The sequence below is a fragment of the Gossypium arboreum genome, chromosome 9 (genome assembly GCF_025698485.1).
Source record: "Gossypium arboreum isolate Shixiya-1 chromosome 9, ASM2569848v2, whole genome shotgun sequence".
NCBI classification, from domain to species: domain Eukaryota; kingdom Viridiplantae; phylum Streptophyta; class Magnoliopsida; order Malvales; family Malvaceae; genus Gossypium; species Gossypium arboreum.
The window spans coordinates 72,608,871-72,680,959 of record NC_069078.1 but is presented as its reverse complement, the minus strand read 5'-3'; the positions used below and the strand labels follow the sequence as shown (position 1 = coordinate 72,680,959).

At 32.2% G+C, this 72,089-nt stretch overlaps 4 protein-coding genes across 5 annotated transcripts; 2 read left to right on the top strand and 2 right to left on the bottom strand.

Moving 5' to 3' along the window:
• Nucleotides 1-6,323: 6,323 nt before the first annotated feature.
• LOC108455711 (uncharacterized) lies at nucleotides 6,324-11,748 on the top strand. Its single transcript, XM_017754247.2, has 8 exons — nucleotides 6,324-6,491; nucleotides 6,862-6,909; nucleotides 7,217-7,286; nucleotides 8,214-8,304; nucleotides 8,395-8,456; nucleotides 10,652-10,956; nucleotides 11,038-11,188; nucleotides 11,347-11,748. Exons 2-8 carry the CDS (start codon nucleotides 6,862-6,864, stop codon nucleotides 11,535-11,537), a joined length of 918 nt encoding a protein of 305 aa, XP_017609736.1. The 5' UTR covers nucleotides 6,324-6,491; the 3' UTR covers nucleotides 11,538-11,748.
• A 744-nt stretch (nucleotides 11,749-12,492) lies between these two features.
• LOC108454289 (scarecrow-like protein 3) lies at nucleotides 12,493-15,294 on the bottom strand. Its single transcript, XM_017752703.2, has one exon. The coding sequence runs from the start codon at nucleotides 14,150-14,152 to the stop codon at nucleotides 12,734-12,736; it is 1,419 nt and encodes a 472-aa protein (XP_017608192.1). The 5' UTR covers nucleotides 14,153-15,294; the 3' UTR covers nucleotides 12,493-12,733.
• A 20,904-nt stretch (nucleotides 15,295-36,198) lies between these two features.
• Nucleotides 36,199-49,233, top strand: LOC108456655 (uncharacterized protein At2g37660, chloroplastic). The gene is made up of 9 exons (XM_017755226.2): nucleotides 36,199-36,582; nucleotides 38,671-38,783; nucleotides 38,946-38,999; nucleotides 39,148-39,232; nucleotides 46,405-46,510; nucleotides 47,392-47,478; nucleotides 47,588-47,685; nucleotides 48,614-48,723; nucleotides 48,988-49,233. The coding sequence occupies exons 1-9, from the start codon at nucleotides 36,309-36,311 to the stop codon at nucleotides 49,048-49,050; spliced, it is 990 nt and encodes a 329-aa protein (XP_017610715.1). The 5' UTR covers nucleotides 36,199-36,308; the 3' UTR covers nucleotides 49,051-49,233.
• Nucleotides 49,234-49,490: 257 nt separating this feature from the next.
• On the bottom strand, nucleotides 49,491-70,359 carry LOC108456654 (protein CHROMATIN REMODELING 5-like). 2 transcript variants are annotated; one of them, XM_017755223.2, is made up of 30 exons: nucleotides 68,737-70,359; nucleotides 68,471-68,538; nucleotides 66,896-67,333; nucleotides 65,660-65,884; nucleotides 65,438-65,521; nucleotides 64,807-64,866; nucleotides 64,611-64,714; nucleotides 60,395-60,446; nucleotides 58,376-58,439; nucleotides 58,121-58,214; nucleotides 57,911-57,998; nucleotides 57,699-57,833; nucleotides 57,232-57,423; nucleotides 57,073-57,140; nucleotides 56,425-56,518; nucleotides 56,200-56,324; nucleotides 56,059-56,122; nucleotides 55,605-55,817; nucleotides 54,317-54,559; nucleotides 54,108-54,218; nucleotides 53,867-53,953; nucleotides 53,505-53,684; nucleotides 53,327-53,407; nucleotides 52,943-53,188; nucleotides 52,317-52,472; nucleotides 52,021-52,198; nucleotides 51,745-51,926; nucleotides 50,757-51,110; nucleotides 50,577-50,670; nucleotides 49,491-50,416 (listed from the first exon to the last, which is right to left on the bottom strand). In XM_017755223.2, the coding sequence occupies exons 1-30, from the start codon at nucleotides 69,452-69,454 to the stop codon at nucleotides 49,959-49,961; spliced, it is 5,256 nt and encodes a 1,751-aa protein (XP_017610712.1). In that variant the 5' UTR covers nucleotides 69,455-70,359; the 3' UTR covers nucleotides 49,491-49,958. The 2 variants fall into 2 exon arrangements, with proteins under 2 accessions (XP_017610712.1, XP_017610714.1); XM_017755225.2 differs by having other exon boundaries at nucleotides 66,896-67,321; nucleotides 68,737-70,358.
• Nucleotides 70,360-72,089: the final 1,730 nt, after the last annotated feature.

The following is a 72,089-nucleotide window of genomic DNA, read 5'->3' as shown; positions in this document are numbered from 1 at the left end:
ACTCCAATTGACTCAAAATCCAACTTCGTAACTATTCTATAGGGACTTCAAACTACCATTTCAAAACATTAATTTCCAACAACTCTCATTTTTACATAAAGGTCCTTATTAACTCCACAATGACCATAAAAATTTAACTTAATCTAACCTTACTCCAAGTTAACCCACTTAAATTCTAACTAGTTACTCACTTAAACTAAGCTTAACAACCAATCATTTCATGATTCCATGCTTCAATTCACTATGTACTCAGCAATGGAAAATCAATCTAACTTCCAAAATTACAAAAACTAGCTAATGAGTTGGTTATACCAAGCTTGCTAGATCAAGAATCCATGAAAATTTCAAATAACAAGCTTGCTTACCTCTTGAATATGGGCTGGAGGAAGAAATTATTGATTTAATAAACAATTATTTTTTCTAATTTCATAATTGTCTCATAAACTCTTCATTTCAATATTTGGACACTCTCAATTAGGAAATTACAGCCTCAAAATTGAATTTTTTGATATCGATAAAAATTAAATTGCTACATTTCTCATCTCCTTTAAGAAATTTTGTTCGCGAAAGTTACTTGAAAACAAATGAGGGTATTGAATGTGCATTATCTCTTCCAGTTCCCAAGTGACTTCCTTGGTGTTATGACTTCTCCACAATACATTTACCACTAGTATGCGTTTATTTCTTAATTCTTTTACTTCTCAGGCCAAATTTTCCACAGGTTCCTCTGTGTATCTTCGAAACATGTAAAGGGTCTGATCTATATCTTCGAAGAATCGAAACATGAAAAACATCGTGAATTTTCTCTAAATCATGTGGTAGTGCCAACTTATATGTCACTGGTCCAACTTGTTCTAAGATTTTTTATGGTCGAATATATCTTGGACTCAGTCTACCTTTGCAATCAAAACACAATATTTTCTTCCATGGTGATACTTTTAGGAATGCCTTATCTCCTACTGCATACTCTATCTCTCTCCGTTTCAAGTCAACGTATGATTTTTATCTTTTGGATGCTTCTCTTACTCTATCTCTAATTAATCTAACGCCATCCATTGTTTCCTGAATTTGTTTTGACCCAACCATCTTCCTTTCACTTAGTCCAGTCTAACAAAACAGAATTTTACACTTCCTACCATAAATAACTTGGTATGAAACCATTTAAGTACTTAATTGAAAATTATTATTGTAAACAAATTCAATCAATAATACATAATGTTACCAACCACCCTTGAAATAAAAAATAAAAGTAGGTAACCTTTCACCTTAGTTTCAATAGAAATATTTAAAGCCGGTTTACCTTAAATAACAGTTAAAGCGTGGTAATAATATATATTATTTGTTCACTAGTGCTAATAAGATGAAATATATGGAGCAGCTCAAAGTTAAGCATGCTATATACATAAAAAGCATTGGTCTTTCAATATTGTGGCAGAGAAAATTATAAAATAATATTGTTAAGTAGTGCATTATATTATTAAATGCGACATTTATTTTTTAAAGTAATACTTTATCCAAATATATATACACACACGTGTATATATTCTTTGCTTGCCTTTTAGGAAACGAACTTGGAACCTCGAAGCTCCTTGTGCTTAACACCTTGGGAAAATTTCTCAATATAAAATTGTTGATGAATCATGTGACAGTGTTGCATTCGCTTCATGTTTCCATTTCTTTCTTCTTCTTTTTTTACTTTTCTTTTAAGATCAATACCATGCTCTGTTTTCGAATTTTATTTTTTATTCTTGGTAAATTTTTTATTAAATTCTTTGGTGTTATATTTTGAAATTAAAAAATAATTTGATAATCATGCAATAATTAAAATAACGTGACAATTAGGATTTGAAATTGTCATGATAAAATATTTTCTTATTGGAATAATGTTCTTAAAAAATTTGACGTCATCATCTTGATTGAAATAATTAACAATATTAACTATTTGGACTAATTAATGATATTATAAAAGTAGAAGAACCAAATTGTGTAAAAATTAAAGCATGTAGGTTAAATCTCAAGTTTTAGCATAATTTAAGGGCCAAAATTGAACTTTGATCATTGTCTTATAATGTAAATAAAAAGCGATAAAAATCTAAAAGAAATGAGAAACCGCATGTCAGTCTTTAAAACTTTTATGGTATTCAAATTATATATAAACCACGTAATGTTATAATTAAAAAGTTAACAATATTAATTATTTAGACTAATTATTAACATTATAAAAATATAAAAACCAAATTATGTTAAAATTAAAGTATAAATATTAAATCTTAAAATTAATTAAACATATTAGAGAGATAAGAACTAAAACATAGTGTGTATGCCACTTGTGAACAAAAAGAAGGTCCCAAAGATTTTCATTTTATAGGTATATAGATTTTTAAATATTTGTATATTTGATGATAATATATACATCATATTAATAAATCAAATGATATCATCTCCTTAAAGTTTATAAAGATAAAAGGTAAATCGCATTAGTAGTTTCTCAACTATTAGTAAATTTCTTTTTTGGTTACTTAATTATAAAAAGTTACAAAATTTGTCGCCAAATTATTCATTTTTATCTTCTTCTTTTTTGTCATCAGCTAGCTTATGACGACAACTTTTAAAATTAGTATAATACCAACTTTAACTTTTAACATTTATACATTGTGTCAATTTAGTTTTGATTCTAAAAAATCTAACTCTCAACATTTACACGTTGTTTAGTTTGGTCTTCTTTTGCAATTTTGATTTTCTTTGCGACACTTTCACCTAAAAAGCTAAAATAACAAATTTATCAACTAAATTTGATTGAAAATATACAAAAAAAATGGAAACACCCAAAAATCTAAACACAGAGAGAGAGAGAGAAGGAGAGGGAGAGAGACCAAATTACATAATGTGTAAATATTGAAGATTAATTTTTTAAAATTAAGACCAAATTGACATAATTTATTAATGTAGAGGGTTGAAGTTGCTATTATGCCAATTTTAAAAGTTGTCACCATTAGCCCTTTGGTGACCAAAAAAGACAATTGAATAATTGGGTGACCAAAAAAGAAATTTGCTGATAATTGGGTGACTAGTAGTGTAATTTATCCTAAAGATAAATACAAATTGCTTCCTTTTTAATAAAATAGTATTATTTAATTCACAACAATATTAGGGTTAGCAAAAACAAGTTCAAACCTGAAAGTCGGCTTGCACTGACCCAAGCTTGTAATTGCTCGAGCTTGAGAAAATTCAAGCAAAAAAATATTTGAGCCTGAGAAAGCCTAAACTTATAATAATCTAAACTCGAAACTAATTTGAACTCTCGAGCTAAATTCAATCCAAAGCCCCCCCAAAAAAACCCTAATACAAACATTAATAATTAATGTAATTAGATGATAATATTTAAAATAACTATGCTCTAAATGAATAAATAATTATTCTTTAATTTATAAAACTGTATTTATGAATATTATATAATTATATTAAAATTTTATTAACAGTAAAAGTAGTTTTTTTAAGATAACAATAAAAGTAATTAATAATAAATATTTATGTTAAGTAATAAAGTGCAAAAAAATTTAAAAGCGTTATTTATGAACATATTATTAACAATAATCATATTATTAACATAAGATTAAACTAATAATATCGATTCACTTTTCAATTGATACCATTGTGTTGTAACAATTAGGAAAACGTATATTGGGCTCGAAGTTTAAAGATAATTTAGCTAAGGAATTGTGTAAAAGGAAATTGAATAATGATAATGATTCAAAATTGCCTTAAGCTTTATTGGCAAGATTGAGGTTATTATTTTTATACGAGTCTCAATGTCCAATTCAGACCCATGTATATGATGGACTTAACTACTTTCAATGCCCAATCATGAGATCCAAATCCAAGCAATTTAAGTCAAAACTTAACTTATTCGTTTAAAAATTTATCATAAAGAAATTTTGAAAAGAAAAGTTGAAGATGCAAGATGATGGACTTCGAAGTTCAATACGGAGCGAGGATAAATTAGAGTAGACCAATTTTGTTCATGGACTTAAAATCTCAATCCATGATAACAAGCTCATGTGGAAGATGTTAACAAATTTAGGCGTTACACTTTAAGGACCTCAATCAAGCCCACATGTCTAGTCATGTTATAATGAGTTGACTTGTGGTGCATTTTTGGAAGGGATCTAGGTATTTCTGGGTCAATATGTCTCCATATTAATTGAAGATCTGTTGATTTTGGGAACTCAAGTTATGATTGTTTTAATGAAGACTGCGTAAGCAAAATTTTTGGTCAGGACTATTACGGAAATTATGAGTTTCGGCTTTCAATTTGAGTTTAAATCATATTAGGCTCAATTTTAGGCTAATTTTCATTATATATGAACCAAATTTTGTATTTAATAAGTTTTATTATTTATTTATTTCGAATTTTGGATATATTTTTTAGGAGTTTGATGTCAACAAGAAAGTTTAGTTTATTTGGCAACTTCTCTCTTTGAATTTTCTCTTAAAAGAGTTTTAACAAAATTTTTAGATTGTGTGGGGATCATTTCAAGTTTTTTTGTGCCAAATTTTCTTCTTAGAGTCTTTTGAAGGGAGTTGTGGATTAATCTAGTTTCTAAGGCTCTTTAAAACTTCTACACACCACTTTTCATTTTTTCCATCTAGCTTGTTTCATTTCTTTGTTATTTTGTTTTATTCTTATTTCATTGTTTCTAATCTTTATTTTGGATTCATTGTTTTTTAATCTATCTTTTTTTACTTGTTTTAATTGTTGCCCTTTTAAATTTTAGATCAGATTTTGATTTATTTGCATTTAAGGTTGTGTCAAAATATAATCTTCTTTCTGATCATCCAAAGCCCTAAGTTAAATCTGCGACTTGGACAAATTTGCGATCCTGTTTCGTACACATCGTCCTTATCACATTTTTTAAGGATAAATAGCAAAACTATACATTAACTTTGATCCAATGTCTAATGTTATATATAAAATTTGATTTTGTCTGATTTTATACTTGAAATTTAGGTTTGATTCAATTTTACAGATCATTGATAATATTATCAAATTAGCATCATTTTACGTTGATATATTGCATACACAAACAATTATATTAACCCAATATGAAAATAAATGTATGTATTTATTTCTTTAAATGGTGGTGCACAATTGAATGAAAATCAAAGTTTCATGTATACATATGAACCACAATTCAAGTTTCATGTATAAAATCGCACAAACCAAAGTTCATTTATGACATTGCATATTGGTCTAAAAGTTATGTATAAATTTGATATTTATCCCTATCAAAACTATATATAAACTTTGGTTCAATGTGCAATTTGATGCATGAACTTTGGTTTGGTGTAATTATACACATGAAACTTTAATTGTAGTTCAAATTAGGGGTGAATCTAGATTTTTTTTTTTAGGATGTACCAAGAATTAATTATAAAAATTTGAGAGGTCAAAACATAATTTTATCATTTATTCATTTATAATTTCATCCTTTTTAGGGACTAAAAGATTTTTTATTTTAGGGTCAAAGTGCAATTTCACTATATAGTAATTTATAATTTCATTATTTATGAGGAGTCTAAAATAGTAATTTTTATTTTTGATGGTCAAAGTGCAATTTCACCATATATTAATTTACAATTTTATTATTTATGAGGGACTGAAATAACAAATTTTTATTTTTGTGGGCCAAGGCCCTACTTGCCCCTGTCCCTTAAATATGTCGAGTTTAAATGTATATATTAAACTTTAATTTTGATTCAAGTATACACATAAAAATAAACATGTCAAATTATTTTTAAAAATAAATATAATTATTTGTATATGTAATATATTAATATAAAATGATGTTATACTAATAATTGTATTTAGGGGAGAGTAAGTTTCTGTCTTAATCAAAAAACTAAAAAAAAATTGACCCATTATGTATTTTTTATTTCGGTTTAATCGGGTGGAGACAGGTTGGTTAGTTTTGACATCAGTTTAGTTGCTTAATTTAGTCGGTTATCAATTTTTGGATTTCATAAATATACCTATCGAAAAATCAACTTATTTTATATTATTTTAAAATTATTGAAATATATTTATATTTTATATTTTATAATAGATATATAAACATATAAACCCAATCCAGTAACTAAAATCGGTTTAGTTTGGTTGATTTTTCAACTAAAGTAAGTTGTTTCATGTTAAAGTTGGTTAATTTGATTTTGAAAAACCCAATAGAACCGATCAATTATGTTAATAATTTGTGAAATTGAATCAAAATAAAATTACACAAATCTAAATTAATGTATAATACTGTACATTAACCAAAGTTGAGGAGCAATTTTGGACATTATCCCAATTTTTATATAGAAAACTCCTATCGTTTTCACTTGAACGCTTCTTCTTCACTCTTCAGCAAGTTAAGTGCAGTAGCCGAACAACAGAGAGCTTAGTTTCTGGATTTTTGAAATCCATTTTCCCGCGTTTTCTAGACTACCAAACAGGGGTAAAAGTTTAAAAAAACTCTCTTTCGATCTTCTAAATTTTAGCATTTTCATATCATCAATTCATAATCATTGCCGTTTAGTTTCTCTTTCTTCTCGTTATTTTCTGTTTGTTTGCTTAGAAAACGAAGGAAAACACAACGAAAAGAAAAAGGAAGAGTTACTTATCTTGTCCCCTTTAGAAAGGCTTAATTTTGTTTCCTCCCTTTACCATTTCGTTTCTTGTAGTTATATATTTTGAACGCGAAAACAAGGGTTTCTTTAAGCACTTGAGTTCTGATTCCCAAGTTACAGATTTTAAGATTTATTTTCTTTCTTGATTCATTTTCTGTATGTACGAATTAAATAGCTGTTCCTTTACTTGTTTTGCAGATGGAGTCTTTATATGCAAAACTTTATGACAAATATGACAAACTCAAGGTATCGCAACTCCTCTTTCCCCTAATTCTTTTTAACGATAAACTTAGATTTTACCTTTTCCCCCCTTCCTTTATAGATCTGTCATACAATTTTATTAGTTTGGTTGTCAGTAGAACTGAAGAAAAGAGCGAAATGTTTTTTTTTTTTTCTCTCTCGTCAAAGTGGAATAAGATTCAGCTGCTAGGTGTTTACGATTTATCTTAGTTTTAAGTGGAAATTTAGATTCGTTTTTCCCCCATCTGGTGAGAAGCAAATGCAGCTTTTATCTATTCTTTTAATATGATTTTCATTTTCATTTATTTTTCAGAAGAGAAAACTGTCCGAAATGGATGACATACATAGAGATCAAGAAGAGAAATTCTTAAATTATGTGCGTGGTCAGTATATCTTCATGTTATAGTTACTCTTTTTTTTTTTTCCCCTCTGTCTTTATGTTTTTTGTGAATCTCTCAAGTCTTCTCTTTGTTTTTCCTCATTTTTATTTTGTGTACATAATAGAAATACAACAAAATATAAGTATGACTTGATTTTGTCTCTTACAGTAAAGATAGGTTCTTATTTTGGACCTTCCTAGTGAAATGTAAGATAATCTTGAGGTCAATTGTTTAATGACTTGATTTATCTTATATGATAGTGAAAAAGATAGAAGAGATGGAGAGAAACTTGTTCTATTTCATCTCTATGGTGAGCCTATATATATCCATAGTCTAAAAGAGAAAAGAAAAGAAATAAATAAAATAAAATCCATCCTAGAATTAAGCCTAATATCATGTACTTAGTCTTTGCCCAAGAATTTGTAACAAATAGTTTCACATAATGAAAAGCTCTAAAATAGGTACAGGATTTCAGGATTGTGATCACCCCTTGCATGACTATCATCTCATGGAAGGTATAGTTGTGACTTTAGCATCTCCAAATTTGATTTGTTTGTGATGGTAGAAACTAGCTATAATAGATTCCACATAACCTTGTTCTGATAGTTGAACCAATATTTAAGGCCCATGCTCTAGATGTGAAGAACATATGGCATTCTAGTCTTGTGTGTTAAAGCAATAAATTGATTCTTATAAGTTATAACCATGAATATGAGGCCATAGAAGGAACCAAACTGCTTGCTAATGGATTGCATTTGAGTCTATAAATGCTTGTTGTACTTCTAATGATTAAATGAGCCAAACATTAACAGAGGTTCTGTCTCACTACCTTGTCAATTTTTCCAGTTGCTTTATTACTGGTTAAACAAACTTGAACAATCATTTAGGATACCTTCAAAATGCTTAGTTGTTTGCTTTCTCTTGTTGCAGCTGCAGAGGAGTTGATACAACACTTGAAGAGTGAAAATGACAAGTTAAATGCTGAAGTTAATGAGTTGAGAAGTGAAGTGGCCTCTATAATGTAAGTAATTTTAGTTTTCACTTTTGGCTTCTACATGTTAGGATGCCAGTGTCTACTTCCTTGAACTTTTGCATGGACGTAATATTGTAGGTCTAGCAAGGACAAGCAATGTGTAGAATACCAAAAGCTTTTGATTGAAGAGAGCCAGAAGTGTAAGTAGTGATGAGTTATTTGTATCTGTTTTCTCATTTGAGGTAAAACTGATTATGTTTTATTCAGCAATAGGATTCTTATATATACACATTGTTTCTCTAAATAACAAGAATTAAGAAATGGAATTAATTAATTAATTAACAAATACATGAAATCAGGTAGGAAATCGGAGAATAAGTTAGAGGATTGAACTCCTAAAAATACTTCTAAACTATTGTCTTAGAATATTTCTTAATAGCACGTTTTCTCACACTCCCCCTCAAGCTTGTGAATAGATATTCTCAAAACTTTGATGCAAACTTCTCAAAACTTGAGACTTAATCCCTTTGTAAGAATATTAACACTTGGCCTTGGATAGACACATAAGATGTACAAATCAAATCACTTTTCTGTTTCTCCTTGATGAATTGCTTGTCAATCTCAAAGTGTTTGGTTCAATCATATTGCACTGGGTTATGAGTTATACTAATTGCAAATTTCTTAGAGTTTCATTGGACCATCCATCTTAATCTTTTAAGTCATCTAGGATGATATTTAGCCATCTCAGCTCATACACACCATGAGCAATTGCTTGGAATTCAACTTCTGCATTTGAGCGAGCCATCACATTTTGCTTAGTTTTTTATGTCATGAGATTTCCACTGAGAAAGGTGCAACATCAATCCCAAGGAAATATTTTAGTCTCTCTAATGCTTTAATCGCAAACTCCTTAGCTAACCTTTGGCTTAGAACCTGTTGCTCTTTATTATCACTTCTAGACACAATCATGTCATCAACATACACTAAGAGAATTGTAACTCCTCACAAAGAAGAGTGTTTGATGAAAAATGTGTGATCTCATTGACTTTGTTTGTTACCCATTGCTAACTTAACTCTCGCAAGTCACTAAAACGTTGTTCGTGGTGATTGCTTAAGGCCATACAATGCCTTTTTGAGCTTACACATTAAATGAGTAACCACGCATTCTTTTCATACCTTGGTGGAATTTGCATATAAATTTCCTCTTCAAATTCTCCATGCAAAAAAGCTTTTCTGACATCAAATTGCAATTCCTGACCAAAAATAGCTATTAGTGATAGTAATATTCTAAAGGTATTCATCTGTGCAATAGGAGCAAATGTTTCCTAATAATCGATATTGTACGTTTAGTATAAGTTTTTGTAACCAATTTTGTCTTATATCTTTTAGTTGATCTGTCACTCTATACTTCACAGTGTACACGCATGTAACCTATTGGCTTTTAAACTGTTTGGAACTTCACAAAGTTCTAAGTTTTATATTTCTTAGTTCTGTGTCAAATCTTGCATCCCTAGGAGTATAATCAATTATGGGAGTAGGATCATGTGAGGTTGTCTCAGGATCAGGATTGAGCATAGGTTCAGGTAAGGGGTGGACTACAAGTTTAGGGTTGGAATGGGATGGACTGGATTAACTCAAAGGAACTGATAAGGAATCCTCAAAGTTGGAATGTGCGGATGGGAATATTTAAGTTGTGTATATACCTATATGACAGTAGATTGCGGATATCCTTACAAGTCACCTTGAGACCCCAATTTGATGTGCATTTTTTCTAGTTGGGAATGGTTGGCATATATTCTCTAGCTTGAGGTGGAGTGTGTAAATTGGGGATTGTGGTCGGGATTCTTATTCCTAGAGTATCGGGATTTGATTGAAGGGATTTGATGGACTAAATTATAGGAGATTATTTACAGCTAATTTGATTCTTTAGGAGAGCTTTTGGGTGAGATTTTCTTTGTTGTTATAGTTTAATGCTGTGTATATAAGGCTGGTAAATCAGGCGGTAAATTTCAAAATATTAAGAAAATTTCATCATTAAGTTCTTCTTTAGAATTCTACATGAATTCTTCATAATATTCTTAAAATTCTAGCATACGAAGTCAAGTGTTGTTTGAACGCCTCAATCATTGACTAGACATATACGAATTTGAAAGAAAGTATCATAATTTGTAAATGGTGCATTCGAAAACATAATAAGATAAATAAATGTGCAGACACTGGTAATTATTGGCTGAATTATATATAAATTTCAGAGAAATTTTACCTTTTTGGGGGAAAAAGGATCTAATTTGTAACTTCTCTGATGACTTGCCTTTTTTTGTTTCAACTTTCTAGTGAAACCATCAAACAATTCTATGGCTCTTCTATTTTTACTGAATGCTAAAATTTATGGCAGATAAAGCACTTTCTGACGAAGTTACTAGGCTGCAAAATCTACACGAAGAGGCACGTGTTAAGGGTGGCACAAGAGATATTATACCAACAGTCCCCCCTGGAAGTGCACAAGTTGCACCACAAAGTGTTTCTGGTAACTCCACTCGAATTATGACAAGAAAGCGTAGAAGGAATTCTGCTGCTGAAACAGAAGACAGCATTGTTTCTCCTGGTTCAGCTAACCGTAAAGTTGCCACATTGAGTACATTTACTGAAGAGCTTCCTGAGAAAGCTTTGTCTAGTGAGGTTCTTGCACATGCTCAGCTGGTATGGCCTCAATTGAGCATTTCTTTACTCAAAAGATGTGAGTTTCTACACCTGTATTAATTATTTTGGATGTTTATGCAGCCACAATGCTGTAAGGGCCGTATAAGTGCAAATGCCACTGACTGCAGTACTTGTCTGTTTCAAGCTCTTATTGAGTGCTTAGTGGGAATGAAAATCTCCATTGTTAATCAAACTGAAGGACCATGCATTTTAGCTCTGCATCAATCAAGTGGTAACTCTTAACTTGAGAATCGTACTCAGTTCATTGAATTTTGAGTATTTCCATACGTGCATATGTACAGTGTGTTTTTGATAGTCATGACTATTCAAGAATTAGCTGCTGCATACAAGAAATGAATTTCATTATTTGATTCTGGATGAACAAAACAGGATACTCATTCAGCCTAACGTGGATAAACAAAACAAGCGGAGAGGAAGCCGAGTTGGTGTACCGGGTATTGTCATTAGGGACATTTGAGAGAGTGGCACCGGAGTGGATGAGGGACGTCATCATGTTCAGCACAAATATGTGCCCCATTTTCTTTGAGAGGTTAGCTCGTGTAATCAAATTGCATTGCTAACCAGTAAGTTGTCTTTCTGGTCTTGGAATTAGATGTGAAAAAGATATGTATAACACTTGGGATAACAAATAGTTGTCAAGTCATATCTGACTAAATCTATTGCCGAGTTTCTGCATATTGGTTACTAAATTTTTTATTCTTTGTTTGGGACTTTGTATTTACCATTCAAAATTGCAGGAACTTCTGTAATTGATAAAATATGTTTTGAAAACCACTAGAGTAATTTACAAACTGGGAATTATCAGAAAACCACTAGGTTATTCAAATGACTAGTTTTCTTTCATCTTTATTCCTTTCTTGTGTTCAAATGGCTAAAATATTTAACCTTCTCCTGCTATACACAGGGTGTAAAAAAAATTCAGTATATAAAAGAGTGATTCATTAGTTTTAAAGTAATTTAGTTATGGAGGTTTTTGTAAAAACAATTTTCTTGCAAGGATCGGTCTTACACCAAAATTAATGTAAGGAAGAACAAAAGGAATAGAAAAGGAGGAAATTAAAAAAGACCCAAGTATTTCTTTATATAAAAACAACCTTGGCCCATTTATCTTTAATGAAATGGGGAATTATATTATTTGAAATGAAAAGGAACAGCGGCAAGTAGAGTATTGACTATTGACAAAACAAGCAATTCAAAGAAAAACACCAAAAAGGGTGATTATTACTATGAATTGGAGTGAATGTGTATACTTCAAAACAAGTCATCAAATACAAAGAATGAAAAGGCATTTATGTATAACTTGTCAAAAGCTATAAAACATATACTCCCTTTGTGAGCCAGGATAACTCTTCATTGCCTTCACAATTTCTATGAAACACTTGGGCCAACTCATGTAATTGGCAAAGAATTGGTTGGAAGGGAAAGCGATATAGAATGAGTTTTCAGCACTGTAGGGGAGCTTAGCCCCATAAGTTGCAGGCTGCATAGAAATAGTGTTCAAGTTTCAAGCATTCATTGTTTTAATTTGTATGATCTGATCTCTCATCAATATTTCATTTCCAACATTCAGAGAGAGCCAAATAAACAACTGTACATTGAACTTAAAAACTTTTAACCAGTACAACCCAAATATCAGTAATTTGAGTTCCTTTACATGACAAAATCCTTCGATTTCATTTGCTAAAAATGAAAGGAAAAAAAAAAAAACCCAACTCAGATACCATACCAGGGCTGAAACTACATGTTTTTCCATAATTTACTTCCTACACCTCCAAGCTGATACTGAAAACAGCGGTCGATCTTGCCAGCAAATTATGATGCAGCCATTCTCTTCCTTCATTTTATACCCATCACAGTTATAGCCCTGCAACAATCTCCTTGCGTGCAGCATCCCATAGTAACTCAAAGGAACATTCCCGAAACCAGCCAAATCGAGCCTTTGTATCCACTTCTCAAGCTTTTCATGTCTCTCCTTCCTCTCAGCTCCCTCACAGGCTATTATGTTCTTTATTTCCTCTCCGAACAGCATCTTTTCCACCTTAAGTCTCTCCAAAGATGTTCTCGAGACCGTGGACTCTGAACAATCAAACAATGCTGCATAAGAGTGAAGAGATTCCAATAGTCTCTCCATTAGAGTAGATCCATTATGATTAGAATCTTGTTCTGTTACCACCATCAGTTTCGGTGACAAACCCCACAATGCATTAAGGAAGCTATCTACCTTCACTGATCCAGTTGAAGATTGCGGTGATGATGAGGCCGAATCCGGGCTAGGGCTGTATCCATTAACCATATCTTTTTCAAGCAACTCGCCTAAAGTGCTCTGGTTCATCTGCAGGGCTCTTTGCAAGTGAATTCCATTCAAATTCTTCGATCCCAATGGCGATTTCTTCCGAAGAAGTTCATCATCAGAAGTCAAAAATGAATGCAGTTGGAGAACAGAACTGATTGCCAGTGCCTCCCCAGTTTTAACACGCAATTTATCAACATCGAGATTCTCTAATTTGCAAACAACCGGATTGAACTGAAAGGGGATGTCCAATTTTTCAGCTTCTTCAATCACTCTATGAGCCATTTGATCCAACACTTCTTTCTGTTGATGAATGCCAGTAATCCTCAAATGAGGCGGCCCTTCAGGCCTTGCACTCAAAGCTTGAATAAGTGCAACCCACTGCGCAGGTTCAGCTGCATTGAGATCTATTATATGAACCATCTTTTCGCCTTCCATGGCTTCGATTATGGCTTGGTTTGTAAGAACAAAGGCCACCTTCAAGAAGGGGAACAACTCGAAAAACAGTTTCCGAACAAGGATTTCTTCAGAAAGCAAAGTAATCCTGGTGGAATTGAGGGCCTTATGAAGACCAGGCCAGGCTTTGAGGATTCTATCAGCAAGGGCCTCAGTAAAATATGCAGCCATTCTCTGCATAGTATCACCATCGGGGGATGCGAGTTGGGATATTTGCTCAAGTGCAATATTAGCATTTTCAAGGCTACCATTTGCTACATGATTAGCACAAGTGAGCAGTAAATGGATCAAATACAACCCCCTTTCTTCTGATTTTAACTCTCTAAGCCAAGGATAGGGTGATCCTAAGTTAGGTGAGAGTGACATCATGGAGAAAACTTGGAGAGGCGATGATGATGATGTTACAGACGATGATTCGTCTTGGAACATTGGCACAACCTTTTGGTCTCTTTTCACTAAAGAGTAAAGTAACAAAGTTTCATGCAAGATCGAAATTTAGCATGAACTAGAATTACCAAAAGATGGTTAAACTTTACAAATTTAACCAAAACAAACCCAGATTTGGAGTAATCTATAGGTTACCTGAAAATTTAGAAGTCTGATAAATGCGTCAGACCAAATATCCTTTAGGATCTAACAAAAAAAAAGAAGTAAGACAACCCCAAATAGTCTTTTGGAAAAAAAACAATGAAAGATGAGTTCTTCCCAAAGACAAGTACATGAAAGTAACACCAAATGAATATATATGTGTATGTATATATTACAGAAGAAGACGGGTTGAGCGGAATCCTTACTGGGTTTGGCAACTGATCAAAAACCCAAAAGAAAGCACATAAAATTCCCCAAGATTGGAATCTGTAATTCAAGCGAAATGTGAAGAAAGAACTTTTCTTTTCTGGGTTTTAAATGGAGTCAAAAGAGGGTTCAAAGGCAGACTCTGAATACTTCTGGAAGGCAGAGGGGGAAGGGGGGGGGGGAGGGGGGAGGAAAGAAAGGAGAATGGTATTAGCTAAGCGATGGGGGCGTTGCTCATCTCATGGCAAGGTTGTCGACAATGCGTGAAGGAAAGCTTTGTCCTTTTATGATTTGTTGTCGTTCCCTCTTTCAGTGGAATATGGAATTTTCTGAGTAAAGCCTTATCTTTTTTCTCAACCTTTGTCTTTACTTTCCCTCAAGTTTCCTCTTCAATTAAATCAAAAAACTTAACCCAAACTCTATTTTAAATGCTTAGTTTTGTCTTTGCATTAGGTGGATAGGGAATCAGGGAAGGGTTTGGCATCTCTCTCAAAGACTCTGCCTTTTTAACAGATTCCCAAACCAAAGAAGAAGCCAAACATGCCCTAACAAAGACAAACCAAAGAATGGGCTCTTCTTCAGTTTTGTTTCCTAGTGGGGTTTTTATGTGTGAAAGCTCAGCTCAGCTCAGCTGTCCCTAATTGGGATTTCCCAAGTTTTGATTTTTCAAAACCCATCACCATACAATTTGTATTAACTAATCTCCTTTCCATTACATATATTAAGACAAAGAGACAAGTAAGCTTAGCTAATAATCTCCTTTCTATTACATGTATATTAAGACAAAGAGACAAGTAAGCTTAGCTATCTTCCAAAACTATATACTACATTTATCTCTACTTGTTGGGATTTGTTCAAAACTGAAAACCCCCTTCCCTCTCAATATTTTTCCACTTTCCTCTCCACCTTAAAAGAGGATTCTATTATTATAAAAATGTTCACTTTTATGAAATTTAATTCATCAATATCATAGGTCTATAGGTGATATGCTAAAAAAATCATTAAATTTCACGGTGCTTTAAAACAATGAAATGTTTGTGTTCTTTTCTTTTTTTTTAAATTTGGATGAAAACGTAATTTTCTTACATAGTTGGAAAGATAATTCTTATACAATAAATTTCAAAGTACTAAATTAAAAATATTTTATTTTAAATGTTACTAAATCAAAATTTTAATTTACATTCCAATTTCAACAAACTTTAATAATTTATTTTATAATCATAAAGTGTTGATACAGATAGCATTTCAAAAGAAAATGAAATTCAAGTTTTGAAGACAATCTTGTTGAGAGAACAATCACGAATCTTAAAAGTACAAAAAGAAATATATTATTTTGTACAAAATAAATTAATATTATTTAAAATATGAATTTGTTTTGTTAATAACAAATACTATTGGAAAATATTCAAACTAATAATTTGTATTTTATTTAATAAGGATAATTTCAAAAATTATCAAAATATTATAATAAAGTGTGTAACAAATCGACATGTCAATGTAACTTCCTTAAGATTTTAATTAATGCATTACTATTATCAAATGTTTTATTTACATTCCTAACAATTACATTCTTAAAATTTGTATATTATATTACATCATATTTAATGTATTATATTTATATAAATTTTAAACGTTAATAAATTGTGTTAAGTAAATATTGATGCATTTGTATAATATTATGTTGATATTATTTTCACGATGTATCATAAATTGAAATACATTATCTATACTGAAAACCCATATTATAATTTGAAATGTATTAAAATTTAAGATTTATTATAAATTTAAATGGATTAGTATTTGGTAAATTTATAATGTAATTTTTTATTTATTTTACAAGTAGCTTTGAATATTTGACAAGTGTTTTTTTAAATATTTATTTTAATATTTTACAACACTTTGATAAAGTATTTATTCATGCCTAACTTTGTTTGTGAAATTTAAAATTACGTTAAATATTTTTATTTAAATTTAAATAAAGTATTTAAGTGAAACGTATTACAATACTGTAAGTGACACACAAACAGCATTGCCAGTGTGACTATTTTTGTAAATATTTTTAATTGATATTTTTAGGAGTTTATTTGTAAGACATATAAGAATTATCTTAAGCTTTTCTGAACCTCAAGTATATGTAGTGCTACTGAGTTCGAGGAAGATAATATTTTTTCATATGGGATAACGATTGGTGTTATTAGAGGGAGCATTGTTGAGATTTTAGTACGTAGGGTGTTTAATCGGTTAATTGACCTGAACTATTATTAATTAAATTAATTGATTCTTTTAAATTCTTAACCGTTAATCGAATCGAACTTTTTCAGTTAATTCGATTGGTTAACCGAATTAATCGAAATTTATATATATTTTTTATTTTTGGTTAAAATTAGTATAAAACATATAAAAAATTAATTGACTTAACCGACCGATTAATTTATATTTTCAAAAAATTAACCGAACCGACCAAATACTTATATATTATAATATTATTTATTAAATTTGATTAATTAGGTTAATCGACCGATTTCTAATTGAATTAACCGTTAACTGAACTTCTAAAAAATAATTAACTAACCCCAACCGAATTAATTCGGTTAACCGACCGATTAACCAAATTCGGTCGGTTAACTGAATAAATTCGGTTTTTACCCAAAATTTGCACACCCCTAAGTGTGGATGGTAGTGGGTTAGGTATTTACAATTTTTTTTTTATTTGAATCCAAATTTATAAACTACTCATAAATTATCTAATTTTTAATATTCAAATTCAAATTCAAAATCGAATATCCGATTCCTCATTTGATACAACAAATGACATTTGATGACTAAAGTTTTGTTTTAACCATCAAAGCTAGTCCTTAATGTTGGAATTTAAGGACATATAATATATTAATTGTTATATAATTAAATTATGAATGCAAAATAATTATTATAACATTAAAATATTATAATGTGCATTCTTTATTAACGATATGAAACCTAAACCTTTAAATATGTAACTAATTGTATATAAGTTCCTCTGTTATATCAACTAGATTCACTCTCATTGAAATTTTTTTTTAACTGACCAATCCTAATTTAAAATAAATCACTCTTCCTCATTTATTTCTCTTCTATTACTTTCTTTATTAGTGAAGGGGCCCTCGAGAAAGCTCTTTGGCCATTCTAGAGGAATTTGGCTTATGGCGATGCTATTTTCAGCCAACATGTCAAATGAAATTTGATATGTAACCCTATGTACAATTATGTTATTATAATATATATCCATAACTAATATACCTTAATTATATAATACTAATTGTATATATTATAGTATACCATAAAATTAGATACATGTTTAATGTTTAGGTTGCACATCATTAATAGAAGAATGCACATTGTAATATCATAATGTTAAAATAATTATTATACATTCATGATTTAATTATATAACAATTGATATATTATGTTCCTAAAAGTGTATGTATCTGTTTTTATAATATAATATGCATTAAAGATAATTATGTTACATTGCAAAATAAATTTATATTTATTTTAATTATATAAATATTAGTTAATTTTTGTTTAAAATAATTTAACTAATTGAGTTGATCAAATAATAAAAGGGATAATAAAAATCTAGAAATTACGATGATTTCATCTCATTGTTTAGTTAGATTCACGAATACAAAAAATAATATTTAAGAGAAGCTACGTGAGGTTTAAGAGAATAAAATGTTAAGTAAGATATATTTTTCTAATGATTTTTAAGCATATTTAAATTTATTACATTTATTAGTAATTATTATTTTAATTTTATCATTAATTAAAATATTTAATTTTAGAAAATATTTTTATTGATATTTATATGTTATTTATTAGTTTGTGTAAATTTTAACTAAAGTTGAAGACTAGTATTGATGATTTAAATATAGTTTTAATTGACGATGACTATGTGTTCAAAGCATGTTGGAAGTAATATTTCAAATATTTGTAACCAATTACACAAAGTCGGTTATCCTTGAATATTTGAATCCATTATCCGAAAAACAAATGCGAATATTATCTGAATCCATAATTTGAATTGTCATCCCTAAATTTTAGTAATGTATCTTTATTAACACGACCTCGTGTTTAGAAGGATATGTTTGACAAAATGACCGGTTGATTATTTATAAAGGATGTTCATCCTCTTTTGTGGGTGAGAGAATATTATTAGGATTTATGAGAAGATGTACATGTTGAGATTAGAGGTGGCAAAATGGGTCTGAGCTTGAGAATCCAATCCAAAAAACTTGAGACCAAACTCGTTTTAAACTGATTTGATCAAAAAGTTAAAACCTCAAACTTTAAAAAATCCAAACAATTAACCCAAACATCCCTAAAATTAGAGGTAGCAAAATGGGCCCAAGCATGAGAACCCGACTCGAAAAACTCGAGATCGAACTCGTTTTAAACCCAATTTGACCAAAAAGTCAAAAATTCGAATTTCAAACAATCTAAACTCAAAAAGACCTAAACTTGAAAAATTCCAAACCTAAAAAATCCAAACCCAAAGTTGCCTCGAACCCAAATTTAGTAATAAAAATAAAATAATCAAACTATAATTAAATACTTTTATAAAAGCTTTAATTATTAGTTTTATTCAAATATTTTTTCTTAATAAATAAATAAATTATTTATATATAATGAAATGGTAATTTTTTAAGAAAATGAGATTACAATTTACCACTATTAATTATTTGTAATTGTATTTAACTTTTAATTTTGGAATAAAAATTTGTATTGGATAATTTAATTCCTAATTTAGATGTAAGAAATATTTATATATTATCAAGTAACATATTTTATTTCAAATATTGATAAAATAATTAGAGAAATTATAAAAATCAAAAGGTACATTAATGTTTAAACTTTTGTGAGTTGGAATAAATAATTTTGTATAATTAATAAAATTTGAATTTGAAATTTTATTCTTAAAACCTATAATTTATGTCAGCAAATATTAATACATGAATGTATAATGTATTTTAGAATTTAAAGTAAGATATATTTTAAATAAATATTATACTTTATTATTTAGTATTGTATTTTCTCAAGAATTCAAATTATAATGTCTTTGATAATAAAAATAGAATGTCAAGTTATATTTTGTTGTAAGCATAAATTTTTTTCATTATGCAAAATAAATAAGAAAGTCGTATCATTTGTTAAAGAAATTATTTCATAATGAATAATAGTATAAATTATAATGTATTATTTCATAATCAAGTTCATTTAATTAATTATTGTAAAATTTTATATATTTAACTTGTAATATGTCGTATCTTTATAATAAAATTACTTAGCATAAATGATTTTATATAATTTTTATACTAATTAACAAGTAACAATAACAAGTTTTAATTTTAATGTTAATTAAAATGTAATAAAAATAATGTATCACAATAAAATATTATTTAAAATATTATAAATTAATAATTTATATTGAGAAGTAAACATTTAAATTATGTAGATATATATACTTACATTGAATGTAAACCAGACTCGAATCAAACTTGAGACTGAACTCAAAATAACTCGACTACTATTGAAAAGGCCTAAACTCGAAAAACCTGAACCTAGAAAAGCTTGAACACAAAAAAAACTGAACCCAAACTCAAAAAAACCAACACCCGAAATAACCCGACCCTAATCTGCTCGATTGCCACCTCTAGTTAAGACCATAGAAATCGTAAGGTAGTTTAGATTGTCTAAGTTCATATTAAGGGTTGTACTTTTGATTTGACTAGTGAATCTATTCTCTAGTAAGTAGGTGTTAATTGCCGAAAGGCGTAAACAATTGCCTTGTGTTTGCTCTTTTTAATTCTTTCAATCTATATTGTTTTAGCCAACATTACAATACTTTAGATAACACACATAACTAGACTTATTAACTAGTATTAGAGCAATTCATCAAACATTTTTTTGGTGTGATCTTATTGTTTAGTTATTTGTTATGGGAACTTTAAAGGAAGGACAAATAATCTTTCAAACTCTATTGCTTGATAAATCAAATTGTGCTCATTGGAAAGATCGTACAAGAGCCTTGACCAAGGCTATTGATAAAAAGGCTTGGCGTGCTATTATAATAGGTTGATCTTTACCTATTGAGAGGGATATAAAAGGAAACGACATTGTGATCTTTACCAATTCTCAAGCCTGAATGCAATTTTCAATGAAGTCAATGTCAATCAATTTAAGTTGATATTAACTTGTGAATATGTTTGTGATATTTGGCTCACGCTTTTAAACTACTTATGAAATGTAACAATCGCTTTCCAGTGGTACCGAAAATAGTGGTTTCGAAACCTCAAACTCCGATGACTGAGTTAGTAAATACTATTTTTTTAATATTTATGAGTTTATTATAGTATTATATTGATTTTTGATTCAATAATTTTATTGAACGAGTAGTAATTAAGGTACAATGACTAAATTGTGAAAACCATAAAAGTTAACTGCGGTAGATTTTTAAATTATTAAGGGTCCAATTATGTAATTGGACCAATGTGTGATTATGGTTAGTGGAAGATGAGGTTATCATCCATGTAAATAAGGCTTAAATTAAGTTAATGATAGGTTAATTAAAAAGATCCTAATATTTACATTTTACCTAACTATATAAGTTAAAATTAATAATAATAAAAGATAATAAATCTCATCATTTTCTCCAAATCTCTTCTATGGTCTAATGTAAGAAAAATAATAAGGTTTAGGGATTTCAAGCTTTAAATATTCAATTAGTAAGTGACTTCAAGCTCGTTTCTTATAATTTTTATGTTTTTGAAATCTCGGAAGCTTGATTTAACTAGATTGGGGACTACTTTGCAAAATTCTTAAATTTTTAAAATGTTGCTATTGATTAATTTTGAAGCCCTTGGTGTTAAATGGTTGCATGTTAAGTTTTGATGTTAAGTATGACTAAATTATAAAGTGAAATTTGTTAGTTATGAACATAGGGACTAAAATGCGATTATGTCAATATAGATAGGAAAATTTTGTAGATAATATTTTTAGATGTTATAGAAGAATGTATTTGAAAAAGAATTGAAAAATGAAGCTTAACTGTGAAAGTTATAATTGTAAAATATGAAAATAAAATGACCAGAGTTACCAAAACTAAAATAGACACCACTATACACTACAAAAAAAAGTAGTAAAATATGAAGAAACTTTGAAAATTTTCAAAACTCTAGTGAAAAATGACAGAATACCAAGGTTTAAGGTTATATTACCTGCTCTAGCTAAAAGATGCTTCCAGAAGCCAACAAACATGACCTCCTATTGCCAATCAAAATGTTGCACCTAGTATTTTTGAAACATAAATGACAAAAGTTTCCCAATAACTCATTGTAACGCATAATCCATTAATGCATGCAAACACGCAAGTTTTTTTGAAATGGTGGCCAAGTGTGTCTTTTACACGCATAGACTTGTCGTTCCAAATTCTAAATGCTTCACAGTAACTACAAAGCTCTTAATCTTAAACACACTTCACTAAACATAAAAGCGTAGACCTGATTTAGGTCTCAAAAGACACTGTATAACCTCCTTCTCGATCAGGGAGCAATTGTTACACCTCAACCATCCATACTGAGCGATAAGCTTACGAACAATAAGAATGGACCCCTTGATAGAACCCCTTGCCAAAACTATCCGAGTTAACAATCAAGTGAGCCCCACTCATTAACTGTCACATCAGACTTCTATCACCACGTTCCATCTGAAGTGACATAGGGGACATCATAGCGTCACCCTACCTTGACCCATACCATTAAGCCATTTGGCTAATTGACTCTAACTCATAAATAATAATTAGACAGGTAGCACCTAGGAACAAGTAGCGAATGATATATAAAGACCAAAACATGTAAACAAAAGCTGATTTTTTTCCTTCTCTAACTCTCCTACTCTCTCTCTCTTGCCTACTCTTCTCTACCCTCATCTCCAATTATCTTGTCTGACAGTTCTCCATTCTATACTAAATAGAATAAACCACGTATCTCACATTGTCCGCCTTGTGCAAATCTATCATCAACAAGTCATTTCTGCAGAAGATTTTGGAAAGCAAATCAAATGCTTCTCAATATATAAACATACAATATTTTAAATATAATTGTAATGCAAACAAATAACATGTACAAATATATGGATGTCTTAATCAGCAACAAATCCATCTAAATATAAAGAAAAAGGAATAGTCTTTATCTACTGTTGGGGATAAATCTGATTAAGCAACGAACAAGTAAAATAATCAAGAAATTGAAAAGATCGAACACAAATATTTTACGTGAAAAAACCCTTCCGAAGAGGAAAACAATATGTAAAGATAATTTCACTAAAATAGCAAAAAAAGAGATAGTACAAAATATAGATATAAAACTAAACCCTAAAACTCAAAATAGAAACCCTCAAAACGTAAACACATAATTCTCTGAAAGCTTGTAAAAACTAATACTTACATGTGTAATGGGTTATTTTTCTAAAGTGGAAGAAGGGCCTCTATTTATAGGCTAAATTTTTAGGTCAAATAATATTAAAATAACCTACACTAATCAGATTTTAAGTGCAAAATTAATATTAAAATAACCTACACTAATCAAATTTTAAGCGAGAAACTAAAAATAGATTTTACCTGGGAGAAGAAAAGTCAAAAAATACAAGACATAACTCTACAAATCTCCACATTGACTCGTATTTTCACAATGCTTTCTTTGTCAAATCTCGTCATGGGCTTATCTCGAACTATGTAGGATATTAACTGAGTCAAAGTTATGCTTAGACGCTGGAAGACTTCTAGTCTTTGACTTATGTAGTGTCAAATCAAAACTAACTTGGGTCTGATTTCCACGAATGTAGTGCCTTATCTTTTCAAAACTTGCACACAAAAGAAAACCTCTCTTATATGAAATGATCATACCTTTTTTCCCTCCTCTGACCAAGTTGTCTACACTTCAAACGAGTCGACTTCAACTCCTTAACAGACGAGGGAAGTCCTGTTTTACCAGTCACTGTTAATCCTTCCAGAACATAAAGACTATCAATCTTTTTACCTTTCATCAAAACGAGAGCCTCACAGGATGCCTTAATATTTCTTGACTCAATGTTAATTCTACAACCCTTCGAGACAAAAATTCCCACTAAGATTTTTTGTAACATTCCGAAATAGGGCCTAAACGGAACAGTGGTTGCGAAACCACAAATTTAGGGTAAAAAAAAAATATATATATATATATATTATTATTATTTTGAGGTTCATGGTATGATTACATGATTGTGTGAAAATTTCGTGATAAAATTCTATGCATAAAGTGCTTAAATTGAGGTTAGGGACTAAATCGAATAATTTGCAAAACTTGCATTCTAGAAGTTTTTAGTATGAAATTATTTTGGAATATTAATTAGGAGATCTTAAATGTTAATTTGACCAATTTTAAGTTCATGGACAAAATTAGGACATGGAAGGAATTTTTGAAAGTTTAGTAAGGAGGGGCATTTTGGTCATTTGGTTATTAACATTAATAAAAAGGTGAAAAAGATGATAAAATTGTATCATCTTCTTCAAGTTACCAGCAGAACCTTACCTCTCTCCATAGCTGGGGTTTATTCAACTTTCAAGCTTCATAGTAAGTGATTCCAAGCCCGTTTTAACGATCTTTACGTTTTGAAGTCCGTAGCTCGATAAAGCTTATGCTAGCAATAATTTAAGTTAGGAATCAAATTTGGAAAAATACCCATAGGTGAAATTTGTGTATTTTGATGTTTTATGATGGAATATGAGGTTTTAAATTATGTTAGACAACTTGTGCTACTTGGTTTTAAGTGAAAACGAGTAAAAAGGCTTAATCGGTAAAAATACCTAATAGTCATAAATACATGTTAGTGTGTGAATTTGATATTGCCATAGAAGGGAAAAATGATCAGCATGTCATAAAACATAAGAAAATAGGATGAAGTTTAATTTACGAGCCTTGGGGCAAAAGTGCAAATATGTGAAAGTTTAGGGGCAAAAATGTAATTTTTCCAAAGTTTGAGTAAAGGGTTGTTTTGATAAATGTTGATATTAAATAAGCTAAATTTGCTATTATAGATCAAGAAGAGCGAAATTCGAGAGTAGATCGGGGAAAAGAAAAAGTAAAGGACTAAATTGTAAAGTTTAGTCACATTTTGTATCGAGGTAAGTTTACAGTAAATAAATGCAATATTATTTTATTTTACATTATTATTGTCAATTTCCAGCATTTATATATTTATGTTATGAAAATATTTAAAGTCGAATTTAAGGTGAAGTGACAGAGGAAAAGTGTTAGAAAGCCGGTTGAACCCTAGGAATGTTAGGATATTAGGGTTGACAGACGAAACGAAATGAGCCATGTAAGTCCATATTAGAAATATGGCTTTGGAGACAGATTGAGCCATGTAAGTCCATATTATATATGGCATTGGAGACAGAATAATTCATGTAAGTCCATGTCAAAGACATGGCATTGGCGAGATATTGATGAGCGAGAAGCGACCCTAGTATCCTTAGTATTCCGAGTGGTTCAACGGGTCAGGATACGAGTTAAATTACAGTGAATTAACAGCAAAGAAAAAGTAGATTATACTTATGAAAAGGAAAGGTCGGGTAAGAAAGAAGGTAAGGGAATAAAGAAGAAGATAGAAATTAAGAAGTAAAGAAATTTATGATGTTAGATGATATTATGCATAATTATCCATTATGTTGAATGTTGTGATTTATTTGCTTGTAAGCTTACTAAGCCTAGTGCTTAATCTATTTAGTTTCTTCTTCTTATAGTACTTATCTAGCCACTCGGGATCGAAGGAAGCGTCGGAGGCCGATCACACTATCAAAGAAATAACTTCGGTATAATTAGGCGTTTTGTTTTGTGTATGGCATGTATAGAAACTTAGCCACTTTTGGTATAATATGAACAATGAATGATGTGTAAATACTTGCTAGTGATTAGCTAATAAAAATGGCCGATGATATGCATGTTTATTAATATGTATGATTGAATGGTGATTATCACATGAAAATTATGAAAAATGTGAAAGTAACAGCAATGACGTAACTTTTAAAAATCACTAAAAATTTTATAAACATAGTTTGAAGATGAATAATATATGAAATTAAAGCTTATTATGTCTATTTTCTTATGGAATAAGAAAAATAGGTAAAGGTATTATATTTCATGATATATCTGAGTTTTAGTGAAACAGGGTCAGAGCAATTTCTGGAACCCCTGTTTCAACTTTGGAAATTCACCATAAATTGTACAAAACTAATTAGAAGGTATACTTTATATGGTTATAATCCTTGTTGAGTCTAGTTTTAAGAGAAACAAACGGCTTAGTGATATGAATTTTGTACAGGAAGAAACATGGTTCGTAGTAACAAGAGGTTAGTGCAGTCGAGTTTTGAAACAGGGAAACTTTAACTAATAAACTGTACTAATTGGCCAAGTCAAAATCTATGAAAAAATTAGTAGATAGATATATGAGTCTAGTTTCAGGAAAAATTTACGGATCTTAATTTCGAGTTTGAACTCAAGATATGAATTTTAGGCGACTCTGACGCAGAATGGCAGCACATTCCGAAATGCTTAAATAAACAATTTAAACCTATTTAAGGGATAGAATAAGTTTAGTAATGCCTCGTGCTCGATTCTGGAAACAGTCTCGGGTAAGGAGTGTTACATTTTTCTTTAAGTGAGGCATATCATGTCATGCATCCTGATTTGAACAGTACGAATATCAGTTACTTTATTGGATGAATCATTCCCCATGTGTACAACTCTACATTCAACTGACTATATGTGGAGAACCAGTCTATGTTGGGACACATGTGTAAAGAACACCTTGAATCCAGGATTCACTTGGATGTAAGCTTAAAACTTTCACTTGTTGACACCAACAAGAAATCATCACCCTTGTCATTGGTCAAATTAGCAAAAGCTAAATCTTCTTCGTTGCTCTTAGTAGCCATTTTATTTTGCAATTTGTAACAATCTGTCATGATGTGACCTAACTTCTTACAATAGCGACATCTCTTGTCTCGATTCCTTGATGCTACCAAAATCGAAGCTTACCTATCTGACTTGCTATCCTAACCAAACTCATTGTCGAGTTTGTCTTTGCTCAATAGATAACCCTTCACATCCTCAAATGAGAGATTATCTCTGCCATAGATTAGGGTCTCCCTAAAGGACTTGTATGATGGGGGTAAAGAGCACAATAATATCAAAGCCTGATCTTCATTGTCAATATGAACCTTAACATTCTTTAAATCATTCAAAAGAGTAATAAATTAACTAATGTGATATCTAAGATGATCAGCTTCATTCATGCGGAATGTGTACAACCGTTGTTTCAGCACTAATCGGTTAGCCAGAGATTTAGTCGTGTAGAGGGTTTCTAACTTTTTCCATAAGGTGAATGTCGTTTTCTCCATCAAAACTCATGCAACACATTATTTATTTGACATAATTGAATCGTGGATGGAACAATTTTATCTAACTTATCCCATTATGATTTATCCATGCTGCAGGCTTTTTATTTGTAAGGACCTTATTAAGATTGCCCTGAATCAGGATTTCCGTCATTTGAACTTGCCACAAATTGAAACTTGTGATGTCATCAAACTTATCAATATCAAACCTTTTTGTTTCCATCTCTAAACAGGTTGGTTGTGGAAATCGAACTAACTCTGATACCAATTTGTTGGGGATAAACCCGATTAAGCCACGAACAAGTAAAATAGCGAAGAAATTAAAAATATCGAATGCAAATATTTTACGTGAAAAAACCCCTCCGAAGATGATAAAAAATCACGGGTAAAGATAATTTCACTAAAACGGAAAAAACGAAGAGTGCAAAAAATAGAGATAAAACTAAACCTCAAAACCCAAAATAAGAATCCCCAAACCGTAAATACAAAATTCTCTAAAAGCTTGTAAAAACTAATACATAAATGTGTAATGAGTTATTTTTTTTTCTTAGGTGGGAAAAATGCATATTTATAGGCTAAATTTTTAGGTCAAATAATATTAAAATAACCTATACTAATCAGAGTTTAAGTGGAAAACTATTATTAAAATAACTTACTGTAATCAAAATTTAAGTAAGAAACTAAAAATAGAATTTAACTGGGAGAAGAAAAGTTATCATATCTTAATTTGCAAACCATTTTTTGAAGAATTAGTGGTAGCATAGGATTTTTCATGTTCAACCATGAAACCTCAAAAATTGAGTTTTCTCCTCTCGTTTTTATCATAAAATAGTTAATAGCTTGTAATTTTTTAAATTATTACCCAACTATTTTCACCTAAAAAAATAGGTATAAAAGTTTATGAGAGTTGGATTTGCTTTGTTGAGAGTAAGGTAAATCTCTTAAATGATAGTTAGTATTATGTTTGAAGTGTTTATGTTGAGTTTTATCACAGAATAAAAATACTTCACCTACTAAAAAATACGATACTCTACATACAATTTAAACACATTTGTGAGTAAAATAAATAGCAAATAACAAATGAAAATACTTAAATATTAAGTCCAAGGTAACATTGAAAATTCAACCCTCTTTTATGACGACATACAGTCTCCCATGTGAATAGCATTTGTGACCAAAATATAAAGCATCATTTTTATGTCAAATATTTTGGTAAATTCAAACTGAGTTTGGAACTAACATTTAATGTTTGCCTTAAATGGCCCACACAACACCATTCACCCTCTATCATAAAGTATTCCATTAATTTCTTTTCTTGCAATTTTTTAAAAAAAAAAAAACTCTTTTAATTGTCGTGTCATTTATTTTAATCACGTTTTACAATAGATCTTAAGGATGCAATTAATGAACTACTATGAAACAATACTTTAATTAGAAAATTTAAAGATAGGAGCAAATCTTTCAGGCAGAGATTACAACTACTAGTCTAAAGTGTTCACCTACAATAGGTCAAGCCTATATTCACTATCTTTTACTTTTTTTTTAATAAATTGTTTTTACAACAATTAGAAATGTTGATGATTGGATTAGACTGAGTCGAGGTTTGATTTTAAAAAATAAAAATTCATATTGATATTTTAAATAATAAAATAATAAAATATATAGTTTTATTTAACATTTATCTATTTTATAATTAAATTTTAAATAAAACATTGTTTAAAAATGGATCAAGTCTAGAATTCACCCATGAACTAAAATTTTTTATTCAAACCCGATCTAAATTGAACTTGACAAATCCATCAAGGGCAAAATAAAAATTTTTGTATAAGAGAGAGATAAGATTATAAAATCTAGGAGACCAAAGCTAAAAATCTTGTACTAGAAAAACTTAAATTAAATTATTAAATTTTCCAAACGATTAAAACTATATATATATTCATTTAATCAAAAGTTTTAAAAAAAAACTTAAATTGAATCTTTTAATTTTGAGGAGGGACTAAAAAGAAATTTGCCCATTTAACTAGGGGACGAAAGCCTAGTGTCCCCTTCGGCTACGCTCCTGCGATCAGGCCAATGGGCCACCAAACCCGTTGATTTTTTTAATCAAGACAACAGTTTTAAAAAAAGAAAAAGGAATAAAAAAAACTTTTCAAGTTTTCAGTGGATCCAATCTTTAAAAGTCATTTCTAATTAAACGAAAAACAAAAGCCATTTCTAATTTTATTTTTACATACCAATTATCGAATCTTTGTAATTTCCATTAAAATTTTATTTATCTTAAAACAACATTATTAGAAACTAAAATATAAGGGGAAAATCATTATAAATATATAATATTAATTAATTATGTTAATGGATTCATCACTTAAACACCAAATTGATTGAGCTATTTCAGGTATCCAGTTCTTTAATTATATTTAGAGTTTATTTACGTAGAAAAATACTAATATTATTTTTGAATATTCAGATTTGAGTTTTATTTTGTATAAATTTTAATTTAGAATTTATTATGAATTTGAAAATTTTATCCAAATTTATTTAATTTAATTGTAACATTGTAATTCTACATCCCAAAAGGAAAACACTTCGTCTTATTAATAAGTAAAGGCAAGTTTTAAAAATATTATTTACTAATAAAATAACATTATATAATTTACCAAATAAATAAATTTATGAATTAACAATCCATTAAATAAATTTTTAATAATTACTATGTTTTAAATAATAAATATTTTTTTTTAGTAAAAGTGGAAGTCTTGAATCTTGAGTAAACTTGATCATGGGTTTAGGTGACCTGTTCAGTTTTGAAAAACCACCCAAAAAATAGAAGGATTTGAACAAAAATATAGGCTAAAAATGGGTTTAGACAAAAAATAAAGCTCATTTTTAAACGGATCGAGCCCGGGTTAGATTTTTTGACCCCAATTCAGCTTGAATCAACTTAAACTTTCTTTTTTACCTTTGCTTTGTTGTCATTTCGTTATTTTTTTCTTTCATTTCGCTATTATATTGCTATCATTTTGTTGTTATTGTTTGAATATTATATAACTTTTGTTTTATTGTTAATTTTGCTACTATTTTAAAAGTATTTGCTTATTAAGTTGCAATTATCTTAGTGTTATTTAAGTATAAAGACTTTTTAATGCATTTTCAATATTTTGGAAAACATTTATTTTAATGTTTTTAGTGTGTTTGATATTTTATATTTTTAAATTTGTTTTATATAAAAATAATCTAAAATTTTTAATACTGAAAGCAGACTGGATCTAGTTTGGGTTAGCATTTTTAATCTGGGTTGAACTTAAACAAAATTTTAAACTCATTCTTCGAGCCGAGCTTAGAAAACAAGCATAAAATTTTGCATCCATCCGGCCCGAACCATGTTCGAGACTTATCATGCGAATTATATGTATAGGTCTTTGAGTCCCATCATTTCAAGGAGTTTTAATCCAATTAGTCCTAGTTTGTTGGTTTTAATCTGGATTGTATTAATTCTTAATCTATTGGTTACTCAAATAATCTATTTGTAATAGATAAATACTGGGTCATGTATTTAAAATTCAGTTTTAAATATAAAGATTGCCAATAAAACCAATGTTGTCGGAAAGAGAATCGGGCATAAAAGATCCAAAAGAATGGTCTTTGGAGTTGTTTACAAGAAATGTAGGAATATATTAATTGAAAGGTCCGTCAAAATTGAGCAAAGAAAATAGAAAGGGAGAGTTTGGTAAGTTAAAAGGCATGGTTGAAATCTCAAACATCGTTTTCAACTCAAAAATTGGAATGAAGAAAAAAGCAGTACTCAGAATTGAAAACTACAAATAAAAGTGGCCAAATAGTTAGGCTTTGCCGTCTTTATAATTAATTTGGTTGTATATTACGTTGATGCCGATGGAACATATGTTTGGCTTCTTTCGCTTCGCTTTCAATGTTTGTCTTTGTGCTCCCACTTTCGGACAAAACTGACATGAAAATGCCTTCTTTTTTACAAGTGGTATCTTCAGTGAAACAAAAGAACATTAAATCTATTTTATTTCTTTGCTTGGATCGTTTTCCAATTTATCCAATCCTCACATTACTTTCCTATCTTTATCAACCCTACCATTACTTTGCTATCTCTCAAAAGATTTGAATCTTAAACATAAAGCAAAACATAATTGAGCCAAAAAAAAAAAAAGTTTTGAAAGAAAGCAATAAATAGATTTAGAAATTTAGAATTTAGTCCTTATATTTTATTTTAAAATTTAATCTCTTTACTTTTTAAATTTTAAAATTCAGATTCAACTGTTAATATTTTTTTGTGTTAAATTAAAGTTCATACAATGTCATTTTTATAGTCATGCCTATTTTATTGTTTATATTTAGAGCCCATAGTTTTTTTTATTAAAGTTATTTTTAAAGTTTGAAGGTTGGTTTGTGCAATATCCTAAAAATTAGCTAACCAACTACCCATTAAGTGATATTTTTGTAAAAATAAAAAATAAATAAATAAAAAATCCTCTACTGCTTTAAAGGTATGAAAGGAAAATTGGGAAAGCAGAATTAAAGTGGAGTTCATAAAATGGCACCAACTGTTAAAGATTGATGGACTAAACCGTACCCTAAACCCGGAAGAGTGCAGTAGCAGAAAGATAAAAGCAAAAGGAGTTGGATAATTTGTTTTTCTGAATGGTCCAGAAAAGTAACACCACCACCCGCCTATAAGAAAAAAGGGTGGCTCCAACTCATAAACATGTGTTTAAGGTTTCCCCATTTGATTGTGTCGGCATCAAAGGTATGAGGAAAGTTGTCGTGTTTTCCACAGTTGTAGACTTCAAATCTGTCTACGGTTTGGTCGGCAATATGATTGAAGAATGAAGAAAGTTTGATTGGCGTTCAATTCATTTGACAGCACAATCTTCTCCTGCGCCTTTCTTCAATACATCTTTTTGAAAATTTTATGAAACAATGAATGCGATCAAATGAGATGGAAAAGAAGATATTTTGACATGACAACAAAGTGCAACTAGATATGGATCCATGCAGTTTAAGCATTGGACAGTTCAATTTATCAGAAAGCACCTTTGTTACTCCATGTCTGAAATATACGAGTAGGGAAGTATGATTCTTTTGAAAATGCAATAGGACATGGGCTATATCTAATATTCCACACATAATTGGGTCTGAAAATATATATCCAAAGGTTTCTTTGGATTTCAGATTACCCAATCGCATTGCTGCTAAGCTATTTGGATACATTTTATAAACTCATTGATTTAACACAAACGATTACATAATTCCTCAAATTAAATCATTTTCTACTTCATACAATCAGTAAACATCACAATTAACCATCCAAGCATGTCTATCCAGGACTGAGTTCATTCCTTGCTTTGTAACAAAATCAGAAACTACATTAGCATCTCTTTGAATGCACTGCAACCACACCTCCTAGGAAAGTTCGATAAAATTCGATAATGCATCGCGCCTAGGAAAGTTGTCTCAATTCATGCTCCCAGTCATTAAGGATGTCTACTGCTGTGGCACTGTTAGGTTCCACGAGCACACAATGACAATAATCCATCAAGAATGGCTCAAAATTCAGCTTGCAATACGCCGCAAATTCCCACATCCCTGCAGTAACCAACCATCCAGTTCCCTTGGCAGTCTTAAACGACACCCCCTCGCAGACGCTCTTAAGCTACTCCTGCTATACCCCATCTACATGCACCTTAACCCACCTGCAAGGCGGTGGTTGCTACCCCTCATTGCTAGCTCCACATCTAAACCTTTTAGATGCGTACACAACTGCCTTTCTGATGCTTTTTGCCCAAGGCCAGTTTGAACCAATTGCCTCTTGATTAAACACGAAACTATTGCGAGCCTTCTGGACGCTCCAACATACAATTGCAAATATTATTTCCCATTCGAAGTCCTCAAACCAAAAGCCAAATCTATTCTCCATGCTGTCCACCAGCCATGATTTCAAATAGGAGAAAAACTTAAAACTAAATTAGACCAAAATGCATATTTTTAAATTATCATAAAACCAAATGAAACAAAACACCAAATTGACACCAAACCTAAGTAATCTCACTTTAAAAGAAGCAAAAACTAAGCGTAAAACACCTAAAAATATGTCACAAATATACACTTACTAACTCTACTACACTTACCCTTTAGCTTGTCTTCAAGAAAAATCACTAAACACACCACATACAAATAAAGACGACCCTTAATACATGACTTTTTTTCGTCTAGAATCATTTAATTTAACATAAAACCTCAATTAACTAAAAGTTCATCAATGAACTAAAATTGCTACAATAGTGCTAAAGTGACTCAGATGAAATAAGCATAGTTCAACCATATATTCAGAGTTAGGGCCATGAATGCTTAAGTGCTCGTATGTCCATGATCTTTTCAACAAAATGATTACTTTGGATTAAAAATTAAATGCAAATAATGTTGGTGCGTGAGGATAAAAATAAATTTTTGAGAAATTAACAAAGATTTCAAGGCATGTATTTATAAGAGTAGAATTTTGATGAGGAAAATTTCGAACACACAAACGGAACATGAACAATAACTCAAACAAAAAAAAAAATGAAGCAATAGGACAAGACTACAATGTGCGTATCAAGTCACTATTTTAAGGTTCTATTAACTCTCACCTATACTTGGTGTGCAAATAAGTTTCAAGTAAAAAAATCTTGAGGATACAATGAAGCCCGATAACTATTTGCGTTTTGCACTTACGGAAACAATACACTGAGCACTGAGCGGAGTATAGCAATAATATCAATTTCTATAAAAATTTCTGCAACAATTCGTTATAGAATAATCTAGGAATATAAAATATGATAGAAGAAATAGAAATAAACTTTGTTTCTATATTTTTAAGTGTGTCATACAAATGAAATTTCATTTCTATTTATAAGAAGTATCATGCCTCTCTAAAGGAGTATTTATTAAATAATTATAGTTAATTATTAATAATCAAGTAACATAACTTTTAAATTTAAGAAACATAACTTATCACTATAAATAGTGACAACTTTTAATTAATAATAAAGTGATATAACTTTTAATTACTTATAATTTTTATTTACAAATTTTAAAATACTATATATATTTTAAAATGTCCAAATAAGTAATGGACTCAGCAGTTGATATGTTTGATAGCTTGTCAGGTCTATACCTTTCTGATTTTGAAGTAATGCCTAGGGTCATTGGGTCTTATTAACTTAATTATGATATAAGGCTCGGATTAAGCTATGATAAAAGAAATTTAAAAATATCTAACCTAATCACTTAGTTACCCATAAGAAATGACAGACTGTTTAAAAGGTTTAGGGGGCTTTGACTCAAAATTTTTAGAAATTATGAGTTTTCCTTTGAACTTTTTAGAATATCTTAAAATTGTTAAAAAATTTCATTTCTCAATAATCTTTAAAAAAAAAAAATTGGACTCCCAATTTTTTTTAAAAAAAATTGTCATTGAACTCCTAAAAATTTTGAAAAATGTACTAACCCCTCCCAAAACTTAAATCCAGAATTCATCACTTCCCAAAAGATTGATTGAACAGTTCAAGTCATTTCCCATCTTTCCCAAAAGAAGCACTCAATTCATTTTCACTTCACCTTTCCCTCATAACTCATTGTCTCCAATTTGAAGGCTAATCACTTTACAAAGCAAAACTAACATATTTTAAATTCGAAGCATTTGTACCATTTTTCTTTAAATTTTCAATTTGAATTCATATTTTAGTACAATTTCTTTTTTGCTTTCTTTTCTTTTGCTTTTCTATTCATTTTTCATTTTGCTACACATTTCAAGAAAACAATGTTTAGCCTTCCGTGACCACAACCAGCATAATGTATCCTAAGCCCATGACATGCAAGACTTGACGTAAGTCTAAACAAACACCTGTTAATGGAGAAAAAATTAAAGAAAAGAATGAGAGAGAATGATTGTTGTTTTAGGAGAAGAAACAAGAGAAACTGGTTGTTGTTTGGGCTTAACAACGTAAGAAATAAAAATTCAGCTTGATTCAATACCTCAAGCATGAAGAGTAGTTACTTGTACAATAAAAGGAAAGACTAAGACTACACAGATTTTACACCTCATTTTACACCCTAATTTCATGTCTATCAATCCCTAAAATCACTACACAATCTGTCTCTAATTTTACTATCACAACACTTTCCTTAAGTTAGAACATACAAGTCAATAGGCTAATAACTTGCTTTATATATTTATATATATATATATATATATATCCTTAGTTAAAATATCTAATAATTGATAATTTGAATTGAAAAAATTAGTGACAATGCATCCGAACTAAATCTTTTGCCCTATAAAATGATAACCAATCTCTATATATTTTGTTCTTTCATGAAACATCAAATTTAAGGCTGCTTGATTATCGTATATTAACTTCATCAGATTGATAATTTTTTATTTCAATTCTTAAAGCAATTGCCTTAGCCAAACAAGTTCACAAGTAACTAAGACCATCACTTGATATTCTGCTTTTGCACTTGATCTTGTTGCAACATCTTACTTTCTACTCTGCCATGATATTAGATGACACCCAAAGAGAGTACAGTACTTTGAAGTGGATCGTTTATTTGAGAGAAATCCTACTCAATCAACATCTGAATATCTAATAATTTGTGTAGTTGTATGATCTTCACATAGTAGACTTTGCCCAAGAGCACCTTTGATGTATCTAGGAATATGTATTACTACATCCGGTAACTATCACGTGGATTTTAAAGGAATTGGCTTACCATACTCAATGCAAAGGAAATGTTTGATTGAGTGATGGTAAGATAATTAAGTTATTGAATTTTTATAAATTTTAAAATCAAAATTTATCATTTTGTAGTTGTTGAGGTTAAATTTATTAGATTTTTAGAACTTAAATTAAGATGGTAAATTTTATAAACATTGGAAACTAAATTTGTTGATTTTTTTATATTTAGGGTCAAATTGATAAAAATATGTAAATATTTGAAGGTTAAATTTATTATTGACCAATAAAAAAGCCCGCAACAACTTCCCGTCACTCATCTAATAACAATTAACACCGTAATTAAAATTAACTTCGAAAAGTTTAATAACTAAATCGAAAAAATTAATAATTGAGTAGCTAAAATACAAACCAATTCTAAATTTGGGTTAGTGCCGTAGCTGTTGTAGAATTTTCCAAGAAGAATATGGCGGACATTTTAGTAAAACCAGCGGGAAATATAACCACCACAAACAAACGGCTCCTCTGCTTTTCTTTTATTTTTCTTCTTTTTTTTAATTAAAAAAAAGAAATTATTTTCATGGCTACCAAGCTCTCCTTGACATTCCGATTCCCTGTAGAGAAATCCCCAAAACCAAGAAAATCAAAATCGGGAGTTCCACAGGTAAATTGTTGTAATGGGTATGGGTTCTCCAAGAACAACTCAGGCTTTAAAGGACAATTATCGATGAAAGTGAATGCTGTGCAAGATGAAGCAATTCAGTCTTCAAATTCAGAAACTACCCTTCTTTCCCAAACAATTCCTCCTTCTTCCTCTAAGCTTGTTCTTGTCGTAGGCGCCACCGGTGGCGTCGGTGAGCACCTCCTTTTCTTTTTCCCTTTATTTTTTGCATTTGTATAATTCTACTGTATTTGCTTATTTGGAGCTGCTACTTGTAAATGTATTGATTGAACTGTGCATTTGGCTTAGTTTAATGTTTAGAAAGTATCCGTAGCATTTTTATTTTTTTTTGAATTCCCCTTAAGTTGAACTAACAATTACTTGGGTGGTTGCTCCTGCTTTTCATTTCTGTCACATATTTAGACAAGAATCTAGGCTATAATCTTCCAAATATATACAGACTAATTAGAAAACAAAATTACCAATATTGGTGTCGACTATCTGTCACTCACCTTAAGTACTCTAGTTTTGCTTTCTGCACTTCATTAGTTATTTTTTTCCTGTTTTACCAATTAGTGAATTTCTTTGTAGTATTTACTTTTTTTTACACTTAATACCAATTCTAGCGTACTTCTTCTATATAAGATAACATAATACAGTTATTGATATATTTTTGGGCGATTCTTTTTTCCTGATTTCTGTCATATATAAGAGATAAGTTGAGTCAGTCGATATAGCAGAAAGTTTGAGCTCAATTCAACTGCCAAACATGGTAGAAGCTCAAGCTTGATTGAGTTTTGATTGGCACACATGAGTTTCAGATGTTCTGAAAATTACTTTTGCATAGCTCTGGTTAAGTAGGCCAATTATACTGTTTCAAACATATCATACGTTTTGTTTGAAATATATTACTATATAAATGTTCTAAAAGTAAAAATTTAATCAAAATCTTAAAGGCCATTTAATTTGAGTACTAAGACTGAAACTTGTCTTGACTGCATGTTTGAGTACTAAAAGGCTCTTTTTAAAAGGTTGAGGGTCAAATTTAGCTCAAAAAAGAATAAGGGCCAAAATGACAAAAGGTGTAAACATTTAGGGCTAAATTTGACATTATGCTTTTCTTTATTACCATATTTTATGTTACCATACAAGGAATGACATGAGGAGATGCGTGTGTTTCCTTATATAATCAGATATGTTATCATATTTCCATATTTCATGATATCATTCCTTGTACCGTATTTCATGTTACCATGTTTCCAATTGGTTTCATGTTACCATATTTCCGTGTACTTGTTATTCATAAAATCAACAAAGTTTTCCATATTTCACGTTACCATGTTTCTAATTGGTATCATTGCACCGTAGTCAACAAAAGAACTTTAATCCCTTCTATACGCCAATGTATAACACAAATTGAATTTGTTCCACATTCCATAATCAATTAAGCATATCCCAAATAGCTTTTCTTTTTCTGGTAAACATGCATAAATTTAAATAATTTCACTGGTGCACATTGACCGATAACAGGTTAAAACTCTTGTTTCAGTTACATTATAGATGTATTGGTTATCCCACGATCCATAATCTATAATAATGTCATATAGCTTCTTCTTCTTTTTTCCCTTTTATATGAAGATTAGTTCAACATACTTCTCATACAATGATATCAATGTGGTATCAGTTGTTTTTAACTTATCCCTGTTTAATTATGGTGTAAGTAATCATGCTTTTAGAAGTCGAGTTAATTGTGAGCTTTAGGTAAATGTTAAAGTAGCAACAGCAAGTTCCATTTTGTGACATAGTTCAAACTCACAAAGGGTACGGTGCAGATGCGAGATCTACACTGCTCGTTACTGATGAAGCAGGGATCCAATAACTTCCTCAACAATGCCAAAGCACATACAATACATTCTTACATGTGAATCTTGTCTTAGATGCTATAGTATCGGATAAACTAAGAGTCTTGAGTTAATCATTTTGTTGAAGGAATTTGGAGATGCAGAAGGTCTCCCTCTTTGAGTAAAACATACAGTCTCATCTAGGTCATTTACAAATTCTACTTGACATTGACTTGAAGTATTTTATTGGTCTTGTATCTAAGCAGAACAAAAGAGAAAAAGGTAAACATGAAAACAAACATACGTAACCATGTACGGATTAATTCTTCTTCGGCTTAGTGCACTCACGAGCAAAGTGACTGAATGGTTAAATTTTACTTGTGGTCGGTGTCAAACTTTACATGTTTTTCATAATATCAGCAAGTTGCTTTTCTTTTCAGGGCAGTTGGTAGTGGCATCTTTGCTGAATCGGAACATCAAATCACGCCTACTTTTAAGAGATCCTGAGAAAGCAATTTCTCTGTTTGGTAACCAAGATGAAGAGAAGCTACAGGTGGAATTTCATCTGATGCATGAATCAACCATGCCCATTGATTATGTTTCTTAAAATATCCTTGATTTTATGTAGTAAACAGCATTCTTGCTTTTAAAATTCTTCTCTCTTTATTCAGGATATTAAATTTATTCTAAAAAAATATTTTTGAAAATTTGATAGGTTGTTAAAGGGGACACTCGAAACCCAGCAGATCTAGATCCATCTATATTTGAGGTTTGTGCTTCTTATTTATCTGACCTTAAACTTTTCCTTCTATTTTCTAGATAAATGACCGTTCTTGGGATTCATTAGTACCTCTAACAGTTCAGAATTAATCTTTCACATATGATTTTTGTATTAATCTTTCACATTTTTTGTACAGGGGGTTACACATGTGATTTGTTGCACTGGAACAACTGCATTTCCTTCCAAGAGATGGGATGGAGATAATACGCCTGAAAGAGTAGGTCAGAAACTGCTTGAATATACAAAAGAAAATTAATGCATACTGTTATCTGTTAGAATTTATAAAATAAATCTACAATATAACTTAATAAACTAGGGTTTGTCATGTCAAATCATTAAGAATAAATCAAGAACAAAACTAGATGCGGAAATGTACCTGAATCTATGGATTTCTTGAAACTTTCTGGAACTTGGGGATTTGATCTTCCAAATTAGCACACAAGAAATTCAGAGAATATCTGTTCTCTCTTTCCTAATGATGGGATATTAGAAAAGATATCTTGTGTATAATTTGGCGACCATAACCCTAATATTTATAACCTTAGCATATTAGTTCTAATCAAATTCTAATTAGTCCATCATTAATTAGAATTTGATTAGAAAGTATCTACACATATTTTACCTATACTTTATTTATTTAATAATTAAAAGCCCAATAAAATTCTAACCAAATTAGATCACTTTTAATTTGGGCTAACCTATCATGATAGTAAATAATAACATGTAATTATCCTTATTATATATGTGATGTCCAAATTTTCCAACAATCTCCCACTTGGACCACATATATATACTAATTACTTTATAATTACATGTCATTATATAACCTTATGAGCTCAAAATTTTTTACTATCATATCCAAAAGGCATTCCGTACAATCTCGTCCATTAATTATGTTAACATAGAACCAAGACGACTTTCGTTACAAATATCGTAACTAAATCCATCAATGATCAAGTATATTAACACAACCAAATGACATAGATCAAGTATGGATGTGTAGCATGGAAATTACATGCAATATGATCTAAACATGTCTATTTCCAACTGGTCCTTCCTTAAACTTAAGTGAGGTCAATTTCAAAATAATAAACAGAGTGAATAAACTGAATACTTTATTTCTGATCAGAAAATAACTAAATACATAAATGTCTAAAATATAAACTCCCACTAAATTATGATATCCTCAAACAATGTAACACCCATGTGAGCAGTGTGCTCATGAAAGACCTTGGGTGGTAAACCTTTTATGAGCGGATCCGCTATCATGGAGTTTGTCCCAATGTGCTCTATGGAGATTCGACTATTTTGCACTCTTTCTTTTACAACTAGGAATTTTATGTCAATATGCTTTGACTTAGATGAACTCCTGTTGTTATTAGAATACAGTACTGCTGACTTATTGTCACAAAATAATTTGAGTGGTCTTTTTACATTCTCCAAAATGCGCAGCCCTATGACAAAGTTCCGCAACCATATTCCATGGTTTGATGCCTCATAACATGCTACAAACTCTGCTGCCATAGTGGACGAAGCTACAAGTGTCTGTTTGACACTTTTCCAAGATATAGCTCCTCCGGCTAACAGGTAAATATAGCCTGATGTAGATTTCCTACTATCTTGGCATCCAGTGAAATCAGAATCAGAATACCCTATGACCTCCAAAAGATTTGATCTCTTATAAGTAAGCATGTAATCTTTTGTTCTCTGAAGATATCTTATAACCCTTTTGGCTGCTATCCAATGGTCTATACCAGGGTTGCTTAAATATCTGCCTAACATCCCAACAATGTACGCAATGTTCGGACGCGTATACTTGAGCATACATTAAACTCTCAACAGCTGATGCATAGGGAATCTTTTGCATTTCATGAATTTCAAGGTTACTTTTAGGGCATTGAGTAAGACTAAATTTGTCTCCTTTAGCCACAAGGGTGTCACTTGGTCTACAATTCTGCATGCCAAACCTTTTGAGTACTTTATCGATATAGCTCTTTTGTGATAATCCAAGAATACCTCGAGATCGATCTCGATGTATCTGAATTACTAAAACAAAGGAGGCGTCCCCAAGATCTTTCATCTCAAAATGCTTGGATAAAAATCTCTTGGTTTCGTGCAATAAGCCTATATCATTAGTGGCAAGCAAAATGTCATCAACATATAGAACCAGAAATATGTACTTACTCCCATTGAATTTGTGATACACACAATCATCAACAATATTCATTTCAAAACCGAACGAAATAATTATTTGATGAAACTTGTGGTACCATTGACGGGAAGCTTGTTTGAGTCCATAGATGGATTTTGTCAAATTGCAAACCATATTCTTTGAGTCTTTCGACTCAAAATTTTCTGGTTGCACCATATAAATTGTTTCTTCAATGTTGCCATTAAGAAACGCAGTCTTAACATCCATTTGATGTAACTCAAGATCAAAATGAGCAACAAGTGTTATTATTATCCTAAAGGAGTCTTTCGATGAAACTGGAGAGAAGGTCTCTGTAAAATCAATGCCTTCTTTCTGAGTATATCCTTTAGCTACAAGACATGCCTTATACCTTTCCACATTACCATTTGCATCCCTCTTGGTTTTAAATATCCATTTACAACCAATTGGTTTTGCACTTTCAGGTAATGAGACAAGTTCCCAAACTTTATTGTCTTGCATAAATTTATACTCATCTTTCATGGCATCAATCCACTTTTGAGAATTAGAACTTTTCATGGCCTGCTGAAAGTTGATTGAATCATCTTCCATCATTCCATTATCATCCTCATGTTCTTGGAGAAATACAATATAATCATCTGGAATAGCATTTCTCCTTTCTCTTGTGGACCTCCTTAATGGCACTTGTTCTTGAGGTTGTTGAGTTTGTTCGTCTGGAACAATTACTTCATTTTGAATGGGGAGTTGTTCAACATTGTCTTGTAGAGGTTCTAGATTCACTTCTTGATCAATGATAGGTATAAGAAGCTGAACATCATCAAAAGTGATAGTAGGAATTGAGTTAGAATCCAATTCCTCATCAAAAGCAATGTCTCTAACCTTATTTCTCCCCCCAAAATCAACATCTTCAAAAAATGTTGCAGTTTCTGTCTCAAAAATATTCTTTATTATGGGATCATAAAATTTATAGCCCCTAGATCGCTCAGAATAGCCAATAAAGTAGCTGCTTATTGTTTTGGAGTCCAATTTCTTTTCATGAGGCCTATAAGGCCTTGCCTCAACTGGACATCCCCAAATGTGAAAGCGCTTTAGACTAGGCTTTTGACCTGTCCAAAGCTCATAAGGTGTTTTTGCAACTGCTTTATTGGGTGCACTATTCAGAATGTAAGCTGCTGTCTTTAATGCTTCTCCCCAGAGGGACTCAGATAAGGTAGAATGAGCAATCATGCTCCTTACCATATCCTTAAGAGTTCTGTTTCGTCTTTCAGCTACACCATTCATACTAGGTGATTCTGGCATGGTGTACTATGGGACAATACCACATTCCTCTAGGAATTTCGCAAATGGTCCTGGACATTGTTCACCTGAGCCATCATATCTACCGTAGTACTCACCACCACGATCAGATCTAACGTTTTTAATCCTTTTGTTGAGTTGATTCTCAACTTCAGCTTTATAAGTTTTGAACACGTCCAAAGACTGAGATTTCTTATGAATGAGATATAGGTACCCATAACGTGAGTAATCATCTATAAATGTTATGAAATATTGTTGTCCATTCCATGATGCCGTAGGGAATGGCCCACAAATATCTGTATGAATTAATTCTAAGACATCTGAAGATCTGTTGGCACCCAATCTCTTGGTTTTGGTCTGTTTTCCCTTGATGCAATCGACACAAACATCAAAGTTTGTGAAGTCAAGGGACTTTAAAATACCATCAGACACAAGGCATTCAATTCTAACTTTTGAGATATGACTTAAGCGCCTATGCCATAATGATGCTGAATTTTTCTTATTTAATTTGTGTTTAATACCCCGTGATTCCACATGCAAGGTTTCATTATAGGATACAACTGTTTCTAGCAAATAAAGGTTGTCATAAGTATTTAAATAACCAGTTCCAATAACATTTGAATTTAAAGACAAATTAAACTGATTGTTTTCGAATGAACAATAATATCCAAATTTGTCCAACGAAGAAACAGAAACTAAATTCTGTCTAAATGACGGTACAACAAAAGTGTCTTTTAAATAAAAACCAGTTCCTAATAACAACCTAAAATGCCCAATTGCTTCCACTTCTACCGATTTCCCATCGCCTACAAAGATGTGTCTTTCACCATCACTTGGCTTTCGGTAACTCAGGCAACCCTGCATAGAAACACTTATGTGAGTAGTAGCACCAGAATCTATCCACCAAGTGTTTCTAGGTACTGAAGCTAAATTAATCTCAGAACAGACCAAATTAAGAATTATACCTTTCTTTACACGCCAAGCATGATATTTGGTACAATCTTTCTTTACGTGTCCAGACTTATTACAAAAGAAACAACTCTCTGTAGCTTGTTGTTGTTTCTTTTGGGCTAGACCCTTAGCAGCTTCATTCTGATATTTTCTTTTCTTGCCATTGTCCTTAGGGGCATTGGCCAAATGAGCACTTTTAGACTTATCACGCTTCAACCTTTCTTCCTCTTGCACACAATGAGAAATGAGCTTATTTAGGGTCCATTTCTCCTTTTGATAGTTATAACTAATTTTAAATTGGTTAAACTGTGCAGGAAGCGATACCAAAACTATAAGAACAAGCAATTCCTCAAAAAGTTCGATCTTAAGTGCCTTAAGTCTTGAAGCAGTATGGAACATCTCCATAATGTACTCCCTTACGTTTTCTTGACCTTTATACTTCATAGACATCAAAGAAGTCAGAAGTGATGTCATCTCAACCTTATCGTTTTTAGCAAAACGTTTCTCAATTTCATCAAGGAAACCTTTGGCCTGAGTAATCTCTTCAGATTCTGTGCCCCTAAAGGCTTCTAGAATGCTGTGTTTCATGATCATTAGACTCATGCGATTTGAACGATCCCACCTCTCAAAGTCCCTCTTAATATCAGGGGTGCTTTCCGCAGTGAGAGGTGCAGGTTGTTCTTCCCTTAGTGCAAGGTCTATGTCCATACAGCCAAGCACTATAAGTAAGTGCCTTTTCCATTCCTTAAAATTAGTTCCATTAAGCATGGGTATAGAATTTATATTAGCAGATATTGTAGCAGCAGAAGATGAATTTGCTGAATAGAGAACAAAAACAAGCTTAAATCAATATTCATAAGTAAACAATAAATTCAATATAATGGCTAATCCCATCTCAAGATACCAAACACTACATTAATATCAAGTCTTTAGACAGTAATATTAACAATAAACGGTACTCTTGTTGTAGCAATCAAACATTGACAATAAATTATGTCAAGCAATGAATTAATATTTGGACTAACTTATTGCTTACATAAAATACCTTATAATTGTCACACATTTATCACCACAGATGTTGTTGTAATTCTGCCAAATATTAACTTACCTTTGGGTCAATCAATAAACGCATGAATCACAAAAACATATAACCATCTTAATATTTCAAATAAACTAATCTACACAAAAGAGGTCACTTTATGGCATTTTGTTTCAACTAATTTATTTAAAATATTAGATATCCTTAATTAAAAGCCAAAATTTGAATTTATTTGTTCCAAAATATTTACCTTAATTTCATCTTTCAATCAAATTAAAAGATAAAACATAAATATATATTTATATTATTTTCCAAAACATTAAACCAATCAAAACATGCATATTTTATATATTTATATAAACAAACAAAACATAGATATGAATCAATTTCTATATATATATTAAATGTCATATGGATTAAAATAATAATAATCACATGCCTTGCAAATACACAGAACCGAATCGCAATATTTTCAAATAAAACATAAAAATGTAGGTATCAAATAATATTACCCAATTTTAATATGAAAATCACCTAATTATTTTTATTTTTTTATTTTAATGAATTCAAGATAAAAAAACTTTAATATAAATCTTCAAAAAACAACATATATATCCGAAATATAAAACCCATGAAATTTCATGAATCAATTATTCAAATGAAGAACTGAATCAATTTCCAATGATTCGATATGACGAGGCTCGATACCACTTGTTAGAATTTATAAAATAAATCTACAATATAACTTAATAAACCGAATCATCATGTCAAATCATTAAGAATAAATCAAGAACAAAACTAGATGCGAAACGCGTCACGAATCCATAGATTTCTTGAAACTTTCGGAACTTGGGATTTAATCTTCCAAATTAGCACACAAGAAATTCAGAGAATATCTGCTCTCTCTTTCCTAATGATGGGATATTAGAAAAGATATCTTGTGTATAATTTGGGGACCATAACCCTAATATTTATAACCTTAGCATATTAGTTCTAATCAAATTCTAATTAGCCCATCATTAATTAGAATTTGATTAGAAGAGTATCTACATATATTTGACTCATACTTTATTTATTTAATAATTAAAAGCCCAATAAAATTCTAACCAAATTAGATCACTTTTAATTTGGGCTAACCTATCATGATAGTAAATAATAACATGTAATTATCCTTATTATATATGTGATGTCCAAATTTTCCAACATTATCAACATCTACCTTGGCATTTTCCATGGAATATTGCATGCTTTGTAATGATAAATATACACTACTTAGCATTAACTTGTTCATTCTCTTTACTTGAAATTGTTGATGAACAAGCTTTGGTCATTTCAATATTGATATCTATGACTTTAGTGCATCTATAATGTCATGTGCATTTACGTGCACATGGATAAGAATGGAGCTAACGGGGTCTAGGGAGCCCATGATCACTCCTAGCCTTTCCAAACTTATGTCCTAACTTTTCCTAAGTTTTTTCATCAAATTTTAAGTCTGGCCTCTCATAGGTTAAAACTTTTGCCAATTTACTTAATTATTAATATATTTGAATTTATTAAATGTAAAAAGTTTAGAATCCAACTCTCTTTTTATTAAGGAGGCATGCATTAGTTATTGTGTACAACAAGAAATGTACTTTTCATGTGGCACTTACCTTTTAAGTTACTTTATGTAAAAAAAATTCGTGCATGATGATTTCTTTATTTTGCAAATTACTAGAAAAATAAATATATTATGAGATGATTTTGTGCAAATAAATTTTAAACTGTTTTTTTAATCTTAAAGTCATTAAAATTATCAGATATTGCTCTATCAATAACGTAAAAAGTTTTCCTCCAAGCTTCCAATCATGTCTCTGTCCCTCCACATGAACTGATGCATAAATGTACACGTGCACTGAGACACAGATTTTGACTATTTTGTATTATTTTTGAAGATTGGGAGGGTGTAAGGAATCTTGTATCTGCATTGCCTTCATCATTGAAGAGAGTAGTTCTTGTTTCATCAGTTGGTGTGACCAAGTTCAATGAACTACCATGGAGGTGAGAAGAATAAGTATTTGGAAAATCTTTTGGATAGTCAATTATGGAGTTCGTGATGACTTGCCTCTGTCTCTCTGCTAGTGTTATGACTTCTACTGACTGCCTGGATATTTCTTCTTTCCATCTGTATTATAAGAAATGGACTTCTAATTCAGTGAAACAGAGAGATATCATGTCGGATTCCATGCTGAAAAAATTGTGAAATATCATCTCATAGTTCAATCATGTTATTTAAGGCCTCTATATTGGAAAATTGAACTTGCAGCCTCATCAACTAAGGATCAATACCAAGTTCTACCACATCATTGAGTATGCTTTCTTTCGTAGATAATTTGCACTTTTGTCTTGTAAATTCTGAACTTTTGTTGTGACCAATTTGAACACGGACTCGGAGCATGTTATGCTCAGTGAGCCAGAAAGTACAGTTCATAGATATAACTAATTTTCTGCCCAATCATCAAAACCTGATGCACATAGTTAGCAATCGGTATCATACTGCTATTGTGTCTTGATTAGCAATCAAATGATCAAACAGTGAATGCCATTACATGTTTTTTGTTCACTAATGGTCTGTTTTCTTTTGGCTTTAAACTTCAATTCCATTATTATTTCTACTGTATGAATGATTTTTGTGAAAGAGCTTCATGCCTTCCCCTCTCCTCACCATCCCCGTCCAAGAAAAAGGGAGAGACAAAGAAAAAGGAATGCAGGAGTTATATATAATAATCGCAATTATGATATGATTTAACTTAATTTTAGTACCATTGAATGTGGGGCTCTTGCTGTGCAGCTATTAATACTGGTTTTTGCTACAAAATATCTGAGGGATGTTGGTTTGCAGCTACTTCTAATCAACTTTATATTTATTTTAATTTTTGCAGCATTATGAACATTTTTGGGGTTCTAAAATATAAAAAGAAAGGGGAAGATTTTCTTTGTGAGTCTGGCCTTCCATTTACCATTATCAGGTACGTGAGTAATCATAATGTTTTCCGTTGTTAGCATGAAATGGTGCGTCAGTATGCTTTTGACTGATGTACTTCAATGTTTCTCCAAACAATACCCTTTTGTGTACAGAGCTGGTAGATTGACAGATGGACCTTACACATCATATGATCTTAACACTTTGCTTAAAGCCACTGCTGGACAACGCCGTGCAGTTGTCATTGGTCAAGGTATGTTGAATCAGGTTTTCCAGTGGCGCAAATAGTAAAACTGTTATGTATAACGTATTTCAACAGCAATTATAGACAATAAAAAGTTCTGACTGATTAAGGTATGTTGAAATTGAGTTCCCACTGGGTTAGATTGTAAAAATGCCTTGCAGCCACCCTTAAAGAGGTGGTATACAAAAAGTCAGAGTCCAAATCCCAGCATTGGCAACCCCTTCTCATATTCTATAGAGTGCAGCCTCCTTTGTAGCAAAAAGGAGAAAAAATTTAAATATCTATTACAGTTTGGACCAAAAATTAGATTGGTTTCTCAGCATTATTTTCTTAGGTCCAGTTTTTGTTAAAACAAATATTATTACTCTTTAACCTTTTAATTTTCAGAGAAATTATTATTTCAGGCCCTTATGTACTTTTTCTAGCTTCAAGGTTGAGTAGTCCTTTTAACATGTTATGAAATCCTCTATGAATTAGCAATCTAGAGTTTGAGTTCTGGCTTTCCATTTATGATAATTTAATCTCAACTGCAAGTATACAGTAGCTTGGCTTTACTCTATGGTTTCAAGGCAATGAACTTGCATTCACAGTGTCACACGTTCCCATTGTGTGTGTCTATTTTAGATGTTCCTCCTACCAAGTTGGTGATTGCTTGAAAAGATGATATATTTTTTCATTTTGTTTTTTTATGCACCATTAGCAATGGTTAAGTAAATTTAATCTCAACTGCTGTTTTTATGCACCATTGAAAAGATGATAGATTTGATAGTAACTGCCAACAACATAAATTTGACAAGTGAAATTGCTATGACCGGCTCTTCTAGTCATAAAGACATTTTAAGTCATGCAAAAGCTTTGGAGACAGATTCATATACATATGATTAAGCAAATTATAAGCTGTCTATATGATTCACTTTTGGGGGGGAAAATGACACAGGAGATAATCTGGTGGGAGAAGTAAGCAGACTTGTGGTTGCTGAAGCTTGCATACAAGCAATGGACATAGAATTTACTGAAGGCAAAATTTACGAAATCAACTCAGTTGAGGTAAGTACTGCAATTTGTTATAGCAGGTGTAGGATTACATACATGCAATGACTTACATTTTAGGTTTTTTCTAAAACGGAAACATGGTGCGATTTGAATCTGTAATCTAATTGTGATTATCGAAAGATGAGAAATGAGTAGAGTTATGTGAATTCCTTGTTTGAGGGTAGCAACATCATTTTAGGATCTCACTAGAAGTTATTAAGCATATTTTTGGTTGATAAGTTGGTTTGCCAAAATGAAGATATTGAATTTACGTGGCAGGGCGAAGGTCCAGGAACAGATCCAGAAAAGTGGGAGGAGTTATTTAAAACAGCACGAGCGTAGTCCACATGATTCATCACCATCAACGAAAGACATGTTGTAAGAGTGAAGCACTAATATAATATGATTGCTTTATTCACCGTATCGGTTTCTAATGTTTGATATAGGACGAGAACTCAAGAAACTTGAATCGGTCTCTAATGTTGGTGATATGGTTAAATCTGATATGGGACTCCAGTATTAAAATCCCTACTTCTTACCACTTCTTTTGTACCAATCAAAATCTGCAAGACTTATTGTGCGGAGAGAGCTTCTCACAGTGCTTTGGGTTGTGTTGGCAATCACAAGTTTCTGTTTCGATTCTCAAACGAATGCATTAGAGGGAACAAGGGATAAAGCAAGCAAATTCATACCATAACATGCTCTATTATAAAGCAAGTACAAATTTCCTGAAACCACTATTATAAAGCAAAAATACACCACCCCTGCCTCTCAACTTCAAATAAAAAAGCAAGCAAATTCGCACCCATTATTATTGCCTACAAAATTTGAATGTTGTCAAATAAAAATATTCAAAACTGATAATGTACACTTTTTTCCTTGCATGTTCATTTCAATTTTTTTTTCTCCTGCCACTTTTGAGCTATACAATTAAACAAATTACTGGATTCACTACCAAAAAGAAACTGTAAAAAGAAAAAATTGTGGAAAGGCCGCTCCGGCAAGCCCTGCACATGTTAGTAAAACCTTTTTTAGCTCAGCCGACTTTTTACATGGATTCAAATCCCGCCTGGTGGATACACCTCCTTAAATCCACCCATAAACACTCAACTTTAAATACCAACTTTTATTTCCATGCCCAAAAAAGAATCCCACCCAATATTCAAAGGCTCAAGTATCATCCAGCACAGCACAAAAAGCTTACTGTAGTTGATGCCCCGTGGAAAGCATTGCCTTTGTGCAAATCCAATTTAATGCATCCGATACGGTCTCTCATTACTAACAAGACGTTTATCTGATGGTCCTGCCCCAAGAATCCCCAAGGAGTTTGGATCTACCAATTGGATACCATTGTTCGTAGGTCTTTGAGCTGGGGGCTGGAGTTGGGGATGGATATCCCCTTCTGCTCTCCGTCGTCGTTTCCAAGCTTCAAACTTTGCAGCATCAATGCCTTTGTGAATTGGTTGTGATGTTTGATATGCCACTGCATTCTTGTACCCTCTTTGCTTCTCAACAGAATGTGACAAAGGGGGGTAGTTAGGGTCACCGTCTCTATCAACATGACCAGGTATAGCACCATTGATATGTGAGGGTCCATCCCCTCCCTCTTCTTCCCGCTCCTGCTTAAGTTTGGAATAAATCTGATGCAGCCTCTCACCAGAAAGATTCGAGAATGTAGAGACATAGTTCCATAAGCGCATAGTCATCCCTGCAACGTGAATTGAAATCAAAATAAATGGACTTATCAGACATCTAGAATCTTTAAATGTTTAAAATCGTGAATGCGCATATGAAAGATCCAATGCATATGCAAAAACGTGATAAAACTAATAAACAGAAAACACCATTAAACAGCAAGAACCACATACTATCTTGTCTATAGAGCTCATCTTCATGTTCCAAGACAATTTCATCTATTTTCCTTCCAAGAAGCTGCAAATAATTCCGAATTTTTGAAAGCACCTGGAAGGAAATAAACTTTTCAATGCAACTTCAGTTCACAAAACCATTAACAAATGCCAAAGAAATCTAAAACAAGATTGGCAAACCTTATCCTTCGGAAGATCAGCACTGGTAGTCTGCAATCTTTGGAGACGACGAAGGGTTTTTATTTCATCAATCATAACATCTTCACACCACTCCATCCACTTCACTTCTTTAAAGTGCTCATATACCTCCTCATTGTCAGACATTTCGCCCTCTTCTTTAACTAGTTCAACTTTCTGAGGCCTCTTATGCCTGTCCCTACTCATTTTAAAATTGACTTTAGGAGAACCCGGTTTCCCCTTCTTATCTCTTCCACGAGATATTGATACATTAAGAGTATTCTGCTTTTCTTTCTTTGAAGCCTTTCGACCAGCCTTGGTACCAGCATTCTTACCACCACCAATTGCTGCAACTTCCTGTGGAGAAAGTACCAGACAATTTAAATTGGACAGTTAGCAAATAGAAGCTTAAAGCTTAGGATAACAGCATGCAATAAACACTGATGTATATGCATTAAACAATCAGAGAAATATCAACCGCACAATAGAAAATTTGTAAGCTTCCACTAATTTGGTTCACTGATAATAAAAACCCATTTTGTTCCAAATCTTTGTTTTTCTTGAAGTACCCATTTCTGATGCATCACCGGACATGGATAAGGGGATATAAGCCCCTCCAATGATCCTTAAAATACATGGAAAAGCTTTTAAAAAACAGACCATACTCATATCAAACACATACTTGTATCCAACACTGAATTCAAGTAACACAGATAAACCAATTATGACTTATGAGGTCAAAGAAAAAAGCAGTTTGGTTATTCTCCACCAAAAACAAAATATTTGCATACAAGTAAATATAGCAAGAAATTTTCAAAAAATGGAATCTGTAGCAAACAAAACAGAAAATACATATACATATAAATGTGTGTGAGCGGGTGTAAAGTACATATATTAAGAAAAAAAATGAATTCATTTTTTAATACAGTAAGAACTACTCTAGCCAAAGCTGTAAGGATTACACTCCCTTATATTGAAATTGAAAGAGTACCATTTCCAAAAGTGCATTAGCACGTTCCTTCAAATTTGGGGCTCGTGGCAGAAAGGTTTCATGGTGTTGAAGTTCAGCAGGAGCAATCTTCTTCGTGAGGCCAAGCCTTTCATCTAATCTTATCCTTTCCCAATTTCCAAATCCATGGTAGTGTATTCCCAGAAGCAGTCTCGCATCATCAACTGCTGGCAATAACAGAAGATATGAGAAGTCCACAGCAATTTTCATTTAATTAAATTCCCAGAACAGAGAAAAGCATAAATGGGATATACATACTCTGATTCCATCCACACCCCTTGGACCAATTAGAGGGTTTAAGGTACATCAACACACGGAACTGTCTTATAGGATCTTCATACCTACTTATTCGCTTTGCTAACAACTGAAGTTCTTGGACACGATTGAACAGATCATTCGCCTTAACAGGGACGCCAAAGAAGTCCAATAATGGTCCCTGAATGTAATTACCACATAAAAGAACAGAATAACAGAAGGCCCTACAATTTCACTGGATGATGCACGCCAATGAAGAATTAAAAAACAAAATACCATTTGTAACTAATAGAACAAACCTTAGGTTCTGCATTTCCTACTTCAACTGCTTCTCTGCATCCTTCAACCAAAGCTTGGAAAAGCTCAATCTGTGCATCAATTGGAGCTGCTGCAACAGCACCACCAACTTCCTCTGCTATCAAAGTGATTTGGTTCTCATTCCCAAATTTCATAACCTGAGTTTTGGAGAAAAAGGAAATTTCAAAAACAAAAACACATAAGATCGGTCAGCAGAACCTACAATAATTGAAGAGGCAAATGCAACAAATTAGAGAAGACATGCAGAAGGATAGAACATGACATTTCTAATCAGGAGGAACGGGCTGATGTAGTAAGAATGTGTACTTATGTTACTTCAACTCTTCATCTTGCTAGAAATACTCGTGTCTGATGTATATCCAGACAGGGGTATGGAGATATGATCTACTGAGGACTCTCCAAACACATGAAAGTCTAGGAAAAATTGAACATATCCACGTCGGATGTAGACATTTGGTAAAAGAGTTGAACCAAAAAAGGAAATCGTGTTTCCAGATAGTGGATAGCAGCAATATCGGTAATATGCTGCAAGATTGCATAGGAAATATGATGAATAGAGAAATATGTTTTATATGCCAGACAAATTCCGGAAGACCAAGAAACCTACTGCTCGAGAAAAGCGCAGAGCATCTCTTTTAGGCAGATTCCCATAAGACCATCCTCTCACTTGAGCAGTTGCTCCCTCAATCATTGGTGCCAAGGGAGCGGAGTATTCTGCTTTACGGCGCTTTTGTACTCTCTCCTGAAGCTCCTGAGAATCAGAGCCCTTCTTCTTTCTTTTGTTACTCCTCTCAGGTTGACTTGTCTCAGCATAACTCTTGGTATTCCTTGCAGCACGAGGAGCCAGAGCATCCTAATCGAAAAAAAGAATAACTTAGGCAAATGGATCCAACTAAATGTCAGAAACAAACATAAAAGTCCAAAATGTACAAGTAGGCATTCAAGAAACTTTTCATAGAATAAAATTGATAAAAGAATATCAGGATACTACTTCGGCTTGTGCAATAGCATCTGGTTTTATCCAACGACTCCAGAAAGTACCATCATCTTCAGCATTACAGAAATTAGCAACCTGAGCTTGATGAAAGAAATAGAAACCAGTTACACAAGAAAGAACCTATACACCTATTACAAAAAAAGTCCACCGTAAAAAGGCATAAGTTGCTTGCCTTAAAAGCACTCAACAATTCATTCCCTTCCTCCTCACCCACTTTCTCCTCAACCTTCTCTGCCCTTTCAAGAATTTCATCTATATCCATACTTAACAGCCTTTTTTTGCTTTCTTCATCATTTCTGTCCTCCTTGAACAACTCTTCAGCCCCAAATCTCAAAATTGCTGATAGCTCATTCTGGAATGGTAAAAGAGATTTGAATTGTGTTAAAGACCAAAAAGCATTAAAAACTTGAATTGCAAGAGCATATATTAAGGAAAGAAGAGGCCAATCATGTTGGTGAATTCCAACAATCAAAATCCAGATATAAAACATAAAAGCCTTCATACTTGAATAATTACTTCAAGACAAGTCCTTACCTTGTCAAAATGACTCCCTTTCTTTGTTTCTTTTCTCTCCAATCTACCCTCTGCATTTAATTTTTGGATCACCAAATGGTCAAGCACCTGTAGAAAGCACCAAGCAAGAAAACACATTAAATTACTCACTTTAAATGCCTAACAAGAAAATTAAGTTAGGCTCTCTTCACTAACACATGATGAATACTTATATGTGGAAATATCCAATTCTATGAAATTCAATCAGGTTAAGGTGAATGACCATCTTCTTTTTAGCTCGCTCCAGGATATCTTCCTCAACACTTTTGCTAGTCACAAATCTGTAAATGTTGACAACTTCACGTTGCCCAATTCTATGAGCTCTACTCATTGCCTGAAGCAAAATAAAACGGTAAGCATAAACAAGGCTACTAAATTTTCACCATAAGATAGAAAATTATGCTTGGGAAAACAGAATATCAAGTTTGAGACCTGCAAGTCATTCTGCGGATTCCAGTCAGAATCAAATATTATAACAGTGTCCGCAGTTGCAAGGTTTATACCAAGGCCACCAGCCCGAGTAGAAAGAAGGAAGCAGAAATCATCACTTCCAGGTGCATTGAAATGATCCATAGCCTGCTGTCGTAACTCTGCCTTTGTACTACCATCAAGCCTCTGAAATTGGAATCCTCTGAGCAACAAGTACTCCGCTAGTATATCCAGCATTCTAACCATCTGGCAATTTTTACCATTTTGCAGAACATGACACGTAAAACACAAGATTGCAAAACTTAATCAGACTTATCGTCAACGAAAAACATAAAGGCCAGCTAGCACAGTCTTATAATATCCAGAGGACAACTTTAAACACCCATCCATCATGGGATTAGAAATATAGAATTAGAAGAGAGAAAAAAAATGATAATAAAGTAAACCATAATAAAACATACAGATACAATACTTCCTCTATTCAGCTTTATCTGTTTCCCTCAAGAACTCAGACTAGATAATTTCCAGAAACCTAATGACTCATCTACCTATATTAACAAATACAATAACACTAATTCTTAACACACACACACATTGTGCAAGTGTATGGATGCACATATGTATTCTAGCACATACACAAATTACAGTACCCGGGAAAGTGAAGGGATGAAGGAAGAGTGGTTCAGTTTCAAATAATTGGGATTAATCAAGAAGATATTAGGAGATACTCGTAAAGACAAGCCACCATTTTCTGCAATAGAGAGTATCTGGAGGGGAGTTATTACCTATTTACCTCATTAAAAGCTTTTGCTTTAGAACAACAATTTAATGTCAACTTTGGTTTCTTCTTATAACTCATAAAGGATGCAAATACAAAATATACCAAATTATCATCTCCTTTCCTTTCCAATACTCGACCAAACAAGCTGTGCCACATTAACCTTCTTTCTCTTCCTTTCCAGTATATTCAGGAAGCCAAACAAGGCAAACCACACCCTCTCATTCTCCCTCTTCAACCCCACCTTGAATTTCCTTTCCCTCTAAGTTCCCAAAAATAGCATAAAAGAGTAAAAGACTACTAAACAAGTGGCCAACAAGTATGAAAAAGTAAGACCTGACAATATTGGATGCAACACAAACAACACTAAGTACAGGAAAATGTTAAAATCTAATAACACAAATTCTTAACATATCAAAATATATATAATACCTTAAACATGTTTATGACACTAGAAAATAAAATGGACATGAACACAACATGGATACACAAATTGCCAAGTCCAATACAAACCTGGGAAAAGACTAGAACTCTATGCTTTGTTTCATGCAACCTGGTAAGCAACTTGTCAAGTATGACTAGCTTCCCACTGCTTAATATAATTCTTTCCAATTTACTAAGATCATTCATGCTAGTGTCCCCGCCATAACCATGATCAGCACTTTCAAACAGAAAGGGATGATTGCAGCATTTCTTCAATTCAACCACTATATTTAAAAGTGAGACCTGCAATTTAAAAGAAAAGACCTACATCAATTTTCTACGATTGGTAGCACTGCTTGAGAATAATAGAAAGAGAAGAAAAAATTTATAAACAATTACAAAAATACTCACCTTCACTATATACTGCATGCTTTTATTGGTAGTAAAATCAAATGAAAACCAAACAACGGAAGAAAGAAGACAAAAACCACAAAAAGCTGCACAAGTAAAGTTTTCAAGCAGTGAAATGATAAATGATACTAACCTGATTTCCACGAACACCCTTGTTTAAGTCATGGAAGTTGCGTTCCAAAATCCACCTATAGTACCTGCATAAATATAAATAGTTTCATGTGTTGATGCAATAGAAAAATGCATAACTTTGCAAGCAGCTTATAGTTCTTACTGTTTCTGAAGCGGGGACATCTCAACCCTAAGGATACGCTCAATTTTTGGAGGCAAAGATTTCTCTACATCCTTGATAACTCTTCGAAGAATGTGAGGCCTCAATTCCATGTGAAGATTAGCAAGCTACATGCAAATTCAATACAGATTTTGGTTTTAGATCAAGTAAAATATAACATAACCTAGGAAAAATGACAAAAGGATGCAATAATTTCTAATGGCATACCTCATTTTCATCAAATGTGCTAAGGTTCTTGTAATTTTGAACAAAATCGTCCTTACTTTCAAACTTGTGAGGATCAAGGAAATGAAGCAGAGCCCTATCAAAAGAAGATTCAGGGATGAAAATAATGGCAAAAACTATCTGAAGAAGCATACAAGATTACTCATCAGCCAATTAAAAAGGATTTGCAGGTCTGTTCCCCATGCTAGATTCCAAGTTTGAAATGAATAGAATTATTGGTGGTGGGTATCATTTTATTACTAAAAATTTAAATAAATAAATAAAAGAACTATTATTCAGCCACCCAGTAACATTTTGCAAGAGAGACAAAAAGAACAAAGATAATCATGCGGTCAACCAGAAAGAGTGAGGAAAGAGGAGTTTAAGAAGTTATAAAGTACAAATATTAACAAGATTAAAGTTAGGCAAAAGAATTTTATCCTCAAGAGGCTATGGTTATAAAACAACAATTAAAAGCAGGCACAGAAACTCCCATTGTCTAAATGCAACATATTAAGTTGATATCAGAAGAAATTTCAGCCTTGATAGATTCTCTTCTTTTGTATGCATCTAAAAAACTAGTATCAAAATCTACATCTAAAATTGGCAAAATCTCCTAATCATAGTAGTACGAAGTAAAAGAAATAATACCATAACTCCTCAACGCTGTTCTGTAATGGAGTTCCAGTAATTAGCAACTTGTTCTTAGTACTAAATTCCTGAGAAAACAGAAAGGCACCATTCAATATTAATCATATTAACATAACCAATATAATTATTTACGGCAGGAAGGGATCAAATATCGCATACTGAAAGCGTTGTGTATAACTGTGCCTCACTATTCTTCAACCTATGAGCTTCATCAACCATCAAATAGTTCCACTTTATCTTAGACAGTACTGCCTTATCCTTCAGAACTACCTCGAACGTAGTTAGCAGGGTATTAAATTTTATAGGTCTGCCAATTTTCTTGTCATTGTAAAATTCATATTGCTGACAAACCTGACAACAAAAGAAAATAAAAATGTAAAAAGAATAAAATTGGAGTGAGGAAGGGTTCAAAATATTTTAACTACCACCCACCTTAGTTAAGATACAAAGCAACCAGTAACAGACGTTCTAACAGAAAATTATAACTTCATAGGCAGATAAAAATCAACAAAAAGGGTATTTTTGGGTGGAGACAGAACAGTGACATATAAAAACATATTAAACCCACTCCATTTGTCAGATATATTGAATAAAACAAGCAAACATACAAGAAAAACAGGACTCACCTCTCGGCTTGCACGAGTACCAACATATACAATAACATTCATATCTGGAAGCCACTTCTTGAATTCTTTAGCCCAGTTTGATAAGGTTGATAATGGAACAACCACAAGAAATGGTCCAGGGATTTGTTGAGCATTCTAAAAAATAAAAATATCAATGGAAAGCCATACAGTTCAGAATAATAACCCAGCTGTTCTTAGAAGACCAGGTTTACCTGTAAGAAACCAAGCATAGATACTGACTGGACAGTTTTACCAAGACCCATTTCATCAGCTAAAATGACATTAGTATCATTTCTCCAACTGTTATGTGAACACAAAGAACATTCATTAATTATATATCAGATGCTCAGGGATTCAGAATTCAGATAATCATTTCCCGTAAAAAAAATGCCTAACCTAAATCAATAGAAACACGCATATACCTGTTAACAAGAAAATTCAAACCCTCTAGCTGATAATCACGAAGCTTTCCTCCCCTTAACCACTCTGGTTGTTCATCAAGTTTCCGCAAACTTGCTAAAGATGAAAAATGCACCCAAATTAAATGAGCCATTTACATGATGAACTGTAAAAGTATAATAAAAAAAGGGGAAGAAACTAAGACCGAGTTCTAGAGGGAACATAGAGGGACAGTGGCTGTAGGACAACCTTTAATAAACATAATTAGTAGTACATACCTTTGCCTTTCTTACGCTGGTGATCTACAATTTTTCCCTGCACAGCCATTGCAGCATCACGAGCCTGTTTACAGAATGACAAGTAGTTGAATTTGTATGACCATAAATATTTTACATATTCAAGAATAACTAAAACAAAAAAAAGGTAACAGGAAGCCCTGGCGAGTGCTGGACAAATTTAACAACAGATAATGGATTAGAATACACATTATAAATTTCAACTTGTCATGTACAATTTCAGTTTCAAACATCGAGGCCTATACATGGCTTATACATGTTGCCAAAAAACATTTTAGCAGAACCTCCAGCTTGTGATGTCATAAGATACACTACAAATGCTCAATTCCTCATTTTCCTTCTAATTGAGCGCCAATTAATCTCCTAGAAAATCTAATAAGCTCTAATATACTGAAAATAAAGATGTCAAAATGGTGAAGACTGTAACCATAAAAAAGTGAAAGTAATTGGCATTCCCTTAAGATATTTAGGTTGTGTTTGTTTCATTGAAAACAACTTCCGAAAAATGATTTCTGAAAAATAAATTGAATTTTTGGAAAAGATGATATTTTCTGGTGTTTGGATGATTCTCTATAAAATATTTTCCGTAGTTTGGCAAGTTTTCCTAAAATCATTTTCTAAAAGTTGTTCTTTGTGAAACAAAGATGGCATAAATATATTTGTTACAAAATATTATAGCACAATTTCCTTTCGACAATCGAAATTTATTCTATAATAAGATAATATTTTATGATAATCAATGTCATATATAAACTCAATAATAACTTAATTTAAATTACATATATCGAGTACATATTGACACATTAGAGTTGTAAGAGACAAATCAAGCTAAGCATTACTTAAACAAATATACATATTTATATAATTAAAATATTCATATTTTATACTGCATATTTATAAAATTAAAATATTCATATTTTATACTAAGTTAAAATATGTCATAAGTCCTTGTACTCTTCAGTAAACTTAAAATTTAGTCCATGTACTTTTATTTTTGGAAATTTAATCCTACTTTTAGATATCAAAATTCAAGTTTAATTATTAACACTATTAAAAATATTTTGTTAAATTCAAGTTCATTAAAATGTCATTTTTAGTTATATGACTACCAAATGGATAGTTTTTATTTAAAAATGTGACATCAACAAAATTGACAAAAAATTAACAAGGTTAACAATTAGACTTGGTTTCCAAATCTAAAAAGTAGAGGACTAAATTCTTAAAAATAAAAGTACAAGGACTAAGTTCCAAATTTGTTAAGAGTACATGGACTTATGGCATATTTTAACCTTTATAACATTTATTATTAATATATTTATAATTGTAATAAATATTTATTATCAATATATTAATATTAAATACTTTTCAACAATATATGAAAATATTATTTAATATTTTAAAATTAAAAATAAAAAGAATATTATTAATATAATAATATTAAGCTTGATTTAAGTTAATTTTATATAAAAATAAAATTACCCATAAAAGAGGTCTTTTCCAGAAAATGACTTGCACTTTTTAAAAGGGTAAATCATTTTACAGATAAAAGAGCTTATTCTCCGTTGACTTGCAAGTCATTTTTGATTGACCAAGTTGTTTTCCATGAAACAACTGCACCCTTAAATAAGAAATAAGAGTTAAAATTGTAATTTAGTTAATGTACCACCTATTTTCTAATACCGAAGTTAGCTATCATGGACCTCTTTAACTTTTAATGACGAAAGGGACCAATGTACCACCAGCCTGTATTCATTTGCTTTGACCTACGTAAAGATCAAACATAATGCTTAACTGCAATACATCTAACATGGAAACATGGGGCCATGCCAGCAATTGCACTGCAATAACTGATAGGCAAGTATAGGTCACAACCATATCACTCTGAATAATGCCTAGGCAGTAGTGTCCAAAAATTGCAAAACATTACAAACACTGCCACGGTAGCTGTTACAGAAAATTATAGTAAAACCACGTGCAAGCACAATTTGCAGGACATGTTACCTTATACTCATCAATAGCATCTTGTGCAAATGTAATATCTATATCCTTTTCCCTGATAAAACAAATATGTAACCACAATCATAAATACTGGAGCTGTGTTAAGCAGGACATGCAGAAAGAATAGATAAAGAGTACAAAGTCTAGATGATACAGACACAAATTTCATATGTTATTAAACTATAAGTCTAGATTGTTACTGTTAAGAACAGGCTTTTTCTATTCCATTTTATTCATAAGACATTACATAAATATTTATACACATAGTAAGCCTAACTTAGGAAACTCTATACTAGGAAACAGACTAACTCTAGGGATGCTGTCTAAAAAAACAGCCTTAAAGTTAGGGATAGTAATCAGTAAAATATTTACAGAATCCTATCTGATACACTTAAATATTCCTTAATTAGTAAACTGTAATCTGACACTCCCCCTCAAGCTGGGAAGTGGATATCATCCATTCTCAGCTTGCTTACTAGTTTCTGAAACAACTTTCCAGACAACCCTTTGGTAAGTATGTCTGCTAGTTGACCATCGGTGGACACAAATGGAGTGCAAATTAAGCCACTGTCCAGTTTTTCCTTTATAAAATGTCTGTCAACCTCAACGTGCTTCGATGCGATCATGTTGAACTGGATTATGTGCAATATTGATAGCAGACTTATTATCACAATACAACTTCATTGGACCTTCCCACTTGATCTTCAAATCTTCCAAAATAATTTTTAGCCATAATAGCTCACAAATTCCAAGAGCCATCACCCTAAATTCAGCTTCTGCACTAGATCTAGCCACAACATTCTGTTTTTTACTCCTCCAAGTCACAAGATTGCCTCCTAGGAAAGTGCAATAGCCCAAGGTTGATCTTCTATCAACCATAGACCCTGCATAATCTGCATCGATATAGGCTTCAAGGGTTAAATTCTCCCCTTTTAAATAGGATTCCTTTACAGGCGTGCCCTTTAAGTCTTGTAGAATTTGATACACAGCTCTAAGATGTGATTCTTTGGGGTTGTGCATAAACCGACTTACAACACCATTGCATAGGCAATATCCGGTCTGGTATGAGACAAGTAAATGAGCTTCCCACAAGTCTTTGATATGAACTTTTATCAAATGCTGCATCTTCTAGTGCATCTCCAAGTCGTGATTCATCTCTATGGGTGTGTCTGCTGGTTTACATCCCAACTTGCTGTCTCTCACAACAAATCAACTATGTATTTTTGCCGAGATATAAAGATCCTTCCGAGAGTGTGCCACTTCAATACCAAGGAAATATTTTAACTTTCCGAGCTCTTTGACTTCAAATTCTTTTACTAGGCATTTCTTTAAACTCTCCATTCCTTCCGGTCATCACCAATCACTATAATGTCATCTACATAGACTAATAAAGCAGTCACTCCCCGAAGATGAGTGTTTTACAAGCAGTGTGATCTCCTTGACTCTGTTTATACCCCAACTTGAGCATTACTTTGGTAAATCTTCCAAACCAAGCCCTCGGGGACTGTTTTAGTCCGTACAAAGCCTTTTTAGTCCGCAAACTACATCACGTATTTGGACCGAATCACAGTGGAACATCCATATAGACTTCCTCCTCAAGATCACCATGTAAAAGGCATTTTTATGTCAAATTGCTGTAATTTCCAGCCTCGGTTGGCAGCTAGTGACAACAACACTCTCACAGTGTTCATCTTTGCAACAGGGCAAATGTCTCAAGGTAGTCTACTCCATACATTTGAGTGTACCCTTTAGCAACCAATCTTGCTTTGTACCTCTCCAAAGAACCATCGATTTATACTTCACAGTGTACACCCAGTGACATCCCATTGTTTCTTTCCTCTCGGTAATTTCACCAAGTCCCATGTCTTATTTTTTCAAGAGCTTCCATTTCAACCTTCATGGCATTTTTCCAATTCTCATCTTCTAATGCCTCGGATCACGCTTTTGGGAATGGAGATAGAATTTAGGCTAGTAAGAAAGGCTTTGTGGTTATGGGACAAATTTTTGTAAGACAAAAATAAGTACAAGGGATGTTTTGTGCAGTGCTCTAATCCCTTTTCTAATAGCAATGGGAAATTCATCTAAATTTTCAGTAGTTTCATAGTAGGTTCAGCAATTACCTCGGGTTGTATAGGAGGAGGAGATGATTGAACTTGCACGGTGCCTTCTTCCTTGAGTAAACCAAGAAAGGACGAGTAGTGTCCTGAATCCCTCTTTGTGATTTGGGTGTATTAGGCTCTGTTTGAGTTATTGGACAGAGCTGGAATGTGAGTGTTTGGTTCTTTGGGCGGGAGCTGGAATGTGAGTGGTTGGTTCTTGGATAGTAGTGGGAATGTCAAGAAGAAAGAATTCTCTGTCCTTATCTTACGTGAATAAGATCTCCCCGAAGATAAGGACTATTAAAGAAATTCTCTTGTTACGCAAAAGTAACATCCATTGATACATAAAATTTTTTGTGGTGGATGATAGCATTTGTACCCTTTTGAGTGGAAGAATAACAGAAAGACACACTTGACAGCTCGTGGATCAAATTTTCCTCTATTTTGAGAATCTACATGTACAAAGGCAACACAACCAAATATTTTGGGAGGAAGGTTACTTGAAGTACTAAAATCGGAAAGAATTTTGCTAGAACTTGCATAGGACTTTGAGATTCAAGGACTTTTGTAGGCAATCTATTTATCATATGAGTAGCAGATTAAAACAGACCTCCCCAGTATTGTTTAGGGACATTTTTTGGAACAAGAGGGCTCTTGTAATAGCTAAAATGTGACCATTTTTCTTTCGGCAACACCATTTTGTTGGGGTGTGTTAACACAAGATGACTCATGTATAATGCCTCTTTCTTGGAAATATGGTGAGAAAGCGATTGAAATAGTCCTTGGCATTGTCGACCTAAACCTTTTATTTCACTCCATATTGTGTTTTGATCATGTTGTAAAAGGTTGGAAAGACAAACCTTACATCGATTTACATTTTAAAAGAAATATCCAAGACACACGGTACAATCATCAATAAAGGATACAAACCACCGAGCCCGAAATATTTGAAATAGTGGATGGTCCCCAAACATCACTATGAATAAGAGTAAAAGGAGCGGATGTTCTTTTATTGCTTAGGAAAAGAGGTACGTTTATGTTTTGCAAGTTCACAGACATCACAATGGAATTTTTCAACAGTTAATCCTTTGAACAATGAAGGAAACATAATTTTAAGGACTCTAGCGATGGATGACCAAGGCGGAGGTGATGGAGCCAAATTTGGTTTTATTAGTTTTAATAGATTCGGATATGAAAAGTAATGGTGAGGAATTGAGCACTAACTTCTCCTTTGGATTCCTCAAGATAGTATAGGCCATTTACTTCCTTAGCATGTCCAATCATCCTCCTCGTATTCATTCTGAAAAAGACATCGATTGTGATAGAAAAACACACTACTGATTAGAGTCTTTGGTAATTCTTTGGATGGATAGAAGATTGGTAAATAGTCTTGGAACATGAAGGACATTTTTAAGAGTAAGGGTTTTGTTTATAACAATATCACTCGACCAGCCATCGTGATCACGAACCATCGACTCTTGTTATCTTTCTACTACTAGGGCAAGATGTATATGAAACAAATTTTTGTGAGGAGTGGGTCATGTGGATGTAGCTCTGAGTCAATGACCCAAGAACTTTTTTGGGTATATCCAAGATTTTAGAATTTTGAGAAGAGGATATACCTGAAAAAACCAAACCACTAGTACCTATTGAAGGAGATTTTTCCAATGATCCCAGCAGATTCTTCAACTTCTCAATTTCTTCTTTATTGAACTCAACAGATGATTCTTGAGAATTCCCTTCTCCAGTGTTGCTGGTTTTGACAGTTTCAGCCATGTTTCTTTTGAACAAATTCTACAGGCTTGAGGGTTGATCAGGAATGAGAAGAAGTTGCCAGACAAAGAAAAAAAATCCCAGAATTTGAGCTAAAAACCTGGCTCGGATACCATGTTAAGAACAGGCTTTTTCTATTCCATTTTATTCATAAGACATTACATAAATATTTATACACATAGTAAGCCTAACTTAGGAAACTCTATACTAGGAAACAGACTAACTCTAGGGATGCTGTCTAAAAAAACAGCCTTAAAGTTAGGGATAGTAATCAGTAAAATATTTACAGAATCCTATCTGATACACTTAAATATTCCTTCATTAGTAAACTGTAATCTGACAGTTACCATGTTGCTTCTGCATAAGACAATCCCTGCCACTTGACCAAATACTCTGACATCACATTCCCAGAGGCATCCTTACTGATTCGATCAACAATTACTCTCTCCACCTGAACATGTAAATCAATTACAATTAACTGAAGGAGTACAACCAAGAAAATCAACCAAAACATTAAAGAAACAAGGAATTAATAAAGCTAACCTCACTATTTTGCTTGATTAGATCCAAGTCCATTTCCTTACTTACATCGTTTACCTCAATCTAATGGGTAATAGAGAATAAAAAGTCAGAAGCAAAAAAAAAAAAAAAAAAAGCAACTTCCAAAAGAAGGCTTATCTTATAATCTGTTTAATGCAAGTGTACAATTCTTTTTCACTCCTTCCCATGGCAGGAATAACTTGTTCCACATATTTAAGTACCCGCCCCCTCCCCCCCCCCAAAAAAAAAATAATAATAATAAAAGCATAAATTACCTTAATGTCAAAGCTCTATGATATACCTTAGTATGTGACCACCATGATTGTGAAAACAAATTAGTCTAGTAAAAAAGAAAAGAGTACTGATAATATCACATACTGCTTATAGCCCATATTCTAGAGAGCTAAAGATATGCAACAAAACCATTATACCTTTCAGCATGCTTATTTTCTTTCCATTTACCATAAAATTGAGCCATGTAGTTGGCACAGAGCAAACATACATCGGTTATGAATTTGTTCAAAATAACTTGGGTATATAATAAATTCAGAACCCAAAATAAGTAAATTTTCCAAAGTGATTCAAACGACCCCCAACTTGGAATGAGAAATTCACAAGTTAAGATGCAACGTACCTCCTCGCGTGACAGCGCCTTCCTGTATTTCGCATCGTCCATCACCTTTTTTGTGTAATTTAGAACCTTCTTAAAACCACTAAGCTGGAAAATCAAACATGGAAACAAAAAGCACAAGTAATCGGAGGAAGAGAGAGAGAAACCCATGGCACTAGAAACAAGCCTCCACAAATAATACTTCTTAAGGACATATGCATTACTATACACATAATAATAACTCACATTTTGTAGCTCAAAAAACGATTTCCATTGACAATGAAGATGTGACTGCCCCTTCCATTTAATCAGGAATTCCATCTCATTCCAATCTGGTTCAGAATCAAACAAGTGGCTTAGCAGAACAGGCTCTGTAGATCTACTGTTTCTAATAGCATCATCAGCCATGCCCTTTGGTTGATGCCATAACACCTTTTCAATTGAGTCACCATCTTCCTCTTCAGCTTCATCCTAAACAAGCAATATTAGATTTTCAAATAATAATAATATTACTAAAAGACCATCATAAGTTAGATGTTTCAAGATTGTGGACTTAAATTCACCAAAAGGATGCACATTTATGTAAACCAACCACATTCACTACATGGAAAAAAAAATTAAAAAAGCTTCACAAGGTTCCTTCATTATCTCTCATTCAGGTATCCGAAGTCCATGCGCTTCCCACCCCAATATGCAAGTTCAAGATTTCACACATAAAACCAAAACAAAGGGCAAACACACATAAACACAAACAAGAGTGGGACCAGATCAACCTCAATAACAGAATTAGAAAGTCAACACATTTTAAACAAGGAATCTCTGGTAATAGTAAGTTGAACTGAGCTAAAAGGGAAAAGCCAAATAAAATACTTGGGGAGAGTAGGTGTATCATACTACTTGTTCCAATCTCATCTACTGAAAATATGAATCACTTAGGATACAAAGGCTATAGAGAATGTTATGATCCTAACCATGCAAGCATTAATCAATAGCAAACAGTATCGATTCAGACAAAAATCAATAGAGACAAAGGATTGCCTGACTATGCAGTCAATATTCCAGTTTATCTGTCAAATACATACAAAAAACAACTTGAATAATTTAGATCTCACAAGTTCATTTACAATCAAATAGTTGCATCAATATGAAAGATCCAACTAATCTACTAAAAAAATAAAGTAGAACATAACAAAAAACAAATTGAAGGTAACAGAAATGTGATAATCCTTGTCAAGCAACTTTTAATCAAGGAAAAATTGTAAGGTTCATACAACATGGACGCAGAATATATATGCAACAGAATGCTGATTATAGAGTCATTATTACATTTTATCTGCAAAGTCCATAAATACCAACTTGGATAACCTACATCAGAAATTCCAATTTATAAGCAATCAATTACATCAAATATGAAAGATGTTACATACCTGCTAAAATAGTAAAGTATGTAATAATAACCATAACAACATGAGAAGAATTTACCTTTAGAGTCTTCTTCTTCTTGACTTCCTCAATTTCTTCACTTTCTTCACTCTCAACGTATGATACTTTCCGTACAGACCTACTAGAAGTACGAACCTCACTGTTTCTTCCCATGCTTATGAATGTATTAGAACGAGCACTACTTATACGGTGATTTCCACCTCTTCTAGCAATGCTCTTGAAATCATGGACGCTTTCACTGTCAGAATCCTCAGCTGAGCATTCATCCTCATCAAATGATGATTTCCCTCTTCTTTGTCGATTGGTGGATTTATGTTCTTTAGTGGGTTTGACACTAAGTCCAGCTTTAACACGTTGCACTCCTTTAGGTTTTTTTCTATAATAAGAATCCTCTTCATCTGAAATATCTACATCACCATCACTATTGTCTTCTTCCTCAGAATCTTCACCATCCCAGTCTTTGTCCTGTTTAACGAACTAAATTAGCAGGAAGAAGTATCAGGCTGGTGTAAGGCATAAGAAACACAACCATCATGGACCAACCTTAATGATTGCCATAGAACATATTTTTAATAAAAAAACAGATATCCTCCAAAAAATCCCCTCCATTATTCCCCCTAGAAACTAGAGTACCAGGAAGTTTGAACCTAATTTTAACAGTCAGAAGTGAAATAATGAATGGAATGCAGAAGCAAGGCAAGGGATTAGAATAAAAAATTATGAAGGAAAAGGCAATTCTAAACAATCTACCAATGTATAAAAGGTTCATGCTCAACTCTGGAGAGAAAAAAATAAACAAAAAACAAAAAACAAAAAACCAAAACAAAAACAGAAACAAAAACTAGTCCTCCAAACATCAAAATAGATAAATGAGAACCTAAGTAGACATTAACAAGAAGAATAATATCAAAACCATAATTTCCTTTGAAGCCATGCAGTAAGACCATAATTTAAATAATTCATATACATAACCACTGTTCCTGTCCTCATCAAAAAGATAAAATGCAAGCTCCTGAAACTACCAGCTTCAGTTGCAGTCCCCTAAATTCAACCTTACTAGAAATGTAAGTGAATCTTTTTTCCCTATATCCTAAAACTCATCAATTGGCTTAGCAGTTGCCCAGAACATAACCACCTATACCAACAGTCATCCCACTACATTTTTGTAGCCCAAAACCAAAAGCAGGATCATTCAAAACCTACAAGAACAATTCTTTCAACAAACATGAGAGAGAGAGAGAGAGGGAAGTTCTCTCTTATGAGCATAAACAGCTTTTTCAGGTGACTAGATATAGTTTTCATAAACCGATAATAATAATTATCTATGCAAATTGCACATTCAACCAAGTCCGACATCCATTAGGGATACCCATATCCAACACTCTATCCCTAGTCCATGTAACATAGACCAACATGCTTCAATTCCTAAGATTAAATGCAGCTTCTTATATATATCCTCCTTTCTTCATGATTATCTTTTTACTTGGGACAAAAATGGATAGGATAAGATTTGCCTTCAAAAATTACACAAAAGTTACAGTGTGGAAGTGTCGAAAATAAAAACCATAAATTTAAAATCAAAACAGAAAGCAAGTAGCAAACCAAATCAATGACCTGATTCCCAGCATGACCACTTGCAGCATCATAGTCAGGCTCAAAATCTGCATCATCAGGGTCATCTTCTGCAAATAAGACGGGAAAAACTTGACATCTCAAAACAAGACTAACTAAGAACTGTTGTATAGTTAAAATCATGGGAGAATATATCATTCATCAAGTTCAATGCACTGGTTTATTCGACCTTAGCAGTGACCCAATGTGAGACATTGTAATAAGAAATAAGGCAGAACATGAAAATAATACGGTAAGATATAATGTACCATCTTCTTCCTCCTCCTCTTCATAATCAACATCATGATTGCTTTCCTCATCATCATAGTTGAAGTTATTTAAAGCTCTTGAACTCCTGGACATAGTGCTACTAAGAGAAGCAGGCTTAGACTTTGGCCTAGTATTTAACCCAACAGAATTGCTAAGGCCTGTATAATGCATGGTATCACTTTGCTCTTCCCCATCCTGTTCATAGTATTCATCAGATAACATCTCATCTGCAGGAACATCAGAATGGCCCCTTTGAGCCTTGCCTTTCTGCGCCTCATCATCTTCCAAATCCAACCTATCATCCCTGTCATCTGATGAATTATATTCCGAAGCTTCCAAATTCCTGTGGTCAGATTTCGAATCCTGCCCAGAGTCCGATCCACCCTGGTGGTCCATAGGCTGACAGTCCTTCCAAAAAGTCGAACCCCATTTTCCAGGAGCTACTCTTCTTCCCGGTGGCTGAAAATTTGAATTTGAAACACCAGCACCGCTAGCAGCAGCCACCTCATTATGGAGCCTAACAGAACCGTCTGGCTCCCTGTCACTTTGATAGCGTGCATTAATATCAAATTCTCTTTCGGAAAAAGTCCCACTCCCACCCACATCATCATTTCCTACTGAACTTCGAATCCTACCAATGCTTTGTCCCTGGCTTTTCTCTTCCAAGACATCGTGTGCGTCTGTGTCATTTGAATAGTTCCGAAAAAATGCCATCATTTCATATGGAAATCCTATGCAAATAACTCTCCTCTTTGACAAATATACAAAGAGATTTGAGGAAATGCAACGCAGCTTCACAAGCTTAGCTGAGAAGCTGAGAAATCAATCAGCCAAAAGTATTGCTCAGACACCTGCCAGGTGAATTTCAGGACAGAACGATCGAAATTCGAAATCAATCCAAACAATCGAGAAGTCTGACCAAGAAGGCCGAAGAAAAACGTGAATTGGACAAAGAAAACAAAACATCCATCACTCTAAACACGGGAAAAATCCAACACTAGAAACTCCGGTTAACAAACCCTAACATTAAAATTTTAAAGAAAAAGCTCGCAACCCAAAACCCTAAACTCAAAGCATCGAGGACAAAAAATGAGTAGGAAAAAAAAATCAACCGCCAAAAATAAAAGCCGATTATTGTTCCAAAAAGAGGCTGAACATTAAAAGAAAATAAATGAGAGCTTTTTGAGTAATGAGGAGAAGAAATATTTAGGGTATAAATGGACAGGAGCTGGGGTTAATAATCAATCGTGCATGCCTATTTAAATCGCCCAATAATGAAACACAATAATCCGCTGTCCATTTTTTTTTTTTAAACAAAGAGACCGTTTTCACTCCGGTCCCTCCCGGGTTTGAGGGTGGTTCGGGTCGCCGAGTGTAAGGTGAGAGCTCCCGATTCCAAAGGAGGAAGACGAATCGCTTTCTGAACTATCGTCCGATCGGAAAAAGGGAGAGAAATGTTGATTTTCAGAGGGAAAGATAGTGTAGGATTAAAAATACAAAGATTATAGATGCGATAAAAAAGGGAGTTAATTTGGTTTGGAGATTAATGTTTTATAGACAAATACTAGTTTGTTTGTATAACGTGCGAGTGTATTGTACATTATGCTTACTTTATATATATCATGTATCTATCACCTTCATTTTCACCAAAAACCCTAACTATGATAAATCCAAGCTAGTGGTAAAAATTGATATTTTTAGTGTTTGGATGATTTTACATAAAATATTTTTATTATTTTATAATTTTTTAAAGTTATTTTTTATAAAAACAAACACGACATAAAATATATTTGTTACAAAATATTATAATACAATTTTCTTTTGACAATTTAAATTTATTTTATAATAAAATAATATTTTGTAATAACCAATATGATATATTTAAACTTAATAAGAAATAATATTTAATTTAAACCGTTGATCGATACTATTATCGATCTCCACTACCTAAATTGGTCTATATGTTTCAGTGGCTCCACTAACTATTCAATTAGTTGGCTAAGGTTTAGTTATCATCTCGTTACACTCCACCCAAGTATATTCCTTAATCTATATATCACACTACAAGAAAACAGACTTTTAGCGGCGTTTTTAGCGACGTTTGGATAAAAAGCACCGCTAAAATTATATGTTAATGGCGCTTTAAAGAAAACGCCGCTAAAAGTCAGAGATATAGTGGCGTTTATTAAAAAAACGCCGCAAAAGATAACTTTTAGTGGCGCTTATGAAAAAAAGCCGCAAATAATCAAACATTAGCGGCATTTTTAAGAAAACGCCGCAACAGTGTTCAGAGAAACGACGACGTATGTTAATGAGCTATACTGGCATTAGTGGTGTTTTACTTAAAACGCCGCCATATATCAGAATTAGCCGCGCTTTTATAAAAACGCCGCAAAAGCAATCAGAGAGACGATGACGTATCTATAGAGCCATTAGTGGCGTTCTACTAAAAACGCCGCAATATATAAGAGTTAGCGGCGTTTGTTTCAAAGCGCCGCAAAATTGTTGAGGAAAACGGCGTCGTCTTTTGTTGAGCTATATATAGGTATTAGTGGTGTTTTATGTAAATGTCGTTATATATCATAATTAGCGGCGTTTTTTTGTAAAAACGCCGTAAAAAATTATGTTATTTTAAAGTTTAGGGTTATGAATTTTAGGTTTAATGTCTATGTTTAATTTAGTGTTTTATGGTTTATGATATATATTTTGGGGTTTGGGTTTATGTTTTAGAGTTTAAATTTTAGGGTTTATTAGGGTTTTAAGGTTTAGGGTTTTAATACTAATGTTCATAGTTTTAAGGGTTAGGCTATTAGGGATTAGGGGTTATGATTAATGATAAGAAATTAATTTATTTTAGGATTTTGGTAAGCATTAAGATTCTATTTTAATTATTTTTGTCCCTATATATTAGAACTTGTAATATATATTAAGATTCTATTTAGGCAGTGTAAGTCTAGATGTAGGGTTCAAGGAAAGGATACTATTAGAACTGAAGAACATTTGGATTTTACTGAGATTCATGCCATTTTGTACTATACCCATATTATTTAATATAAGAATATAAAATATATGTTTTGTACTACACTTACATTGGCCACACGAATTCCTAAAAATATGTTTAGGATTATGGTTTAGGGTTAACAGTTTTTAGAGTTTATAGTTTGGGCTTTATGGTGGTCTAGGATTTATGGTTGGTTTAGGGGTTGTGTATATATGATTTTGGGGTTTCAAGTTTGAGATTTAGGGTTCGGTGTTTGGTGTTCGTGGTTTAGTGTTTATAATTTTAGGTTTAGGGTTTTGGGTTTAGGCTATAATTTTAGATTTTAATTTAGAAGATAAATATAAATAAGAT

What these genes read in the sequence shown, in the direction of transcription:
- LOC108455711 (XM_017754247.2), top strand. Translation starts at nt 6,862, where the DNA reads ATGGAGTCTTTATATGCAAAACTTTATGACAAATATGACAAACTCAAG. An exon ending in ACAAATATGACAAACTCAAG is followed by an intron (nt 6,910 to 7,216) that starts GTATCGCAACTC and finishes TTTATTTTTCAG; the next exon opens with AAGAGAAAACTGTCCGAAAT. An exon ending in TTCTTGCACATGCTCAGCTG is followed by an intron (nt 10,957 to 11,037) that starts GTATGGCCTCAA and finishes ATGTTTATGCAG; the next exon opens with CCACAATGCTGTAAGGGCCG.
- LOC108454289 (XM_017752703.2), bottom strand. Translation starts at nt 14,152, where the DNA reads ATGTTCCAAGACGAATCATCGTCTGTAACATCATCATCATCGCCTCTC.
- LOC108456654 (XM_017755223.2), bottom strand. Translation starts at nt 69,454, where the DNA reads ATGATGGCATTTTTTCGGAACTATTCAAATGACACAGACGCACACGAT. An exon ending in TCTTATGCAGAAGCAACATG is followed by an intron (nt 60,447 to 64,610) that starts GTAACTGTCAGA and finishes TTGTTTTATCAG; the next exon opens with GGAAAAGGATATAGATATTA. An exon ending in ATGCTATTGATGAGTATAAG is followed by an intron (nt 58,440 to 60,394) that starts GTAACATGTCCT and finishes TTCTGTAAACAG; the next exon opens with GCTCGTGATGCTGCAATGGC.
- LOC108456655 (XM_017755226.2), top strand. Translation starts at nt 36,309, where the DNA reads ATGGCTACCAAGCTCTCCTTGACATTCCGATTCCCTGTAGAGAAATCC. An exon ending in TAGATCCATCTATATTTGAG is followed by an intron (nt 39,000 to 39,147) that starts GTTTGTGCTTCT and finishes TTTTTTGTACAG; the next exon opens with GGGGTTACACATGTGATTTG. An exon ending in CTTCCATTTACCATTATCAG is followed by an intron (nt 47,479 to 47,587) that starts GTACGTGAGTAA and finishes TTTTGTGTACAG; the next exon opens with AGCTGGTAGATTGACAGATG.